The sequence below is a fragment of the Microcaecilia unicolor genome, chromosome 6, assembly GCF_901765095.1.
Source record: "Microcaecilia unicolor chromosome 6, aMicUni1.1, whole genome shotgun sequence".
Taxonomy (NCBI): Eukaryota; Metazoa; Chordata; class Amphibia; order Gymnophiona; family Siphonopidae; genus Microcaecilia; species Microcaecilia unicolor.
The window spans coordinates 154370014-154442102 of record NC_044036.1 but is presented as its reverse complement, the minus strand read 5'-3'; positions in this window follow the sequence as shown (position 1 = coordinate 154442102).

Below are 72089 nucleotides of genomic sequence, written 5' to 3'. Positions count from 1 at the left end.
TGAAAACCCCTGAAATGTCTAGGCACAATGGGATATATTAAGCCTGGCATTAAAACTCTCAATTATAAATTGATTTTCTTTGTTCATTTAAGTGCCTTACCATTACTTTAATGTATTTTTTGTGCTTAGTTTTGAATTTCATTGATTTGATAAATCAATGCTTCATCATGCATGTGGTAATCATTGTTTTCGTCGCAAGGCAAATAATCATAAACAGAATATGTGGGTGAGAAATAAAATTAGTGTATTGCAAAATAACAGAAAACAGAGCCATCCATATTAGTAAGAGCTATAAACAAGCTTGGGAGCCCTGCATGTCAATAGAGAGACTGAATGCGCATTTATACAAAGGCTTTGTCCCTTCCATTATATAGAATATGCTCATAATAGAAAGGAGTCAGTCTAAAAAGAAGACAAGATCAGGCATAATAAGGATGAAAATAGACAAAACTTACACATTGAATGGGTTCCTACTTTGACGCTCACATTTTGGCTTTATTAATAAACAAAAGGGTTGCTGTATGCAATAGGCTTGCCACGTGGCAACCTGGAACTACCGCCGGCCCAATGAGGGTGCCGGCGGTAGTTCCACCCCCAGCGCGCAGCATTTCTGGTGCTGCTGGAATTTTTCAAAAAGTATCACCACAGGGGGTTACCACTGGGATAGCGCGGGAGACCTTACCACCACCTTGAATGGGTGATGATAAGTGCCCCACCCAAAATGGCCGCTTGGCAAGTGTGAACTTGCCGCACAGCCATTTCGTTTTTAGACCTTTTTACCCACTGCAGTAAAAGGGGACTCTGTGCATGGCAAAAACTCAAGCTGCCACTAACGCAGGACCCCTTTTACCGCAGCTTACTAAAAGGGGCCCAAAATGAAAATCTTTAAGATGGTTATATTGCTACTGGAATTCCAGATCATTTGGGGGAAAGATAGCAAGGTGGGCTACCTTTAAGACAGGTTATTTTACTTCTAACCCTGGTTATTAGCAACTAGGGGCCCTGTTTACTAAGCTGTGCTGTAGGCACACTAACATTTTAGCACGTGCTAAAAATGAGTGCACGGATAGAGACACCCAAAGTGTCTCTCATGCTCAGTTTCACTAAAATGAGCACGCACAGCACGACTGAGAAGGACAGGGTAGGCAATGTGGCATGACCAGCGTGGGACAAACGCTTCAGCTGGTAGGGGTTGGGGACCCCCGCCAGCCAAACCAGGGGCCCCAGAGCCAATTTGGGGGGTCCCAGGTCCCCATGGCCCCATGGCCCCCCCATAGCTGTGCCACTCCATGTGCTAGCTTAACCTAGAGGACACAATTTTGAGTAGCCCACCAAAGTGCAAGGTGCTTGGTACACTTTTGTAGGTGCATAGCTTGCAATTGAGTTTCAAAGAAATATTGCCAGAGAGCACCTGTGAATGAATGACATTTGAATATGCCAGCACCTACTTGTTCTGTTCTTTCTTGACCTAATCACATAACCTGGAATATATCTTTTTAAGCCAGTGAAAAATGCACATGCCTTGAAAGCATTCACTTCAGTTTTTAAGTTCATTCTAAGGACTGTTCACTTTCAGCCAGGTCAACCTACCCAGGTAAATCCCTCTTCACCTAGGAAAATGCCTTTGAGATTTGTCCTCAGAATTACTGCCCCTTTCTTACACAAAATCTTTCAGCCCACAAAAAACATCATTGGCATACTACTGCTGCCAGACTTGAATTCTAAAGGATAATCTATTTTTTTCCCTAGACACACTTGTGATAAGGACAAAGCAGGAAATTGCTGCAGTCACCAGTTCCCCTGCTGTCCAATATTCATCTTCAAAGATGGGAACTGAGGACACTAGAGAATTAGGACATGGGATGCTGTGGGCTCAATTGTTGCCAACCATACAGTGGGGATTGATGACTTCCAGTGCGCCACAGTTTCTCCTCCGGCATTTAGGGGGCAATGATTTAGCCACGGTTTCTCATCCTGCATTTAGGGGGCAATGATTTAGCGGGGATGAGCAGTGTGCTATTAATGAAAACAATACAGAATTATTTATTAGAACTGGCATGACCTGTTGAAAGTTACAATACTGAGCGAAATGTTATGCCTATTTATTAAAACTGGCATGACCTGTTGAAAGTTCAATACTGACCTGTTGAAAGTTCAATACTGAGCGAAATGCTGTTGAAAGTTCAATACTGACCTGTTGAAAGTTCAATACTGAGCGAAATGTTATGCCTGCATGCGGGCAGGTTTACAGACCAAGATGGACACGGCTAGTCTCCTGGCTTGGACGGCCAGGGGGCTTTGGTTAAAGTGGTAAATGCATCCTTGTACGGGATGCATTTCATTGCATTTGATTGCTAGTCTCCTGGCTTGGACGGCCAGGGGGCTTTGGTTAAAGTGGTAAATGCATCCTTGTACGGGATGCATTTCATTGCATTTGATTGCACAGCGTGCTTAAAGTGGTAAATGCATCCTTGTACGGGATGCATTTCATTGCATTTGATTGCTAGTCTCCTGGCTTGGACGGCCAGGGGGCTTTGGTTAAAGTGGTAAATGCATCCTTGTACGGGATGCATTTCATTGCATTTGATTGCACAGCGTGCTATAGCATTTGATTTGCATTTCATTGCGTTTGATTGCACAGCGTGCTATAGCATTTGATTGCACAGCGTGCTATAGCAGACAGCACTGAGGAGGAACAGGGTGCTTGGACGGCACAGCCTGTAGTAATATTAAGCAAGAAGGGACGAGTTTGGAGGCATTTCATTGCATTTGATTGCACAGCGTGCTATAGCATTTGGTTTGCATTTCATTGCATTTGATTGCACAGCGTGCTATAACTTTGATTTACAGAATAGCATTTGATTTGCATTTCATTGCATTTGATTGCACAGCGTGCTATAACTTTGATTTACAGAATAGCATTTGATTTGCATTTCATTGCATTTGATTGCACAGCGTGCTATAACTTTGATTTACAGAATTTTATTGAAGCCATTACGCTGGTGGTAGGTCGCAGCCAGGGTTTGGGGGGAGCCCGCGGCGAACGAGGAGTCGTTGCCGTGGGCTGTGGCATAAGCTATGGAACTTAGGTAACATTAGCGACGAGTACACAGCACCTCAGCGGATAATATGGCAAACTGAGTTACTATGTATATGTTAATGACCTGTTGCAAGTTACAATACTCAGCAAAATGTTATGCCTGCATGCGGGCAGGATTACAGAACAAGATGGATACGGCTAGTCTCCTGGCTTGGACGGCCAGGGGGCCAATAGCTTTGGTTAAAGTGGTAAATGCATCCTTGTACGGGATGCATTTGATTGGACAGCGTGCTATAGCAGACAGCACTGAGGAGGAACAGGGTGCTTGGACGGCACAGCCTGTAGTAATATAAGCAAGAAGGGCTGTGTACTCAGAGGGAGATGTTTATCAAGGATGTTTACCAATGATTGTTTATGTGAAGGTTTACAATAAATACATTTTGCGGACCTGGCTGCGGCCTAAATAAATCCACATTTGTTAAAGAAATTGGCTTCTGTTGTGGTGTTTGGATAGAAGGGGGTGACTGAGTGAATGCCGAATGCCCGTGTTGATGGAAAGGCTCACCCTTAAAGGGGAGCCGATTACAACCGGGCTGAAGGCTCAGGAAGAATCTGGGGTGGGGAGGAGAGGGAGGGATGAGTGGGAGGGGATAGGGAGATTAAGAGATTGAAGGGTGATGGGAAAAGGGGCCGGTAGGGAGGAGGGGTGAAGAAGGGCTGTGAAGGGAAACACAGCGCCATTTGGATTGCAGCAAGCAGAGGGAGCAGTGTTGACCCGCCCTCCCGCCCATGAGGTACAGGGAAAGGGTCGCTGTCGCAGCAAGGCATAAGCTATGGAACTTAGGTAACATTAGCGACGAGTACACAGCACCTCAGCGGATAATATGGCAAACTGAGTTACTATGTATATGTTAATGACCTGTTGCAAGTTACAATACTCAGCAAAATGTTATGCCTGCATGCGGGCAGGATTACAGAACAAGATGGATACGGCTAGTCTCCTGGCTTGGACGGCCAGGGGGCCAATAGCTTTGGTTAAAGTGGTAAATGCATCCTTGTACGGGATGCATTTGATTGGACAGCGTGCTATAGCAGACAGCACTGAGGAGGAACAGGGTGCTTGGACGGCACAGCCTGTAGTAATATAAGCAAGAAGGGCTGTGTACTCAGAGGGAGATGTTTATCAAGGATGTTTACCAATGATTGTTTATGTGAAGGTTTACAATAAATACATTTTGCGGACCTGGCTGCGGCCTAAATAAATCCACATTTGTTAAAGAAATTGGCTTCTGTTGTGGTGTTTGGATAGAAGGGGGTGACTGAGTGAATGCCGAATGCCCGTGTTGTTGCTGCAGTCACCAGTTCCCCTGCTGTCCAATATTCATCTTCAAAGATGGGAACTGAGGACACTAGAGAATTAGGACATACAAGTTTCATGTTCTATTGCAGATTAATCCAGGGTGTTTTTTTTCCCAAAATGTACAGAGTGACAGATCCTCTATACAGTGGTATCACTAATATAAACTAATATAAAACACAACAGCCCTGATATGAAGTCAGCACCATTTCTCATTGCATAATTTTTCTTTTTAAAAATTATTTTTAACATTTCAGGATAATTGGTAAAACCTGACAATACAGCCGGTCCTTCTATAATCACAGAGAATATCAACGCAATCTTGATAGTTGTGGTGAATCCGAAAAACAACAAGAAACTTGGGATGTTTCCGACCCTTGAAGCAGGCGGAACTCATGCTGAAACACAGCTCTTGTCAGGTCATATTTTGAATAAATTCTTCTCAATTGTCCCAGTCCTGAAGACCCTTGTGTGCTTTTTTTATTCTCATTAATGGTTGTAATAAAATAAATAATGTAAATAAAACTGCATTTTTATCACCTTAATATTCGATTTTATGTATTTAAGAACAAAAAAAATATAAATGCTCTATGAAATAAAATAGTTATTTCCAATATGTTAAGTACATAAGTATTGCCGTACTGGGAAAGACCAAAGGTCCATCAAGCCCAGCATCCTGTTTCCAACAGTGGCCAGTCCAGGTCACAAATACCTGGCAAGATCCCACAATCAATCCTGACTCCACATATTCAATGCCGGGTCGTTTCCGGTGACCGTCATTGAATATCTGGGTTTTTTTTTTTAGCTGCCTCAAAGTTAATGGACTATGTCAATATTCAGCGCTGGCCAGTTAAGTTTATAGGACTGTGATTTAGGTGGTCCAATTTGGCTGCTAAACTTAACTGGTCAGCGCAGAATATTGCTAGTTATTGCACGATATAGCCAGTTATCATTTTGACGCTAACCAGCAATATTCAGCAGATATAACTGCTTATCTCATGCTAAATATTAGGAATCAGGCACCAAAACACTATTTAACCAGTCAGCGCCCATTTCTGGCTGGTTAAATAGCGCTTAATATTGGGAGGTCAATGTACATAAGTACATAAGTACATAAGTATTGCCATACTGGGAAAGACTAAAGGTCCATCGAGCCCAGCATCCTGTTTCCAACAGTGGCCAATCCAGGTCACAAATACCCAGCAAGATCCCCAAAATGTACAAAACATTTTATACTGCTTATCACAGAAATAGTGGATTTTCCCCAAGTTCATGTAATAACAGTCTATGGACTTTTCCTTTAGGAAGCCATCCAAACCTTTTTTAAACTCCACTAAGCTAACCGCCTTTACCACATTCTCTGGCAACGAATTCCAGAGTTTAATTACATATTGAGTGAAGAAAGATTTTCTCTGATTCGTTTTAAATTTACTACATTGGAGCTTCATCGCATGCCCCCTAGTCCTAGTATTTTTGGAAAGCGTAAACAGACGCTTCACATCTACCCGTTCAACTCCACTGATTAATTTATAGACCTCTATCATATCTCCCTTCAGCCGCCTTTTCCCCAAGCTGAAGAGCCCTAGCCACTTTAGCCTTTCCTCATAGGGAAGTCGTCCCATCCCCTTTATCATTTTTCGTCGCCCTTCTCTGCACCTTTTTTTTTTTTCTGTGACCTTTGTAAACTGTATTTATTGTTTCATGGAATTAGGTACAGGCATCAAAACTGACAACAGTACAGCACATCACAAAAAGGCCAGTGTTACCATTCTTGACAGCCCCCTGACCTCCATGATGTTTCCCTTATCTCCCCCGAATAGAAATCCCCCACCTATCCCTCCTCCTCCCCCTTCCCCCTCCCTCCCGTTCCCCTTATGTCCCTTGATGCTGAACTAGCACACAGTTCTTATTAAACGGAGTCATGGGTGGGCATCACAAAATTTCACTATATATTTTTTGAGATGCGGCGACCAGAATTGAACACAATATTCGAGGTGCAGCCAAATTATTAGTGGAATTCTTTCCCAAACTTTCCAAATGCAACTAAAATGTTCAAAATACATGTTTTGATTTGGGTCTTTGCCAAAACACGACATGGGGGTTTCCTCTGATGCACTACAGTTGGATGTAAACTTTCCATTGTGTTTCAGTCCTAATAGAGGGTACTCCAAAAATTGGGACAGAGCATTTTCTCCAACCAAAGCCAATTGCAATGGTAGAATGCGAGATGAAACTAGATGATCCTTTTAATTTCTCCCCTGTTGGAATATAATTATTGGAAGCTGCTGAAAATCTTCACATTGATATAGCATCTGCCAATGCTATAAAATAACATTTTGTATCTGATGAGATTGCCTCGAACAGAGTAACAGGCAGACCGACCGGGATGAAGATGTTTTACATTGCAGCATGAGTAAATGACCACAAAGATCATATAAAGCTCTTTTGAAAGCTATTTTTACCATTATAATCAGGAAACCTTCTTCTAAAAAATGATCAGCCATTGCATGCTCTTATTAACTTAGGCACCCTAATGCTTCACAAGTATGCATGCTAGAAGGAATGAGCAATATGAACTTTTTTCTTGTATATATTTCAGATACTGACTTTTGTACTCAAGTAAATCATTTTTATACATTGGCATTCCAACTGATGTCTTAAATATCACAGTATAAAGAAATGAATTATCTTGAGATTTGAAAACTGCCTGGGGAAAATGTACCTACAGAGATTTGCACTTGCATTTTCTGAGAATTTCTTTTTGTATTCAAAAGATCATTCATAGGGGCTCTTATGCTAGACTGCTGGAAGGTTTTGCACTTACCATAAGGGGGGTAATGGGTAATTTATTTGATACATTTGTTATCAGCAGCATGGCCAAAGCAGTTTACATATGTAATGCAGGTACTTTCTCTTCCCTAGCAGGCTCACAATCTAAGTTATTTTACCTGGGTTAAGTGACTTGTCCAGGATCACAAGGAGTCGCAGTGGGAGTCCAACCCAATTTCTCTTGTTCTTAGCCCACTGCACTAACCATTAGGCTACTCCTCCACAGTGCAAACCCTCTATGGTAAATGCAAGAGGGGTGCCCTGCATTACTGCATAAATGTCATGCCTAAGCAGATAGAAAGGACTCTGCGTTTTTGACCTGCGCATAGTGGCCTAGTCACTGTCAGCTTGACAGGTGCTCTCAGCGGCACTACCCATTTCCCGCCCCCAATCTGACCCCCTCTTTCCCCAGATCTGCTGTCTCCCATAACAGCTCCTGTGAAGCCTGTTCCCTTGGACCTCCCACCCAGGGATGATTGTGGTGGTCCAGTGACAAAGGGCAGTAGAAGTCCTCCTTCCCTCTGCACCATGTTAGGAATTATTTGGAAAGGGAAGGTGAATAAGACCGAAAATATTATAATGCCTCTGTATCACTTCATGATGTGACCACACCTTGAATACTGAATGCAATTCTGGTTGCTGTATTATAAAAAAGATGTAGCAGAATTAGAAAAGGTTCAAAGAAGAGCAATCAAAATGATAAAGAGGATAGAACTCCTTTCATAAGAGGAAAGGCTAAAGAGGTAACGGGCTCTTCAGCCTGGAAAAGAGACGGAAGAGGGGAGATATGATTGAGGTCTACAGAGTCCTGAGTGGTGTAGAATGAGTAGAATTTACTCATTCCAAAAGTATAAAGACTAGGGGACACTCAAGAAAGTTACATGGAAATACTTTTAAAACAAATAGGAGAAAATATTTTTTCACTCAACAAATAGTTAAGCTCTGGAACTCTTGCCAGAGGATGTAGTAACAGCAGTTAGCATATCTGGGTTTAAAAAAGGTTTGGATATCTCAGGTCAAACGTGGTACTCATCATCTTTTTCACATGATATTCCTAGATGGGTAATTTTTGAAAAAGAAAAAATATTTCCTCTACCTCTGAGCTTACTTCCAACTATGAACGGGTTTCGTTATACTGCAGACCACTTGATATTAAATAATTCCACACGTTCAATAAATCTTGTTTGTTCTCTTTTAAATTTTAAATGGTCAAACTTCATGGATATTTCCATTTGGCATAATTGTATGTTTACAGTTAAAACATCTCCTAAACTTCGTAAAATATGGTTTTCTGCCAATATTTGGTCACCAGTTCAGTTGTTGTCAGGCGTTAACATTATTCCTTTTCAGGATTTCTGCACCTGCTATAATATCCCTCATTCACACAGAGCCTTTTGGGATCATCTGACTCAGCTTATTAACCACCTATATCCTACGTCACTGGCTCGTCAATCTTCGACTTCAAGTTTCAATAGCTTATGTCAATCCCTCATGGCGCCCAAATTTGCATCAGCATTGTATAAACTCCTACAAATGTCTAAACCAAATATGTGTTCCACCCTAACTTCTGCCTGGGAAAAGGAACTAAATGTTTCACTTTCCAGTAAGGAATGGGAACTCTTTTGGACAAAAACCATGCATTCTTCTCTATCAGCTGCTCTTTTACAATCCACTTATTATATTTTTCATAAATCCTATTGGACGCCTGCAAAGCTTGCAAAAGTAAATCGTAATATATCAAATTTGTGCTGGTCATGTCAATCTGCTGTGGGATCCCTTGATCATATGCTTTTTCACTGTCATAATTGTAACCGTATTGGAAACTGATTTGGGACATTATTCAGAAGGTATTTGGCATTCCAGATGCTTTGTCTTTTAAAGTGCTAATCCTTAAAGCATCCACCCCTGGTTTGTCAGTTCCATTAAAGAATGTAAAATTGTTTAATTTGATGATTTCGCTTGCTCTTCACTTGATTGTTTTACATTGGAAAAATAATCTGCATGTCTCATTTCATGAATGGTGGAATTTGCTCTGTTCATATAGGCGTTATGAGAAAATAGCTGCCATAAAATTTGGTCATATTTTGTCCTTCCATAAAACATGGTCATTTCTAGACAACTATGTGAAGTGATATTTGCATATAACTTTATTAGGTAAAATCAACTCCTTTTAATCATATGCACATACTGTTCTGCTTTTTTCTCTGTTAACCTACTGCTACTTTTTTTTTTTGCTTTTTGTTTTTGGTTTGTTGCTTTTATTTTAGTATTTGAAAATGTTTGATGATTAATTGGATACACCATATAGAGCTTGTTCATTTCTTACACATATGTGTATTATTATTGTATTATTCTAAAAACTTATAAATAAAGATTTAAAAAAAAGGTTTGGATAAGTTCCTGGAAGAAAAGTCCATAGTCTGTTATTGAGAAAGACATGGGGAATCAACTCTCGCCCCAGAATTGGTAACATAGAATGTTGCTACAAATTGGGTTTCTGAAAGGTACTTGTGACCTGGAATGGCCACTGTTGGAAGCAGGATACTGGGCTAGATGGACCATTGGTCTGACCCAGTATGACTATTCTTATGTTCCAGATACAAAAATAGTGTAGCTGACCACTAGTGGTATTCTAACAGGAATACCACTAGAGAGTCAACTTTTCATATACGGGCATTTAAATAACTCTGGGGTCTTTTACTAAAGTTTAGATCGAGTTATCTGCAGCAAGGCCCATAGGAATAGAATGGGCTCTGCTGCAGCTAACTTGAGTTAAGCTTTAGTAAAAGATCCCCTCTATGCTATAAATACACAGAAGGTGGGCCTCTTTCATCTGACAGGAAGCTCTGAAACAAGGGGGCATCGAATGAATGTGAAAAGGGATATACTAAGGAGTAATCTAAGAAATACTTCTTTACAGAAAGGGTGGTGGATGTGTGGAATATCCTCCTAGTGGAGGTGGTGGAGACAAGAACTATATTTGAATTCATGGGAGAAGCACAGAGGATTTCTGAGAGAGGAAGGGATAGTAGAGATTTATAATTGACATGGATGGGCAGACTGAATAGTCCATATCTGCCATCATTTTCTCTTTTTCTATGTCCAATAAAAAAGGTACCCTCTTATTTTTTTCTTTGTTTTGGAGGAGTGGCCTAGTGGTTAGAGCACCACCCTTTACATCTAGGTGTGCCCTGTTCATATCCCACCGCTACTCCTTGAGATCTTGGGCAATTCACTTATTGCCTCAGGTGCAAAATTAGATTCTGAGCCCTCTACAGACATGGAAATACCCAGTGTACCTGAATGTAACTCACCTTGAGCTACTACTGAAAAAGGTGTGAGCAAAATCTACATAAATAAAAAAATATATATTATCTTTCTATGAAAAAGGTTTTTAAGAAAATAGTGTGGCCACATACATAAATGTGGTTGAACCCTACATACACAGTCTTTTTACCTGGTAAACAGCTTTCAGGGTAGAGAAGTAGCCTAATGGTTAAGTTAGCAGACTAGGACCCACAAAGCCCAGGTTAAAATCCTACAGCAGCTCCTTGCAGTTTTAGGCAAGTTACTTAACCTTTAGTTGCCTTGGGTGGCTGGGGACAGCACTGAAAACGCACTCCACTCCTGGCCTTCCATGTAAGCCATCATACTGGTAGGAACCCCCATAAGCCATTCACATTCTGGTGTTTGTGTGCAGAGGGAACTACCATGACAAACTGCTTTTGAAACTTGCTTTCAAAATAAATAAGTACTGATATAAGATAAAATGAATGACAATGTTTGCATTATGAATACTTTGCTAGTACAACAATAGACTTTATATAAATTACCTTTATTTGAATGCCTTTTGTCATTTGAAGTTTGTTAATCATGCCATGTGTAAAATTAATCTGAAATGCTATAGAATTTCTACAATGGATTTTTTGGTATCATCACTTATATGATAAGATTGTGCTTCAAAGATCTAACAAAACTTGATAATAACCCTGACATTAGAAGTTGTAACTACCTTTCATGACAATATATTTTTCCATACTCTATTGTACCACAATATGATTCAGGGATTTGAAACTGCAAAAGGAATAAAGAAGTTACAATACTATTACACAATGAAATGGTTTGCATTATGACATTGAGACCAGGAAACGAATGCGAGACAGTACAGATACAATGCCCTGTTTTTTTCTGAATACCCATTCCTGAAGGCCAGGCACATTCACTGAAACAAAAAACTAATTGACATGTTGACATACTGAAAATGGTATGTTTTTTTCTCTGTAACTGAGGAAATTGTGATCTGTTCTGGGCCCTCCAACAGAACTTAGAGATAACTCATTACACAATAAATACACAGAAGCTGCCAAATCACATATAGATAGATAGATAGATAGATAGATAGATAGATAGATAGATAGATAGATAGATAGATAGATAGATAGATAGTTGTGGAGGCTCATTTTCAAAGCACATAGACTTACATTATATATACTTTGTAAGTCTGTATGTTTTGAAAGTGAGCTCCATAATTTTGTAAAGCCAGGGAACTTGCTCAACTGGGACAAACTATGGAAGCCTTTTCCACTCTCAATAAAGTCCTCTTACATGGATGTTTATTTCTCTTTCTCTTTTATTCTACCTCAGAACACATAATCCATAATAAGGCAGAAAAACAAAACAGCAATTTAAGTTCACAGTCCTATCTTCTCAAATACCAATACCAGATTCCCTTTGATAAATATAATGCTTTTCGTCCTTCAGTGGAAACTCAGAAGCACTGTATGTGCCCTCCTGTAGTTTCATTCACTTAATTACTCAAACTCTTTAGGAGTCTAATTTCCCAATGTTCCAGCAAAGCCTCAGTTCACATACAGTCTAAACTCTTCCAAGGAACGTTCTTCATCCTGTCCTCCCAAGTCAGAGACAGTGTTCTGTTCTTTTGCTTGGGAAGGACCATTAGTGGCACTAAAATCTCAAAAAAAGAAAAATTCACAATTTCATAGCCCAGCCCAACCTGGGCTGTCTTTTCTCTCAACTAATTCACCAGAGAAAGGGACATGAGTCCATGTTTAAGCAGCTCCGCCCATACCACCAGCTTTGTATTAGCCACTGTCCACCCCATGCTGCTTAGGCCATTGAATTCACAATTGACAGTTCTTAGAAACTTTTAGGGTGTAATGTCCATCTCTCCTTCGTGTATCAACAACTCCTTGTTCATTATCATTTATTTCTATTTGCTATACTGTCACATCTGAGAATAGGTCGCAGTAGTTTACATAAAAAAATAAAGATCAGAAAAAGAAGTCCAATATTGCGATGGAAAGCAGATAGTCCATTCTGACAATTAGAGACTTCAGTACATAAAAGATTGTACATTCACAAAGTCAAAACAGACCTAAAAGAGATGTATTATTCAATTTAATATCATAGACATAAAGAACTAGATTCTATTTTATTTTTATTTTATTTTATTGCATTTGTATCCCACATTATCCCACCTATTTGCAGGCTCAATGTGGCTTACAGAGTTTTGTTATATAGTCATTACAGGAAATCAGATACAATTGGTAGTGTACAAAGATAAGTAAGAGAGAAGGAGGTGTTAGGGAGGATAGTATCGGAGGTGGACTATCATAGCTGGGTGGATTCGTGGGGTATATATGGCGCTGTAAAAATTGGAGCCGAAAAAATATGCCCAGACGTATTTTATGAACTAAGACCACAGAGGATCTCTTGATGAGCACAGAGGATCTCTAATTAGAAAATGAATGGTATAAAAAACAAAACTTCAAGGTTTGCATATTTGTTTGCACGTCAAGTGGTGCTTAGATGGCAACTCTGGCTGCACCAACTAAGGCCGGTGTTGGGCTGGCTTTTAGGGTTGAGTTCTGCATATAGGTTTAGGATGGGCTGTAGAGAGCTTCAGTGGAAACTCGAATAATTTGCCCTAAATAGCTGAGAGATACAGTGGACTATTTTCACAAAGAGCTCTATAGGCAAGTACCAAAACCTTACATTTTTTCGTAAAACAAACTGGAAGCTATTGATACCACAGTAACAGTGGAGTAGGTGATCAAATCTATCAGCTTTACTAAGGAAACAAATTGCAGCATTTTGAAGCATTTTTAAACACTTTAGTTTAGATTTAGTAATTCCTGCATAAGTGATGTTGCAGTAATCGATTCTTGAGATCAATAATGCATGAAAAAGGGAATGAAAGGCAGACTTATCAAAGAAGCGTTAGAGAGAACTTAGCTGCTGAAGAGTCAAAACCCTTTTCACCACTTTAGAAAGCTAGTGATAGCTGCATCTTTTTTGTCCACAGTCTCCTTATGTATCACCTTCAATTCCTGATGAATTTAAGCTGAAAACCTTTTTGAGTTCCTGAGAGAGCCCACAGGATCTACCCAGCTCACCTGGCTCTACTGTTGACACTGTGGTGTCTGAATCCAATGCTGACTTATGTGCAGGGGAAGGATAATGGAATACCACTCTACTAACATAGCATGTGGCAGGCATTTCTAGTTCTTTCAAAGTTATTATTTTATGCTTTTCCCCATGGGAATCATCAAGTCAGGCACTGCAGAGAATGTGCAGAGGTGCCGATGAACAAGGATTGAGCCTTTATCTATCTGGATAAGTCGAGAGCTCAAGGATTGTCTCCATTGGGGCAATGACATCATCTTCTCCCATGGCCATTCATTTTGTAGCATTAAATCTGACTCATTCTAGACTATTCTAAAATCCCTCCTCATGTTATCCACCTTGTTGGAGGTGTGTACCCTATTGTAGATTTTGGTATCATTTTCAAAGAAGCTAACCTTACCAGACAGTCAAGGCTGGTCTTAGCAATTGTGGGGCCCTGTGCAGACCAGTTCAGTGGGCCCCCCCACCCCCCTCTCCCATACCTGCCACCATAAGCCATAATTTATCAGGTTTTAAAAGGAGGTTTAGCGTTCTGGGAACCCCACCTCACCCCATACCTTGATGTGCATCCACCACGTTTCAGTAGAGAATGGTAGACAGCGGCAGCAATTTTCATATCCTGTCAGCTGCTGAGCCCAGAGCCTCCTCACTGCTGCATCCTACCCTTGCGGAAGCAGGAAGTGACATCAAAAGGGGGCGAGAAGTAGCAGCAAGGAGGCTCTGGGCTCAGCAGCTGGCGGAATATGAAAATCGCTGCCGCTGCCTGATGCTCTGTACTGAAATGTGGATGCACATTAAGGTATGGAGCAAGGAGGTGTTCTGAGACAGGAGGACAGATGTGCCAGAGATACAGGGCACTCAGTTTATTTATGTCACCTATGGTAAAGGGTTTGCTAAAATTAAGTATAACACATCTACCACTCTTCCTTGATCAAACACTCTGGTCACTTAGAGAAAATAATCAGATTTGTTTGACAATCCTACTTCTGTGTGTCTTTATAAAATAGGCAAAAAATAGATGTAACACTTTCCTGACCTATTAGTCTGGGTGCCACGTTGCAAAATTACTTCCATAAAGTCTAACCTTCATTAATGGAGCCTTAATCAGAAATATAAACCAGGAAAGGAAACACAGAGAAAACATTTATAGGTATCTGTATTTTCCATACACTGCAATATACTATTTAATAGATGCTTAAACAGTGCAACATGTTTCATGCTAATGAAATGACTACTTTCTCATGCTAACCAGATCAGCTTTACAACCTGCTCAAATATAGAAAAACAAATTGGGTACTTCTAAAAGGTTCAAGCAAGTGAATGCAAAAAGTGTATAACTTATCCAATTGCAGTAGACTTCTGCTGAATGAGCAAAATTTTGCTTTCAGAAAATAGGATCCTTAATTATGTAAGTCATACTTTGCTGAGTTCAGAAGTAAACTCCTAAAGAATTGTCAGATCATGCAAAAAAGAAGTTACATAGAAAAATATGTTTAAAAGAAAACTACCAATGTTGCTTTGGGTTTTAGGCTCCCTTTTTCAGACAACATACCACAAATGAGGTCAACGTTCCTTATACACTGTGGGTTGTAGATCCACTGCATTTAATTCACATAGAAGTACAGGCATTAAAAAAATAATTGTGAAGCAGACAAAAGTAACATAATACATGAAAAAAAGCTCTTGTATGTAATTCAAGAGAAAAAAAACCAGCAATTGGAACTCAGTCTGTTTTGTACTTTTGGAAAGAGAAAGATTAAATATCCAAGCACGCCAACTTCTTTCTTGAAAAGACAACGGTATGAAGAAAAACTTCAGAACTTCTCAGTTTGTGATCTAAATGATATGTTTTAGAGGCAAAGGGATAAAAGTCAAGACACAACGGCAGAGACATCAAAAAGTATCAGACTAAAGGTGAAAAGGCTAAGAGGTATTACTGATATGGGACTTCTTTGTAGGGGTGCTGAGAGAACTGAAATAACTTTCAGTGAAAAGCATGAGAGACTCGTGTATGTTGGCAAGTAATTCTTTTGTGATATGCTTCTCATTTCTATTTCTAACTTTACCACCAAGACAGGATAACTTTTACAGTCTGAGAATTTCAAAGTTGTCAAACACCAAATCTACAGATATGTCTATAAAAACAGAAAGGGTTTTCACCCCTCACTTCTAAAAGAATGAAGAACATGGCATGCATCTTTCTTCAAAAATGTGCTTGAAGGAAAAGTAGGTTTCTAAGTCTTTAGTTAATCTAAAAGAGAAGGTTCAAAAGCTCCAGAGTTTGACTAAAACACCAAAGAAAACCTTACTGTGATCAAAAAGCAATGCTTAGTTCAAACTTTTTATTGCATTTTTATCAATAATACAAAATAATAACAAACGCCAGCTCTATACCTAAGGATATACAACCTGAACACCTGGGGCACAACATTCTTATCGCACTATTGAGGGCTGAAATAATATTTCTAATTTAAGTCCCTTGATGCCTTTAGGTTAGTTGATCTGCCAAATAGGTTGAGACAGGATTCCGAAAACTAGCTCTCTTTTTGACCACTTTAAGCTCATATTTCTAGATTATACATACAATATGTGAAATTTAGAAGGTTAGCCATTTCCAGTAAGCTAGCACCATTTCTACTGTTAATATTAAAATATTTATTAGCTTTCCACTCTATCCAAGCCAACTAAAACACAGAACAATCTAAATAATATAGTTGCTGGGGTTAACTCTTAATTGACATGCAGAATGTCTTTGATACAGTGTCACATGACCTGACATGTTCCCATAGTACTAGACCAATGCCAACAGGCATTATGTTCTAACAAACTTGATCTCCAAAATCTCAGGTCAATGGGTAAGAGCAGTAGACATTGTGGTTCTATTAGTAACCATCCTAAAAATGCCCCAGTTCACAGGGTCCTCATTTTTGCCTAATTTTTTTCTAAACTGCATTGGACTGGCTAAAATTATTCTGTGAAAAGTGGAAACAGGGTTTCCATTTGTTAAAATAACACCACATAAATGTTCTAAATCAACAGTAGGGTGTATCTCCTTAGCTGGAATTTGACACATGCTCTACAGGGCTTTAACTGTAACCATGTATAAAATTTTGATGAGGTGCAACTATATTTGGGTTGTAACTCCAAGAAGTATATACATTTATTCATTTTGGATTTGATAAAATTCTAAATTGGTTTTGCTCAATCAACTGACAATAGTCCAGTATTCCTTGTCTGCCATTATAGAATGCAAAGGACTTGCATTTCACATTGTGCTATACTGGGAAAGCAACTGTTTTCCATCATGGGATCTCATCATATTGTCCGATGTTACAAGAGCTTGGTTTGTGTCTTGAACTGTCTTCCATTCTTTACAACTTTTTAGTAAGACCACATCCAGGAGACAATAGAGGGGGATTGTTTTTTTTTCAACATTTTATCATTCAATCTGACCTCCTCAATGCACAAGCAAAACAATTTTGGCTCATTTTCAGAAAAAATTGACTTTTCCCTGTTTTTATTGACCTTTCTTTCTAGTTTGATTTTAATTTAAAAGTAAATCATGTGCATTAAAACGTTTTGACACACATAAATTGATTCTTGCACATGTTAATTTGTAGATTAATGCACATTGAATCAATTTTGTGCACACTAAGGGGCCTTTTCCTGGTTTAAATTTGTGAGAGTAAAGCAAAACCATGCTACTGTCTCCTGTGTAAAGGCAGGAGCTGCAGTAAAATTGCAGCATTAAGGACTAGATTCTAGATATGGTGCTGAAAAATTTGGCATGGACAAAAAAACGCGCTTGGCGCTATTCTATAAACTTCACCTAACATTAGGTACGGTTTATAGAATAGGCATAGTACCTGGATCCACAACTGAATTTAGGCCTAACTATTTACACCAACTAAAACCTGGTGTAAATGCCCGCATCTAACTTAAGGCCTTAAGGTATGCTAAAACATTAGCACACCTACAGCACGGCTTAGTAAACAGGGCCTTAGGCACAGATCAGGTGTATTCTATAACAGTGCGTGTAAGTTGTAGGAATGCCCATGACCTGGCTGTGCTCCTCCCATGGCCACGCCCCCATTTGGTTCAGCATTTGACCTTCAGGAGGAGCTGCTCTGATTGTGAACACTGAGAGCCCTTTTGACACTTCTCTCCCTGTCTGTCACCCTTCCCCCGCCCCCCCCATTTCTACAATCTCCCTTTCCAAAGGCTTGCCTCATAGTGTTGGTACCACAGCACCTGTCAGCCTGGCATGTCAGGAAATCAATACATTTTTTACAGCGTGGAGACACAGATCTTTGTATGCAAAAAAAAAACAGTAAACACTGTATTTGTAACAAATAAAACATAAAACTATACACACAATGGTTATTGTCCATTGCGCATAGGGTGGCCTTTCTGTGGAGCACATGCACGGTTGCTGGGAGGTGGGGATAGGCAGTGGGGTACTACTACTATAAATCATTTCTATCAGATGTGTCTTTGGGCTGCTCAGTGTACTTTAGCAAGTTGCTGCCAATGTTCTCATCAGCATGTAGGTATGGGCCAGGATGCAGGGGAGGGGAATTTTGAGGGTCCAGTTATGTGCAGGCCTTTATTTTAGCATTGCATGGTTAGTGGAGGGGGGGCAGCATTACTTGGAATTGGATATTCTGTACATTCTGATTTCAGCAATGTTTTTTTTCTTACACATGAAAAAGCAATAACATGTATTACAACAACAAAGGGACCTCAGTGCATGTGACCCTTCCTGTCCTCCCTGGAGGAATTCAAAAGGCAAGCGCAAAATATGACAGATAGATTTGTCCAGCGAGGATATCCTTTATCGGTGTTAAGACGCGCGTATAAACGGGCCCGGTATGCCCAGAAGGATTGGTTGCTAGTCCCGAAACAGAAGTCAATGGTCAGACCACTTGCCTGTGTTCTCCCTTTTTCCCATCGGGCCCCTGTGATAGGCCATGTGATCCATAAATTCTGGCATATCCCGAGTGTTCACCCAGTGTTTAAAGAGCATCCTAAAATGGCTTACAGCCATAAATCTAATTTAGGGGAGCTTCTGAAAAGACCCAGTGCAGCGAGATATGGGGGGGCATCACTCCTCATGTAATAATTGTGTATATTGCAAGCATGCTATTCATACTGATGCCATAAGAGTTCCTGGGTCCAATAGATTTTTTTATCTACGTTCATGAACTAATTGTAATAGTGAGTGTATTGTCTATTGTATTGTGTGTCCGTGTAATAAATATTATATCGGACACACCAAGAGGAAATTAAAGAACAGGTTGGCTGAACATGCAAGCAACGTGAGAACCTCGAGGATGGATGCCCCCCTGGTAGCTCACTGGTTGGAACACAAGCACACAGTGGAGAGATTAAATGTCTGGTTCTGATGCAGGTTCCTTTGTCTGATCGTGGAGGTAATGTAAGTGATCAGCTGTTCAGGGTTGAACAGCGCTTCATCTTGCAGTGGAACACTGTGGCGCCATTAGGTTTAAATCTTGAGGTTGAATGGATATAAAATTCTGATGTATATTAGGGGCATGGCCTGCTTGGATACTTTAGGTACGACAGAATGGGTCGGGAAGTGAGCGTCGTCACTTCCTGACTGCGTAGATTTGGTAAACAGCCCGTTGGGTAAGCTGCCTAAAGAAATATTATTAGTATATGATATAAAATTTGATTAAGAGTGTTTATATGAAGTTGTAGTAAAGTTTGTTGTGGATATTGTTACATAGGAATGTGATGTGTGTCCTTTTAGGTTGTTGAATGTGGTTCTCCTGAGGAAGCCAAGATTGAAATGCAGTCTCGCATAGAGAACCGAGAATGGGAGTAATTATATGATTGAGGACACGCTGAAGGTGGCCTCAGCAGGCGGACCCGCAACCCACTGACGCTCACGCCATATGGTGGTTTACATTTTTGAAACTCTTATTATGAAGGTCTCCAATGGTTTGGAGTGATTCCTGTATCAGGCTTTGATTGAACATGTCCCTAATCGATACAGCACCATATTGGATATAAGGTTATCGACAACATGTTGAACATTTAAAAGGACAGTCAATAAGTAACTAGCTCCTCATTCTGGAATATGAAATAGAGGAGGAATGGGATTAAGGTCTCTTTAAGAAATGTATAAATCTATGGTAATTTAACAACAGCTGGTACAAGGAGTATGCATTTGTGTGAGTGATTGGAATCGGGTTGTAGGGCTCTTTTGGAATACTGGGGGCACTTTGGGGTTGTATGAATTGTATTGTTTATATTCATATATTAAAGAAATTGAAGATTTATATAATGCAGCATTGATTGAACAACAGTGAGTACGATAGGGATTAGTTAAGTGATTGTACTTTGTTTTACGGTTTCCCTTTATTGATTAATACCTTCCTATGTATGGTAATTGCACATGAGTGGTGCTGTGATCCTGGGGGTCCTGGGGGACAATGTGTCACACTCACCTTTCTAGGCGGCTTCCTGTAGATCTCCATGTCATCATATCATGGAGACTTTGGGGGAGGGGGGGCAGGTGGTGGTGGTAATGTTTCAGACCAGTAGCTCTGTCTCCTCCACAATTTGTTTCCCTTCTCAGAGACATAGCTCGGCACTCTGATGAATGTTCCTCCACGTGCAGAGGTACATATGCATATTTTGGACATAAAGGGAATGTCTTACCATTGCCAGGGACATTTTTTCGATGTGGAGACCTGTACCGCCATTGCACATTTTGCGTAGTGTATTTTTGATTGGTAGAAATGTTTATCCCCGAATGTCTAGGAATCTTCGGTATGTCCTCTTTCAAAATGATTTGTTTGTGTATTTTTGAATATCCAGAAAATGTTTAGTTTATCTATTTTGCTATTTGGACGTCATATCAAAAATGCCCTCCATGTGAGCAAATAGAATAGAAAGGAGAATGTCCATCTACCCTTCTCCATTGAGAATACTGACCATTTAACCCTACTCTCTGCTTTCTATCTTTTAAGCAGTTTTTAATCCACAACAAAACACTACCTCCTATCCCATGACTCTCCAATTTCCTCTGGAGTCTTTCATGAGGTACTTTGTCAAACGCCTTTTGAAAATCCAGATACACAATATCGACCGGCTCATCTGTATCCACATGTTTGTTCCTGCTAAAACCTGTGCTAGTTGCTTAACACGGCTTAGTAAAAAGGACCCTAAGACATGAAAAGAACTAGCCCTTGCACCAGGCCACAAGGTCCCCATGCTTTCACTACAACGGGCTCCCTTTCCAACAAATCTGTTTAACCAGTTCCCCATGCAACAAAGAACTTTCTGTCCTATCCTGATTCTGTTCAGTGGGGCAATGCGAAAAGATCTGTCAAAGTTGTCTGTATTATGGATAGAAGCAATCTTTGCGAATTCACTGCAGACCAAACGTTAAAGGTCTTTTCCACAGTAGTGTAAGGGAGGAAAGAATAATTCCCATTAGAAAGGTCAATACACTATAGAAACGCCCCATGCAGTTTCATCCACACTTAATCCTGCTTAATTTCCGAGATAAGAGCAGCCTATGGCAGGTGTAAGTTTGAGCACCTGAATGATAGGCACATCGACTCCAGGGTTACATTAGTGTATTATAACTTTACTTAGGTGGCTAAGTTCTGTTACAGGAAAGGATCCTGCTGCCTGCCCTCGGGGGCAGCTAATTGGTAGCATCCAGTTATAGAACTGCCCCCATAATGCCACTGAAAATTACCATAGAGGGAACTTATCAATATAGTGGCTGTTTCTTCTGAATATTAGGCCCAATGTATATAACATAGAGGAAAGACTTTAAAGTAGAAATGTTTTAACTTAAACAAATTAATGCATATCTATCTTTGTAAGCCTCAAAAATTTTGATGAACAAGACAAGTCAGACAACTTCATCTTAGTGATTATATGCAAATATGCCTGAATTATGAATGCAATTATAGAACGGAAGAGAATTATGAACATATCCCAACAAGGAATCTCTCTCAGATGGAATATGAATTTGATGTCTATATTACATGAAAGGCAGATAGATAGATATACATATTCCACTGAATTGCATCTAGTATAAAGATGTTCAGTCGTTTGGCAAAACTGGCTAAAAATTCATATCCGTGGAGCAAAATGCTAAGTAGTTATGCGGCCACCAGCAGTCGGCATCCAATTTCTTAGAGGCACAAATGACATTTTGCCACACAAGAGCGAGGAATAACAGGTTTGTGATGTCCTCAGATGTCCAGGGCTGCACACATGCTACATTGAATGGATCAGCGTTTATCTACCCTTTGCCAACACACAATTGTTTGATAATAAGACACCTTCACATTCAGAGGCCAATATTCAGCCAATAACAGGCAGCCCGTCTAAGTGCCACAATCAATGCTGACCCCACATATTCAATGCTGGGTCATTTCCGGTGACCGTCATTGAATATCTGGGTTTTTTCTTAGCTGCCTCAAACTTAATGGACTATGTCAATATTCAGTGCTGGCCAGTTAAGTTTATAGGACTGTGATTAAGGTGGTCCAATTTGGCTGCTAAATTTAGCTGATCAGCGTAGAATATTGCTAGTTATCACACAATATAACCAGTTATCATTTTGGCACTAACCAGCAATATTCAGCAGATATAACTACTTATCTCATGCTAAATATTAGGAATCAGGCACCAAAACACTATTTAACCAGTCAGCGCCCATTTCTAGCTGGTAAAATAGCACTTAATATTGGGAGGTCAATGTACATAAGTACATAAGTATTGCCATACTGAGAAAGACCAAAGGTCCATCGAGCCCAGCATCCTGTTTCCAACAGTGGCCAATCCAGGTCACAAATACCCGGCAAGATCCCCAAAATGTACAAAACATTTTATACTGCTTATCCCAGAAATAGTGGATTTTCCCCAAGTTCATTTAATAACGGTCTATGGACTTTTCCTTTAGGAAGCTGTCCAAACCTTTTTTTAACTCCGCTAAGCTAACCACCTTTACCACATTCTCTGACAACGAATTCCAGAGTTTAATTGCATGTTGAGTGAAGAAACATTTTCTCCGATTCGTTTTAAATTTACTACATTGTAGCTTCATCAAATGCCCCCTAGTTCTAGTATTTTTGGAAAGCGTGAACAGATGCTTCACATCTACCGTTTCAACTCCACTCATTATTTTATAGACCTCTATCATATCTCCCCTCAGCTGCCTTTTCTCCAAGCTGAAGAGCCCTAGCCGCTTTAGCCTTTCCTCATAGGGAAGTCGTCCCATCCCCTTTATCATTTTCGTTGCCCTTCTCTGCACCTTTTCTAATTCCACTATATCTTTTTTGAGATGCGGCGACCAGAATTGAACACAATATTCGAGGTGCAGTCGCACCATGGAGCGATACAAAGGCATTATAACATCCTCATTTTTGTTTTCCATTCCTTTCCTAATAATACCTAACATTCTATTTGCTTTCTTAGCCGCAGCAGCACACTGAGCAGAAGGTTTGAACGTATCATCAGCAATGACATCTAGATCCCTTTCTTGGTCCGTGACTCCTAACATGGAACCTTGCATTACGTAGCTATAATTCGGGTTTCTCTTTCCCACATGCATCACTTTGCACTTGCTCACATTAAACATCAACTGCCATTTAGACGCCCAGTCTCCCAGTCTCGTAAGGTCCTCTTGTAATTTTTCACAATCCTCCCACGATTTAACGACTTTGAATAACTTTGTGTCATCAGCAAATTTAATTACCTTACTAGTTACTCCCATCTCTAGGTCATTTATAAATATGTTAAAAAGCAGCGGTCCCAGCACAGAGCCCTGGGGAACCCCACTAACTACCCTTCTCCATTGAGAATACTGACCATTTAACCCTACTCTCTGTTTTCTATCTTTTAACCAGTTTTTAATCCACAATAGAACACTACCTCCTATTCCATGACTCTCCAATTTCCTCTGGAGTCTTTCATGAGGTACTTTGTCAAACACCTTCTGAAAATCCAGATACACAATATCAACCGGCTCCCCTTTACCCACATGTTTGTTCACATGTAGTGTGCTCATTTTTGCATTGCTTGTTGAGGGCAAAATAAAACTAATCTCCAGCATTAGAAAACCCTGCATTTCATTAAAAGTACAGCAATCAAGGCGATTGCGCCATTAATAAGTCAACATTGTTAGAAAACCGGGGCATTCTAAGTGATTTGTGCAGTGCAAAGACGGAGCATTGTATGTTCCAGGTGGATATGAGGTTAGAAGGAAGTACTTTGCTGTTTCCCCAGAAGTTGAGAGTCAAAAAGGTCACTGACGTTAAAAGGATCTTTTGGATTAGTCTTTTAAATTAATGCATGAATTAAAGGCAATTTACATATAAATGGGCTAATACTCCAGCTCTGAGATGAAATGAATTTTTAAAAGATTTAAGTAACAGCAAAAAGGTCAGCTAAGCTTTAAGAGCACTTAATGCAATTTAAGAATTTGCCTGTCTTCTACAAGGCTATATCAGTATTGTTGGTTTATGAATATTTATATTCATAATCAGCCTACCTCCAGCATAGCTTTAATGTAAATATATAGCTACAAATATACATATGCTTAAAAGCAAAATTAAGATTTGCTTCATCTTTTGATATGAGCATGACAAAATATAGCCTCTGATCATGAATTAATAAATATGCATAGTATCACACGGCTGAAATCAACCTTACCAGATAGAAAATAAAATGACTTCAGATTCAATCATGAACATGATTACAAGTAGAATGTAGGATTCCAGCAATAAGTATTTCTCTTACCAGATACCAAGGGGCAATTTCGATATGACATCCAAATCTGATTTTGGATGTTTTGCAAAAAAACGTCCAAATCTCCAGTGCTAAACATGCTCATTTTCGAAACAGAAAAAATCTCTACCTTTTTTATTTGAAGATTGCCTAGTTTTAGATGTTTTTAGGCTAGTCCATCTTTCTTTAGGGCCATTTTCAAACAAAAAATGGCCAAGGCAAAAAGTAGGACATTTTTAGCTAGACCTGTTTCAATAATGACTGTAAGTGCCAAAAAGGTGCCCAAACTGAGCAGATGACCACTAGAGGGATAAAAGCATGTTTCCCCTTAATTTCACAGTGATCACTGTCCCCTTCTCACCCCCCACCAGGTAAAGGTGACAGTACATACTAGGCTCTATTACAGCTTCAGACATTATGGCCATTCCTTTTAGAACAGCAAGCAGAAACCTAGAGTAGCCTAGCGGTCGATGCAGTGGACTATAGAAAAGGGGACCCAGACCCATATCCCACTCTAACTAGTACACTTGTGGTGGAAAGTGTGAGCACCCCAAAAAAATACAAAAATCAGAGTCAGATATTCATATCAAAAACGCCCCTCCTTGTCTCCACATAGGCACAAATTTACACACTATTCACCTAATTCTATATATGGTGCCTTGAGTTGCGCAAGCAAAATGTGGGTGTATTTCTTATTTGCATGCATAAATTAATTTGACAGATTTAGGTGTGGTTTACAGTGTGTTTTCCTTCAGTTCCGATTTTTTTAGGCGAGTCTGGCCTTATAGCTTTCAGACCCCTCACCTATATCACAGGTTACTTCACATACCCAATACAGCCTTTTCAACTCTCTTTGGCATGATACAAATATTACACTGAGAAATTGAAAGATTGGCATCATACTTCACATACCCTAACATAGGAGTCCTTTTACAAAGGCACTCTAGCATTTTTAGGGCATACGTTCAACATGTATGCACTAAATGTTAGAGATGCCCATATATATCTATGATCTCATTATACTCAGCTTCAGTATCACCTTAATAATGTCATAGTAATGTTGTAAGCCACAATGGGCTTACCCATGGCTGGGAAATTGTGGGCTATAAATGCTTAAATAAATAAATAAAATATTCAGAATAGCATGGTCTAGTTCAATTTTTTAATAGGATCATCAGACCCGCGTAACTACCTCGGTAATAGCTTAAGTGAGCCAAGCACAATTCAGAGGTGTTATCGTAATCCTCATCGATTCTTATTATTTGCTTATATTTTTCAAGATTTATTTTTCTCTTTTTGATCTTTGAAAAACCGTTTGAAGAAAACAGGAGACTACCTTGACACAGCTTATTGCGAAACATGGATCTATGTCGGTGAATCCGGGCCTCCATTATGCAAGCTGAACCTTAAAAGCTTAAAGCTAAGTACTAAAATTAAGTAGATACTAAGCTTAATGAATAGCTATGAAAGAAAAGAGAAAAATAAATCTTGAAAAATATAAGCAAATAATAAGGATTGATGAGGATTACGATAACACCTCTGAATCGTGCTTGGCTCACTTAAGCCATTACTGAGGTAGTTACGCGGGTCTGATGATCCTATTAAAAAATTGAACTAGACCATGCTATTCTGAATATGACATTATTAAGGTGATACTGAAGCTGAGTATAATGAGATCATTGACGGAACTACTCCCTTCACTGTTTAAAATGTTGTATGTGCCTAGTGAATTTGTTGACATATATATCTATGGGCATCTCTTTTATTTAGCACGCACTAATCATTAACGTGTGCCAAAAATGCTAGCACAACTTTGTAAAAAGAACCCATAGTGAGATCCATTACTGTCATGGCAGGCGTGAAATCAACACATTTGAAGACATTATCCCCCTCCTCTTACCCTCCCACTCACCTTCCCCTTACCAGCCTACCAGTGAGTTGGGGAATAGAAGAAGGGAAATGCACCACTGTGTTATTCTGTGAGTATTGCACTTTTCAACTTATTTACAACCAGCTAAGTTGAATTAGGCAAAATGAAATGCTATGGACTTTTAACAGCTGTTACACTGTCAAAATATCAGATAAGAGACAAGATTACTAATGACTTATAAAAAGTGCTTGCAATCATCTTACAGTTTTGCTGACTATTGTACAGTGCACAAGCTTTATCCTTCATACTGAGTTGCTGTTTAGCATAAAAAAACTTAGAGCCTCTTTTACAAAGCCGCACTGCAGAATTGGAAAAGGTGCAGCGAAGGGCGACTAAAATGATAGCGGGGATGGGACCACTTCCCTATGAAGAAAGACTAAGGAGGCTAGGGCTTTTCAGCTTGGAGAAGAGACGGCTGAGGGGAGACACGATAGAGGTATATAAAATAATGAGTGCAGTGGAACAGCTGGATGTGAAGCGTCTGTTCATGCTTTCCAAAAATACTAGGACTAGGGGGCATGCGATGAAACTACAGTGTAGTAAATTTAAAACAAATCGGAGAAATTTTTTCTTTATGCAACGCATAATTAAACTCTGGAATTCGTTGCCGGAGAACGTGGTGAAGGCAGTTAGCTTGACAGAGTTTAAAAAGGGGTTAGATGGTTTCCTAAAGGACAAGTCCATAAACCACTACTAAATGGACTCGGGAAAAATTCACAATTCCAGGAATAACATGTATAGAATGTTTGTACGTTTGGGAAGCTTGCCAGGTGCCCTTGGCCTGGATTGGCCGCTGTCGTGGACAGGATGCTGGGCTCGATGGACCCTTGGTCTTTTCCCAGTGTGGCGTTACTTATGTACTTATGCCGATTCTCGGTGTGGCAAATGAGAGGAAGCCCATTCAATTCCTATGGGCTTCCGCTCATTTGTCATGTGGGAATCGCTAGCGCAGCTTTGTAAGAGAAAGAGTTGTAATGACAAAGTGAACACAACTGCATGCTTCCTGTATTTCTTAAGAGTCAAAATGCTTCCATTTTAAATTTGTATTTGTTTTACCTAGGTTTACATTGAGGGGCATTTTCGAAAGGGACGTCCAAGTTTCGATTTGGACATCTTTGCAAAACGTCCCAATCCAGGGGCTGGGAAACCCGCATTTTTGAAACAAGATGGACGTCCATCTTTCATTTCGAAAATACCGTCAGGGACATCCAAATCCTTAAGACAGACAAACAGTGGGCTATTGTTAAGATGGGCTATTTGAGAACCTGTGCTAAAATAGCAAAACTTGTGGTAGCACACATTGATAACTTTCCCCTGTAAATGACAAGTTATAGAAAAATAGAAATGTAACAATTAGTGTTGGCTAGCAGTGTGCTGTGTTATAAACTCCTAACAGCAGTTAGTGTTTAGGCAAAGGAAGCAGTGGTACCAAATTTGTGCCTTGTCCATTGTCTCCCCTTCCTATTATTATTTATTATTTTGCTGCATTTGTATCCCACATTTTCCCACCTATTTGCAGGTCCTATTTCTATGCTCCTACAAGTGCATCTATCCCCCTTCCAAAAGCCTCCCCCTGGAAGATTCCCCCCCCCCCACCGAAGATCATTCTTCCCCCTCCCGAAGACTCCCCACCTCCTCCGCCAAAATTGTGACCTGTCCGTTGCCTCCTATGCCTGGTCAGTATCTCCTCTTCCTCTCCCTATGCTCCCCCAATTGCATCCTTCCCCTCCTGAAAGCACCCACCTCAGAGAGCATCCACTCCCACACAAAGACCCCACCACCACCCCATAGGCCTCCTGGGCTTACCTAAAGATGCCCTGGTGGTCTAGGGTAGCTGAACAGCAGCAAACCCTAGTTGATCAAAATGATGGCTATGACTTACAGCGGTAATCTTGCAAGACTATGGCTAGCGGTCATAGTTACCATTTTGATCACAGAGCTGGCACTGACAGCACTGATTGAGAATTGCTGCTGCCCACCCTACCCATGTCCAGGTAGGCCCAGGGGAATCTATGGGGAGGTAGGGGGGTCTTTGGGAGGATAGTGGATGCTCTTCATGGAGGAGAAGTCTCTGGAAGGTGGGGTTGTTATGGAGAGCTTTTAGGAGGGTGATGGATGCACTTGGGGAGCTTTTGGGAATGTAGATGGATGTGCTTCGATTGTACCGTGAGGCTACCACAAGATGTGGCAACCAGTTTCTAGATGCAGCCACTAGGGATGGCAGCAAGTGAGATTCTCTCCTGCCTCCAGTGAACCATGAAAGACTTTAGGTAGGTTCAAGGGAGCCTATCATGAATGTGTTGGGGGGGGGGGGGGGTATGAATCTAGGGTGAGCTAGAAAGAAGGAACTTGTCTCATAAAAGAGATGGGAGGGAGGGGGATTGGAAGGGGGCTACATGCTTCCAAGGGGTGGGAAGTAGAGGGGAATCGTAGGAACTTGATCCTCCTCCAAGGGGTGGAAGAGAGGACTGGAGGGGGGATTCGTGATGTTCTGGAGAGATGGGAGAGAGGGAGTTAGAGCTGGTTGACAATACTTCAGGCCAGGACCCAGAAGTTAACTGGGCATCAGTCGATATTCATACTGGTGCTCTGTATAAAGTTAAGAGAGCCTTTCTTCTGTCCTAGGTTGCTCAGCTGGTTAGTGGACTGAAAATTCCCACTAACTGGCTAACCTATTGCTCTGCCCTAACTTCACTCCCAGACCAGCCACAAATTAGCCAGTTTTAGCCTAGGTGGTTAGAGGGGCTATTCAGTGGCACTATTTGATTAAGTGCCACTAAATATCCCCAGAAAGCCCCGCCCAGTTGATTTAAACTGCCAGGAGACTCCCCTTTACTTTGCTTTGAATATCTACCTCTAAGTGGTAAAATATATATAATGTCCTGCATTATTCAGGAATAGCTTTATTCAAGAAATAGTTTTATCCCCTTAGCCAATGAAAGGGAAAAAAAAATCAGTTTTTGAAAAAGGCCCTACAGATTTGCTTGCATTTGGCTTTCTTCCTGTTGTCAAAGCATCCAGATAGGGAACATTGTCAAGAAATACATGCAGTGAAGGTTAATACATGGGTTAAGGTTACTGTACAGCAATCACATGACATGTCTTTATGAGTTTAATTCAGAACTTCACCTTAGAACCTTCACCGTTCAATGTCTCCGTCTGTTCCTCATTCACTTCCAATCCTCACAGATTATAATGGACAAACCAATAGGAAATATATTTTCACAGTGATCATTTTCTTACAGATAAAGCAAACCTAAATTTATTCTGTGACTGTGGATGCAACAGGTCCTGCAAAAGTGTATGTGCAATTGCTTTTCTTCCATAACACATCAGGAGGACATTTATTAAATTATATACTAAAATCAGACAAAGAAACATTGTATCATGCTGTTAGTTGTCAACAAAATACCTCATACTGTGGTCATTTAGAACTGGATCATTCTCTTTAAACTGAATTATCTTTTTCTTTAAAGTCTGTCAATATAATTCAACTGAAGATGGAACCAGAGCTTAGCCAACTATTAGGCAAGACAAGGTGGCCGCCTAGGGCAGCAGCTTCTGGAGGGCAGCTCGGAGCAGATGCAGTCAAATCAAAACAATAGATCGTGTTAGCTGTACAAACTTGGGGCGTCTTTTACTAAGGCGCGCTCACGTTTTTAGCGCACACTAAAATTGTGGGCGTGCTAAACGTTAGAGACACCCATAGGAATGCATTGGCGTCTCTAACGTTTAGTGCGCCTACAATTTTAGCGCACGTCAAAATGTGAGTGCGCCTTAGTGAAAGACCCCCTTGATCAATTAATGCTTTTAGCTGCAAGAGGGGTTTTCAGATAACCCATTTACCTGGATAAATGACTTAGAAATTGTCCTTACTGCGGGCCGGATTCAGTTAATGGAACCCAAAGTTAGGGATCGTTATGATCTGAACCAAAATAGAATTCTGTAAACAGTACTCTGTGCCAGGGGCGTAGCCAGACCTCGAGGAGGGAGGAGACCAGAGCCCAAGGTGGGGGGGCACATTTTGCTCGCCGCCTCCCCTCCGCCGCCCACTGTAGCCCCATAAACATCTTAGCTGGCAGGAGTCCCCAACCCGACACCAGCTGAAGCACCGCTGCCACAAATACCTTGGCTAGCAGGGGTCCTCAACCCCTACCAGCCAACCAGGGGCCCAGAGCAAATTTGGGGGGCTCCAGGCCCCCGTGGACCCCTCTAGCTACGACACTGCTCTGTGCACAACACCTTTTGCAGAATATTAGTTTAGCGTGCTACCTGGTATAAGTCCTTGCGCCCAACTGCTCCTCCGTATGCTTTCCTACAATGGCTAGCAAGACAATAAGATTTCAGTTTTTAAAAATATGGATCATAGCATCACTCTACCTCATATTCAGCCCACAATGGTAAGTGACGTCCGAGCCACTCACAGCCACGGGTTGAACTGACCCTGGAATATTTAATAAATCCAATAAATAGGACAAAAATATTAAGTTTGCAGGGACATATAAACTACAGCGATGACTTCCCAGCAACTTCTACTTAAACATAACTGAAATAACAGTGTCAACATCACTTCAAGATACTAAAGTACATTCATTAATTTTCATAATAATGGTATTAGGACCATCAGAGTTCACAGCAACAGCATTGCTCTCCAAGCATTTTAGGCAATGTTGTGCAAATCTTCATCGATCCAATATTTTAAGGTTTTTTTCACTATATTTTTTGAAATGGTATAAACATATAAAACAATTTTATGACTAGCACCACTTAACATGTAGCACTTTCCAACACAGTGAGAACCTCCACTGACATGGCCAAGTTTTGTTACTTCCTCAGGAAAGAGGTCCGCTGAAATCAAACAAAATAAGCTAAAAAATATTCAGGTAATCTGTGAACTCTTAAATACAATACAAAAATATATATTGATCTGCTCTAAATTATGACAACTTACATTCAATAAAACTTGCATGCTTTCTCACATAGAGAGAAAATGGCCGCGGCTTTTTTTTTATAGCTGACGTTTAAATGCTATTCACATGACTAGACTAATGTAGCCCCCTGATTGGTTGTACAGCCACTAACAACATCCAATCAGATCAGAGACCACCATAGTCATATTGTTTCAAAATAAATGGTCCCAATACCATTATTATGAAAATTAATGAATGTACTTTGCATAGGTATTTATTTGTAGCATTTATACCCTGCTTTTTCCTGCTCGATAGCAGGTTCAGTGCGGCTTACAAAGTATGGTACAATATATCACAAAGATAATACAAAGTAAGGTACATGTATCACAGAGATAGCACAGTTATATAGAGTAGGACAATAGCAAAAGATTTCAGGAAAGGATTGGAGTATGAGTAGTACTTGTGGTGTGGATTAGGTTCGAGATTTAAGTTGGGTCATTTGGGTAGGCTTATATGAAGAGGTAAGTCTTCAGCAGCTTTCGGAAGGGTAGGTGTTCATTAGTTTTTCGGATATGTCTAGGTAAAGTGTTCCAGAGTTAACTGCCTATAACAAAGAAGTTGGATGCGTAGTAGGTTTTGTATTTGAGGCCTTTGCAGTTAGGAAGATGAAGGTTGAGATATGTTCGAGAAGATTTGGACCAGTTCCTGGCATAAGTAATGCCATACTGGGAAAAGACCAAAGGTCCATCGAGCCCAGCATCCTGTCCGCGACAGCGGCCAATCCAGGCCAAGGGCACCTGGCAAGCTTCCCAAACGTACAAACATTCTATACATGTTATTCCTGGAATTGTGGATTTTTCCCACGTCCATTTAGTAGCAGTTTATGGACTTGTCCTTTAGGAAACTGTCTAACCCCTTTTTAAACTCTGTCAAGCTAACTGCCTTCACCACGTTCTCCGGCAACGAATTCCAGAGTTTAATTACGCGTTGGGTGAAGAAAGATTTTCTCCTATTTGTTTTAAATTTACTACACTGTAGTTTCATCACATGTCCCCTAGTCTTTTAGTATCTTGAAGTGATGTTGACACCTGCTATTTGAGTTATGTTTAAGTAGAAGTTCCCAGATATTTAATGCCAGGATACGCGCGGAACCCAGTATTAAATATCTGGGTCTGAACGATCACCCAGAAGTTAACTGGTGCCAGCCGGTATTCAGACCAGTGCCCGGATAACTTCACCACCTAAAGGGGCCCTTTTTCCAAATGGCGTTAAGCCCAATATGGAGCTACTGCCTGCCCAATGTGGGCGCCAGCGGTAGTTCCAGCCCTATTAATTACGCACCAATTTCCCTTGCTGGGGAAAATAGGGCACTATTTTCTAGTGCAGCAATTAGCCAGCGGTAATCGGGCAGTGCCACATGCTACCTGGTTACTGCCAGGTTAGTGCGGGAGCCCTTACTGCCACCTCGATGGGTGGCGGTAAGTGCTCCCCCTGGCATGGCCGCATGATAAGAGCAATCTTACCGCATGGCCATGGCTATTTTCAGCTTTTTTTTAACCCGCTGTGGTAAAAAGGGCCACAATGAGTGGCCTAAACAGCCCCCGCCGCTAGGGCAGGGCCCTTTTTACCACAGCATAGTAAAAGGACCCCGGCGTTAGGACAGCCTTTTTGCTGTCCTAAATTTATGCAGTTACTTAGCTGGCTGGCAGGCTGAAAATTGCCACTATCCAGCTAAGTCCGCACTCTGCCCATGCCCCGTCCCCAGTCAGCGGTACTAACCAGCTAAGTGGCACTGAATATTTCCGGATAGCTCCGGGAAAGCTATCTAACCAGCTCATTTTCGAAAGAGAAGGGCGGCCATCTTTCGACACAAATCGGGAGATGGGCGCCCTTCTCGCAAGGCCGCCCAAATCGGCAAAATCGAAAGCCGATTTTTTTGACACCCTCAACAGCTTTCCGTCATGGGGATGACCAAAGGTCATGGGGGTGTGTCGGCAGGGTAGCGAAGGCAGGACTGGGGCGTGATTAGGAGATGGGCGTCCTCGGACGATAATGGAAAAAAGAAGGGCGGCCCTGACGAGCACTTGGCCGACTTTACTTGGTCCATTTTTTTTCGTGACCAAGCCATGAAAAGATGCCCAAACTGAGCAGATGACCACCGGAGGGAATCAGGGATGACCTCCCCTTACTCTCCCAGTGGTCACTAACCCCCTTCCACCATAAAAAACAGGTTAAAAATACTTTTTTGCCAGCCTCTATGCCAGCCTCAAATGCCATACTCAGGTCCATCGCAGCACTATACAGGTCCCTGGAGCAGTTGTAGTGGGTGCAGTGTACTTCAGGCAGGCGAACCTGGGGGGGGGGGCATGTGGGGGGCTCAGCACCCAAGGTAAGGGAGGTATGCACCTGGGAGCAATTTCTGAAGTCCACTGCAGTGCCTCCTAGGGTGCCCGGTTGGTGTCCTGGCATGTGAGGGGGACCAGTGCACTACAAATGCTGGCTCCTCCCACGACCAAATGGCTTGGATTTGGCCATTTTTGAGATGGGTATTCCATTATTGGCGAAAACCAAGGCCGGCCATCTCTAAGGCCGGCCATCTCTAAGGCCGGCCATCTCTAAGATCAACCCAAATGTTGAGATTTGGGCGTCCCCGACCGTATTATCGAAATGAAAGATGGATGTTCATCTTGTTTCGATAATATGGTTGGGGACGCCTCTTTACAGGGCCGTCCTTAGAGATGGGCGCCCCCATTCGATTATGCCCCTCCAAGTGACCAAAGCATCTCCTGGCCATTTAAATGGCTTTGAATATCAAGCCCAAAGTTCCCTCTAATTTTTGACAAGAGGTGTGTATACAAATTTTCTTTTGTGCATCTTTTTATAAGCTGAGTTCACATTTGCACACACCTTAGAAGGCACACTCCAAAGCATAGAAGTCTTTGTCAGTGGCGTACCAAGGGGGGGGGCGGTGGGGGCGGTCCGCCCCGGGTGCCAGTGGGTGGGGGGTGCTCCGCTCCCGCCGCCTCCCGTGGCCGTTCCCGCGGCGCCGCACATTTAAAAACCCAGCGAAGCAGCGTCGCAGGCAGCGCCTCGTGCCCTGCTTGTAAAAAAAAAATCAAATCTCCTTCCCCTCCTTCTCCTCCTCGTCTTGACGTCTTGACGTCGACTCGGGCCTTTGATTGGAAGGTCCGAGTCGACGACAAGACGAGGAGAAGGAAGGAGGGGAAGGAGATTTGATTTTTTTTTTTTACAAGCAGGGCACGAGGCGCTGCCTGCGACGCTGCTTCGCTGGTTTTAACGGGACTGAGGTGGGGAAGGAGAGGGGCGAAAGGGACTCGGGTGGGGGTGTTCAGAGGGGAGAAGGGGACTGGGGTGGGGATCTCAGAGGGGAGAAGGGGAGGGGAGAAGGGGACTGGGGTGGGGGTGTTCAGAGGGGAGAAGGGGACTGGGGTGGGGGTCTCAGAGGGGAAAAGGGGAGGGGAGAAGGGGACTGGGGTGGGGTGTTCAGAGGGGAGAAGGGGAGGGGAGAAGGGGACTGGGGTGGGGGTCTCACAGGGGAAAAGGGGAGGGGAGAAGGGGACTGGGGTGGGGATCTCAGACAGGGGAGGGGAGAAGGGGACTGGGGTGGGGGTCTCAGAGGGGAAAAGGGGAGGGGAGAAGGGGACTGGGGTGGGGATCTCAGAGGGGAGAAGGGGAGGGGAGAAGGGGACTGGGGTGGGGGTGTTCAGAGGGGAGAAGGGGACTGGGGTGGGGGTCTCAGAGGGGAAAAGGGGAGGGGAGAAGGGGACTGGGGTGGGGATCTCAGACAGGGGAGGGGAGAAGGGGACTGGGGTGGAGGTCTCAGAGGGGAAAAGGGGAGGGGAGAAGGGGACTGGGGTGGGGATCTCAGAGGGGAGAAGGGGAGGGGAGAAGGGGACTGGGGTGGGGGTGTTCAGAGGGGAGAAGGGGACTGGGGTGGGGGTCACAGAGGGGAAAAGGGGAGGGGAGAAGGGGACTGGGGTGGGGATCTCAGAGGGGAGAAGGGAAGGGGAGGGGAGAAGGGGACTGGGGTGGGGGTTTCAGAGGGGAAAAGGGGAGGGGAGAAGGGGACTGGGGTGGGGATCTCAGACAGGGGAGGGGAGAAGGGGACTGGGGTGGGGATCTCAGAGGGGAGAAGGGGAGGGGAGAAGGGGACTGGGGTGGGGGTCTCAGGGGGGAAAAGGGGAGGGAGAAGGGGACTGGGGTGGGGGTGTTCAGAGGGGAGAAGGGGACTGGGGTGGGGCTCAGACAGGGGAGGGGAGAAGGGCACTGGGGTGGGGGCCTCAGACAGGAGACAGGGAGGGGAGAAGGGGACTGGGATGGGGGTGTTCAGAGGGGAGAAGGGGGCTGGAACTGGGGGCTGAAAAAAGGGGCAGAGAGAGAGAGAGGGGACAGATCCTAGATGGAAGGGAGTGCAAGAGGGAGGGCAGACCCTGGATGGATGGGAGAGGGAGGGCAAATGGTGGATTGAAGGGGCAGAGAGAAAGGGCAGGCAGTGGATGGAAGGGACGGCAGAGAGGGCAGACACTGGATGGCAGAGAGAGAGAGAGAGAGAGTGAAGACAGATGCTGGATGGAAGGAAGACGGTGAAAAGAAGATGAGGAAAGCAGAAACCAGAGACAACAAACTGTAAATAAAATATATTTTTTATTTTTTTTGCTTTAGGATAAAGTATTGTAGATGTGTTAAATGTTTATAATAGAACATGTAAATAAGGTAATCTTTTTATTGGACTAATTTTAGTACATTTTGACTAACTTTCGGAGAACAAAACCCCCTTCCTCAGGTCAGGATAGGATACTGTAACAGCACTATACTGTACTGACCCGAGGACGGAGGTTTTGGCCTCTGAAAGCTAAATGTATTAGTCCAATAAAATGGTATTATTTTACTTTCTATATTTGTTTTATTTCTATTTGTTAATTTGTAAAGTGGTGATTGGTACTTGTTAGTTTTTATTTTTCAAATTTACATCTGCTGTCTTTATATTTTGCACAGTACTAGGGGACAGTTTCTGTTTCTGTGGTGTTGCATTGTATGCAGAGTCTGGCATTGGGGGTTCAGTTTAATTTTTGTCTAAATAGAAAGTTTATGATTACTTATTCTATAGTGGATTAGGGTGTATCTGTGTTTGTGAAAAAGACATGGCTTTCAGTTGGCATTGACTGTGCAGGATCTACGATCTGTACTATTCTGTCTGGTTTCGTTTTACAATAGGTGAATTGATGTTCTAGTGCTCACTGTAGTGTTTAAGATACTTTCCTTTTCCTTGTGTGACTCGTAGAAATGACTGCTTATGGTATGGTAGAATTGCTCTATAGGTCCTGAGTGTTTTGTATTCTCGGCATGCCTAGTACTGGATTTGGGGGGGGGGGGGGGGGTTAAAAAATGACCAGCCCCGGGTGTCAACTACCCTAGGTACGCCACTGGTCTTTGTTCCAATAATTTGATTCTCCAATTGACAAGGTTTATAAAAATGTAATAGCTACCACTAAGTAAATTCACCTATATTTATATTGTTAGCCCTCTTTCTCATGGAAATTACTTGCTGTTCCTGTATATAAATGACCTTCAATTTAGAACTTTAAACATCAAGTAATCACATGTTTAAAAAAAAGAGAAAACAATTTTAAAAATACAAACAACTTGGTAACCCCCTACTTAGCATTCTTTTCAGCATTCTAATCAGGATGGATGAGTGATCAGACCCTCTTGAAATATCCATCAGATATCTGTGTCAACGTACTTCAGTCGTTCAAGGAGAGAAAAAAAAATTAGCCAATATTTTCTCTTTCACAGCAACATTAGCATAACAATTGTCAGCATTTTGCAGTGATATTAAAAGTGCTGATATGAAGAAAGTCCCAAACAGATCTAATACAAATTGCTCTTTACTGCAAAAGTGACAGAATACTTTTCTACTATTGTACATTAATTAACATTGCGACCACTTTTTAGGCATAATTGACTTACTTAAAATTTCTTTCATAGAAACACAGAGCATAATATTCAAAGCGATTTAAGTCGCTTAAATAGCTTCCCAGAGCCTAACTGTGGATATTCTGCGGACAGTGCCACTAAATATCTCTTGAGACCATCCAAACAAAAAGTGGGTAGGTCAGGGCGGCACTGGGGAGGAGGTGCCGGCAATATTTAGCTCTTGAGCTGTTCTAAATGAAGCCTCTTAGCTATGAGGGTGCCGGCTCTGAATATCAAGCCAGCACCCGCCTAACTTTTTTTTTTGTTGTTTAAAAAAAAAGCCCCCGAGCCCCCACCCACCAATGTCCTTTCTTTCCCTCCTTCCCTTCCCCCAGCAGGCATTAAAACCCCTGCAAGACTCCCCGCCCCCATCTCCCCCCCAACCATGAAGGTAAGCTCCCCAAGCTTACCTACATCCCTGGTGGTCAAGCAGGGTCATTGGGGACCTCGGTTACTCCACAGCTACGCCACTCTTTTCAGTGGTGGACAGTTTCCCAGAATCTCACCCAGGGACTTCTTTTCAGCCCCTTCCACATCACAAAGTCCTCACCACAGATGCCTCTATGGTAGGTTGGGATGCTCATCTCGATGGGCTCCATACACAGGGTTCTTTGTCCACACAGGAAAAATGACAACATATCAATCTTCTAGAATTGCAAGAGGCTTGGTATGCCCTCAAAACACAGATATCTGATGGATATTTCAAGACTCCTCCGTTCTGATTAGAATGCTGGAAAGAATGCTAAGGTCCTCTAACCAGCTAGATTAGAGTCAAACTAGGGTAGGACATGGGCAGAGTGTGGACTTAGCTGGATAGTGGCAATTTTCAGCCTGCCAGTCAGCTAAGTAACTGCATAAATTGGACCGTATAAATAGCAGTCCTACCTTTTAAACAGTTTGGCTTATGCAGTCCAAGGGCTGAATATTGACTTAAAGGGGTCTTTTACAAAAGTGTGGTAGCATTTTTAGTGCGCGTTAATGATTAGCGTGCTCTAAACACTAGAGATGTCCGTAGATATATGGGTGTCTCTAACATTTAACGTGTGCTTATTTTTGGCATACGCTAAAAATATTAGGGCGCCTTTGTAAAAGGACCCCTTAGCCAGCTCTGTGTTAGCCAGCTCAGAAAAACCTGGATATTTAAAACAGGGCCCAGCACTGAATATAAGAACATAAGCACCGTCATACTGGGAAAAGACCAAGGGTCCATCAAGCCCAGCATCCTGTCCCCGACAGCGGCCAATCCAGGCCCCAAGAACCCGGCAAAACCCTTTAAAACATTTTTTATTTTTAATAATGTTCAATGGACTTTTCCCTCAGGAATCTATCCAAACCCCCTTTAAACTCCGTAAGGCCAGCGGCTGTCACTACATTTTTATTTATTTATGGCATTTATACCCCGCTCTTTCCCGCTCGGTAGCAGGCTCAGTGCGGCTTACAGGATATGGTACAGAGTATCATAGAGATAACACAAAGTAAGGTACAAGGTACACAGAGTATGGTACGAAGTATAACAGAGATGATCCAGTTGTAAGGAGTAGGACAATTGGGAGAGATGTGGGGGAGAGGATTGGAGTATGGGTAGTGTGGTTAAGTTCGAGAATTAAGTTGGGTTATTTGGGTAAGCTTGTATGAAGAGGTAAGTTTTCAGCAGCTTTCGGAAGGGTAGGTGTTCATTGGTTGTTCGGATGTGTCGAGGTATTGCGTTCCAGAGTTGGCTGCCTATAAGGGAGAAGTTGGATACATAGTAGGTTTTGTATTTGAAGTTTTTGCAATTGGGAAGATGGAGATTAAGGTAAGTACGAGAAGATTTGGACCCGTTCCTGGCTGGAAGATCGATCAAGTTGTTCATGTAGATTGGAGATTCGCCATGGAGGATCTTGTGGATCATTGTGTGGGCTTTGAAGTTTATGCGTTCCTTGATAGGGTGCCAGTAAAGTTTTGCACGAAGTGGTGTTGCACTTTCCAATCGTGGTTTGCCAAAGATGAGTCTGGCTGCTGTGTTTTGGGTGGTTTGGAGTTTTTTCATGATTTGGGCTTTGCAGCCGATGAAGATACTGTTGCAGTAGTCGGCATGGGTGAGTACTGTGGATTGTACTAGATTGTGGAAAGTTTTCTGTGGGAGGAATGGTTTTACTCTTTTCAATACCCACATCATGTTGAACATCTTCTTCGTCATGGCTTTTGCATGAGTTTCTAAGGTTAGGTTTTCCGGCAACGAGTTCCAGAGTCCAACTACAGGGTGAGTAAAGAAAAACGTTCTCCTGTTTGTTTTAAATCTGCCATATTCTAGCTTCACTTATGTCCCCAGGTTCTATTGTTGTTTGAAAGTGTGAACAAATGCTTCACATCTGTCCGCTCTATTCCGCTCATTATCTTGTAGACTTCTATCATATCACCCCTCAGCCGCCTTTTCTCCAAGCTGCCCTAATCTTCTCAGTCTATCCTCAGGGGTCTGTGCTGGGACCGCTGCTTTTTAACATATTTATAAATGATTTAGAGATGAGAGTAACTAGTGAGGTAATTACATTTGCTGATGACACAAAGTTATTCAAAGTTGTTAAATCACAAGAGGATTGAGAAAAATTATAAGAGGACCTTACGAGATTGGGAGACTGGGCGTCTAAATGGCAGATGACGTTTAATGTGAGCAAGTGCAAAATGATGCATGTGGGAAAGAGGAACCCAAATTATAGCTACGTAATGCAAGGTTCCACTATAGGAGTCATCGACCGAGAAAGGGATCTCGGCGTTGTTGATGATAACGTTGAAATGCTCTGCTCAGTGTGCTGCGGCGGCTAAGAAAGCAAATAGAATGTTAGGTATTATTAGGAAAGGAATGGAAAGCAAAAGTGAGGATGTTATTATGCCTTTGTATCGGTCCATGGTGCGACCGCACCTCGAATATTGTGTTTAATTCTGGCTGCCGCATCTCAAAAAAGATATAGTGGAATTAGAAAAGGTGCAGAGAAGGGCAACGAAAATGATAAAGGGAATGGTAGGACTTCCCTATGAGAAAAGGCTGAAGCATCTATGGCTCTTCAGCTTGGAGAAGAGACGACTGATGGGAGATATGATAGAGGTCTATAAAATAATGAATGGAGTACAATGTGTAAACGTGAATCATTTGTTTACTCTTTCCAAAAATACTAGGACTAAGGGGCATGCGATGAAGCTACAAAGTAGTAAATGTATTACGAATCGGAGAAAAAGTTTCTTCACTCAACGTGTAATTAAACTCTGGAATTCGTTGCCAGAGAATATGGTAAAGGCAGTTAGCTTAGCAGGGTTTTAAAAGGGCCTGGACAGCTTCCTAAAGGAAAAGTCCATAGACCATTATTACATTGACTTGGGGAAAATCCACTGCTTATTCCTGGGATATTCAACATACAATGTATTGAACTTTTTTGGGATCTTGCCAGGTATTTGTGACCTGGATTGGCCACTGTTGGAAACAGGATGCTGGGCTTGATGGACCTTTGGTCTATCCCAGTGTGGCAATACTTATGTACTTATGTACTAACACCGGCAGCAGACAGCAAAACGCTCACCATCACTGGCTGAATATAGGGGGGGGGGGGGAATTGCTTTAACAGGCTCTACTTTGCTCTAAATCTGCATTTCAACACATTAGAAGATCACTGATAGGAAGGGAGGAGGCAGATCTTAAAGTAAAACCCGAAGAGAAGACAGTGAAAAGAAGAGACACCAAACTGGCAGTAGCTCCTGCCAGTCAGAACATAAAAGAGCTACATTATTTTTTGTGACAGAAGGGACGAAAAAGTTACATTGGCAATGAGAATGAGGAGGGTGATGAATAAAGAAGGTTATGAAGATAAAATAAAGTAAATCCATCTAGTAGTTTGAAAGCAAAGCTATTAATTTTGAACTGAACCAAAAAAAGAGAGAGATTGAATGGATTTCCCAAAGAACTGGATTAATTTTGTCCTGCATCTTGGAAAGAGTGGGGGCGGGGGGGGGGGGAAGGAGGGAAGCACATTAAAAAACAGAAATAGGTGGTAAATAGGAGCAATAGTTTATGTTAGAAGGATGATTCACAGATCAAGAGGAAATGGAGATCAAAATAATTGTGGGCCAAGTGTCATAACTATTTTCTCATAAACTAGAGGCAGAATGTGTAGGATCAGATTCCAGAAAAAAGGCAGAGAATATGGAATTTAGGGGCCTTTTTTGCAAAGGCACACTAAATAGCGGCCTGCCCTTCTTCTAGTGGATGATTTTCCTGCGTGCTCAAGCCACTTCTTAGCGCATCTGCCAAAAAACTGAATTTCTATTAATGGCAATAATGGCCAGGCGCTAAGTCTAAAATTAGCGCCTGGCCATTTAGAACATAAGTATATCATTCCAATATCTCCTAAGCTATATTTATGTGTTTATTATGAAGGAGGAAAAAGCCTCAACAGACTCCTGAAACTTAGCTCAAGGCTTAACAGTTTTCACCGGAGTACTATCTGTCATCACCGGCTTAAAAAACCTCCTCTCCCTGTACTTTATTCTTTATTGAAAGTCAAAACTAGTACTTAGCTTAGCTTTGACTAGACGTTGCTCTTGTAACGTTCGGTCTTTTCTTGCCACGGCCGACTCTGGTCCAGGTTTCGGTAACTTTCCAACTTCCTGATTCAGGGTCCGTGGTACCGGCGTACTCTACCACAACTGTAATACATACATACAAACAATCAATCCTCTGTTTAACAGGTTTCTCACACATCCTCTGTATTTGCCAGAATACAGAGGAAGTAGGAAGTGGTAAGATCCTTCCGGTAGAATGGATGAGAGTAAAAACGCGGTATGTTAAATAAAGAGGATGTGTGAGAAACCTGTTAAACAGAGGATTGATTGTTTGTATTACAGTTGTGGTAGAGTACGCCGGTACCACGGACCCTGAATCAGGAAGTTGGAAAGTTACCGAAACCTGGACCAGAGTCGGCCGTGGCAAGAAAAGACCGAACGTTACAAGAGCAACGTCTAGTCAAAGCTAAGCTAAGTACTAGTTTTTACTTTCAATAAAGAATAAAGTACAGGGAGAGGAGGTTTTTTAAGTCGGTGATGACAGATAGTACTCCGGTGAAAACTGTTAAGCCTTGAGCTAAGTTTCAGGAGTCTGTTGAGGCTTTTTCCTCCTTCATAATAAACACATAAATATAGCTTAGGAGATATTGTAGTGATATACTAAGTAACTGATCCTGGGCAACACTACTATTGTGAATAGATAGGTGTTCCTAACATTTAGAACATAAGCACCGCCATACTGGGAAAAGACCAATGGTCCATCAAGCCCAGCATCCTGTCTCCGACAGCGGCCAATCCAGGCTTCAAGAACCCGGCAAAACCCCCTCCAAAAAAATAATAATTTTGAATAATGTTCAATGGACTTTTCCCTCAGGAATCTGTCCAAACCCCCTTTAAACTCTGTAAGGCCAGCCGCTGCCACCACATTCTCCGGCAACGAGTTCCAGAGTCCAACTACACGCTGAGTAAAGAAAAACTTTCTCCTGTTTGTTTTAAATCTTCCACATTCTAGCTTCATCTTGTGTCCCCAGGTTCTATTGTTGTTTGAAAGTGTAAACAAACGCTTCACATCTGTCCGCTCTACTCCGCTCATTATCTTGTAGACTTCTATCATATCACCCCTCAGCCGCCTTTTCTCCAAGCTGAAGAGCCCTTATGAGCTCTTACCGCCTCCTATTTACTTGGTGGTAAGGGCTCATGCACTAACCTCAAGGTAATTGAGCAGCACATGGCTGCTGCTGATTACCGCCGGGAATATTCCCCGCAATAGAGAATAGAAAATTATTTTCTACCTTGAGAAACCGCTGGGTTCCTGCCCTACCCCGATTTGGCACATGCTACCCGCACAGTTACCCTACTGCGCCTTTGTGAAAGGGCCCCTTAAATCAGTGACTGACATTTTAATGGAAAGGATTTTAGATATAGGATGATGAAATGAACCCAAGCTAGCTTTCTTAATGCAAGACGATGAGTTAAGTTTTGACCTAAAGTTTTTGAATTTTGGAGAGAAGGGCTATTATGAAAACAAGCATGGCTTGCTCTTGGAAGCCTTGCATCTGAGCTATATTTTTAAAACCAAAACTGAGAATTTTCTCAGATTCCATGCACATATTCTAATGAGTCAAGGAAAGAAGATTAGTTCAGCTCAAAAGACTCAAGCCAATTGTTTTTGTTCTAAACAACGATTTGAATAATCTTCCTCTTTTCTACTTTATGACAAACTTCTAAAAAGAAACATCAATTAGAATACATTCAATAAAATTATGGGGACAATACTTAGCCCATGGCAGTCAGCTGTTTTAAGCCCTTTACAACTATTGACAGCCATTTTTTTTTGGTCAGCTGCCAACTCAGAAGTTATGCAGGAGCTGGATGATATTCAGTGAATATGACTGGTGCCTGCCATTTTTTGAAGAGGAACCACACATCAACACTTCTCCAAAACCACAGAACCTCTCCCATCTCCAAGGAATTATTAAACAAATCACTAAAAGAACCCACTGGAACCTCTCTGAGTTCCTTCAATATCCTAGGATGGATCTCATCTGGTGCCAATGAACCACACTTTCTTTGTTTCCCTAAATATTAATATTGTAAAAACAAAGTAACTATAAAAGAATTTCAGCCTGGTTGAAGTTTGATAAAACCGTTTATTTTCTTTTTCCTAGATTTGCTGGAGAAATTCATCAATCATCTGTATGTAGTTTGATCTGAGGTGTGCCCTTTTATTTGAACCAACAGTTTCTTACATTTTCTTTATGGTGTAGAGTCTGTTTATTTCATGAAAAGTGTGTCAAATCTTTTTCAACATATCTCCTTTTAGTAGTTCCCAAGGTCACAGGTAAGAGTCCGTTTTCCTGATGATTTAGGAACTGCCGAACTTCCGTATTTGCTTTACGTTCTCAGCACAGCCCATGGTCATCACACTCTGTTGCACACCTGAGTATAGGGAAGTTCCTGCCTTCAGAGAATAACTCTCCAGGTAATACATATGTACGAATAATGTTAGAAGGTGTCCACAATGCCAACAAGGCCAGGTTCACAGTTACCGTGTGGCCCTTGCGGTAGTTTTAATCTTGGAACACAGCAGCTATGCGTGTCGAGTGGCATTTGATGCGTGCAGACAATTACCGCCTGGTTACCTTGTGAGACCTTACCACTAGGTCAATGGCTTGCGGTAAAGTCTCAGACCCCAAATAGACGTGCGGCAATTTTCATTTTGCCGCACAGCCATTATCGACCAAAAAAATACATTTTTTTAGGTGCACTAAAAAATAATTCTGCGCACACCCAAAACTCGCGTCTACACCACCACAGGTCATTTTTCAGCGTACCTTAGTAAAAGGACCCCTTAAAGTGCAAAACTCTTTTTTTTATAGTTTTTTTTTTATAGAATGGTTTCTCTTGTGTGGATGCCTTCAGCAAGCCTTCTTTAAATAGTGGGGTCATTTTATTAAAGTGCATAGTTGCAAAAATTAATACACGATAGCTACAAAACCGCTGCAAGGAGACAAATCTTTTACCATGCTTTTAGTGCGTTAACCAGCAATATTCAGCAGGAGATAACTGGTGATTTCCCACTGAATACCTCCGGATAGCCAGTTAGGTGCCATTTAACTGGCCAGAAGTTGTTCTTGTCTGATTAATTAACCTGTTATATTATGTAAGCCGCTTTGAACCTTCTAATAAGTGGGAAAGTGCGGGGTATAAGTGTTACAAATAAATAAATAAATGGTTTTAAATATCGAGTGGACAGTGTCTAGATTCCATTATAAAATATTAGTATAACCCGGTATTGACATGCCTAAGATTTAGGCACATGCAGATACCTCAGTGTAGAGCTTATACCATTTATGTGCAGTTTCATATATTTTAATTTAAATTTTTATTCTCATTCCGTTGCATTTTACAGTATTAGAGTAGATGAGAAGTGCTCTATATTATCAGTTCTATTTTTTTTTAAGGGTTAAATATTTCTGAAGAGAAAAAAGAAGTAAAAGGCAGAGCTCTGATTTTAAGTCTGGCCTGGGATTAAATTGTCATGCTGCACTTTTCCCTGTCTTTTGATGCCTGCCCTTGAAGGTTAAGAGACTGAAAGTGCTCAACCTGGCATGTGGTATTAAGCCTTTAAGTCCGTAGAAGGTTCTAGCACTGACCTCTCTCTCTTTGTGACTGGCGGCACCGGCTTTTCTAGCTATGAGCTTTGTTTTCTTGCTCATACCCTTTGATAATCACAGGCTGGTAGTATTCCAAATTATACATGGCATTTGTAATATGGATTTTTGTGGTGTTTACCACAACATACCCACTGTACCTGATTGTAACTCACCTTGAGCTACTACTGACAAAGGTATGAACAAAATCCAAATAAATAAATAAATACATTCATTTCTTTTATGACTTAAGGGAAGAATGAAGCACAGAGTTGCATTGAGGGTCAGGAGTTTATCTGTTAAACAAATCGCTGGTAGATTTTGTAGATGTTTTTTTTTTGTTGCTGTTGTTTTTAATTCCAGGCACTGGTTTTGTCAGACTGCAGTGGCTATGTAGAGAGGGTGTAAGAGGTCATTGCTCAGCATGCTATTTTAAACAACCTGCACTGATTTTTCACAGTAAAAAAGAATCCCTCTTGTTCCCTGCTGTCTGCAGTATTTTAAAAATAGACCTGACCTTTGCCCCATGCAAGAAGTTAAGACATTTTGCTTCCTGATACAAATGTTCGGGAAAAAAAAAAGAAATAGGCCACTGCAAACTTGACAAACATATTTTAACCTTTAACTTGCTAACAAAATTCTGCATTTACAATATGCTGCTTTCTTGCTCTAAACAGTGAAGCAACCAGATATAGCAGCGTTGGAAAAAAAAATTTAAAAAGACATTTTAAAGCAAAAACTTGGATTCTTGAAAATTATTTTAATATGTTCATTCTATTGATGCTAAGTATCTTATGCTAGATAATTATCTATAGTTATTTTACACAACTTTCTAGTGGTATTCCTATTTTAGGGGTCCTTTTACAAAGCCGCGGTAAAAAGTGGCCTGCGGTAATGTAGGCGCGGGTTTTGGGCGTGCACAGAATTATTTTTCAGTGCACCTGTAAAAAAGGCCTCTCTTTTTTTCCCCTGAAAATGGATGTGCGGCGAAATCAAAATTATCGCCCGTCCATTTTGAGCCTCAGACCTTACCGCCAGCCATAGGCCTAGCGGTAAAGAATTTGGGCGGTAATGACTTATGCGTGTCACATGCCATTTGGCACACGTCCGCTAGACGCACCAGAAAATAAAAAATATTTTTCAGACGCACGTAGCAAACGCGCACCAAAAATGAAATTACCACAAGAGCCACGTGCTAGTCGGGCGGTAAGTCCATTTTGGCACTCGTTGGGCGTTTGTAGATGCTTACGCAGCATAGTAAAAGGGGCCCTTAGTTTTTGAGCACTCCCATGTAAAAATCCCTTTCCTCTTTTCTTTCAGCCTGCTATTCCCAGAGCAGGATTCTTTATACAGATGTGTGCATACTCAGTTTGTGTGCTGTGAGTTATCAGGGCTCATCCTTCTAGAATAATCTTTCATAGGCCCTGCAGGAAGCGAGTAACTATAGCCCAGCTCCATGAAAACCTCATGCAGGTATTTAAGGAGAGGGGGGTTGACATTTTACATATGTTTCTATATTTGGCTATAGATTTTGGTGTGTTGTTTTCAGGCATTGTTGTATTTATTGTATTTGGTCTGCAATCTTATTGTTACTTATTTATTTGTTACATTTGTACCCCACATTTTCCCACCTATTTGTAGGCTCAATGTGGCTTACACAGTACCATACAGGCGTTCGCCAGCCGGATGTTAACAAATACAGGTTATATTGTGGTCGAATTGAGGTAGGTGTGTATTAGGCACCATGAGGATGGGAGGGATGAAGATTGTATATTGTCGAGTACGATCATGGTTGTGTTGTGTTTCTAGGTGTGGGGATTTACGTTGGATCGGTGGGGGCAGGCCTTTTTGAAGAGGGTGGTTATCATACTGGAGTATTGTTTTGTAAACTCCTTAATATTTGATGATGCATAGCAGTATATAAAGTCAAGAAATCAAATCAAACATACATGTAACCTCCCTGTGGCATTCCTCACAGTGAGGAGGAATTCTAGAGACAGATTCTGTAATAGAATATTACTGTAAACTGGTATTGGTGTGCCTATATCTACATGATTTGAAAAAAGAGGGCGCAAAAATAGGTCTATAAAATAATGAGTGGAGTTGAACGGGTAGCTGTGAAGCGTCTGTTTACGCTTTCCAAAAATACTAGGACTAGGGGGCATGCGATGAAGCTACATTGTAGTAAATTTAAAATGAATCGGATAAAATATTTCTTCACTCAACGTGTAATTAAACTCTGGAATTCATTGCCAGAGAATGTGGTAAAGGCGGTTAGCTTAGCGGAGTTTAAAAAAGGTTTGGATGGCTTCCTAAAGGAAAAGTCCATATACCATTATTAAATGGACTTGGGGAAAATCCACTATTTCTGAGGTAAGCAGTATAAAATGTTTTGTACTTTTTTGGGATCTTGCCAGGTATTTGTGACCTGGAATGGCCACTGTTTGAAACAGGATGCTGGGCTTGATGGACCTTTGGTCTTTCCCAGTATGGCAATACTTATGTACTTATGTAAAAATGGGTGGGTCATAGGCAGAATGTGGATGTTCCTAAAATTAATGTGCGTTGATATAGAATAGCGGAGATATGCATCTATGGCTAGATTCTATATATGGCACTTGAAATATCCACGCAGAAAAAAATTACGCCTAAGTGTATTCTCTAAAGTAGGCCTAAATTTTATAGAATAGACTTAAATTTCTGGACAGTATATAGAATTCGCTGAGCGGCTCACCACATGACTAACTTTGGTCACCTCCATTTAGGCCATGTTTTTCTTGGGGTAAATCCCGATGCCTAAATTTGGCGCACTTCAGGTGCATTCAATAATACTGCGCCAACTGCACTTTGTTCATCTACGCATTTTCCTCTGGTTTTATACTACAGTGACCATTATAAAAAGACTCCTGAGGCAGGCATTTTTGCCGAAACACGGGTGCCGTGCCGTGTCCTTTTCATTTATACCTTTTTAAAATTTTTGTCGAAAATGGACATGCAGCAAAATGAAAATTGCCACATGTCCATTTTGGGTCTGAGACCTGACCACCAGCTGTTGACCTAGCGGTAAAGTCTCACGCGATAACCAGGCGATAATGACCTTCGGGGCATCAAATGCCACTTGGCACACGTCCATTACGGATGCACGCCAAAAATGAAATTACCACAAGAGTCACACGGTAGCCGGGGGCGGTAACTCCATTTTGGTGCGCATTGGGCGTGAGTAGACGCTTAGGCGGCTTAGTAAAAGGGCCCCATAACTTACAGTATTCTCTAAGTTGTACTTACTTTTGGAAGACATGTCCACGTCCAGGCCTTATGTTCTGCCCCCTTTCAAAACACTCTCGTAGAGCATAACACTTGGAGCTCTTGCGATAATCTTATGCTATGTGTGTAAATGCAGACACACTGTTACAGAACTGCCCTTTAAGAGCCACAAATTTTTAAAAGGCTAGGGGGCCCTTTTACTAAAGGGTTGGCATGTGGCAGCAGGCTTGCCAGGTGCCAATCTTGAACTACTTCGGAGTCCAGAAGAAGTTCCCACCCCGAGCGAGTGCCATTGCCAGCACTATGTTCATTTTTGAAATTTTAGTAGCATCAGAACTTAACTGGCGGTAATTGGGCAGTGCCGCATGCTGCCCAGTTACTGCTGGTTTAGTACATGAGCCCTCACCGCCATCTCAATGGGTGGCGGTAAGGACTCTCCACAGAAATGGCCGTGCAGTGCAGCCCCCCCCCCTTTACCACAGCTTAGTAAAAGGACTTCTAGTTGCCTAAAGCTTTTGAAAATTGGCCTGACATTTAGAAAACCAGGAAAGATTTAATAGCTTCTGCCATATTCTAATGAGTGTATAGTAAGGAATAATATGTAATGTCATGGCAAGTCTACAATTTTTTCAGCATTTTATAGCCCTTTTATAGGGAGCACTTGAAAATAGAACTTGGAAAAGTTGAATCTTGGGTTTGCCAGAAATTTGTAATTTACTGTAATAAATAAGTGTTCCGTAGCTGCATGCTGTAGGGTGTTAAATCTAGCTTGGTGTTTCTGGCATGAGCTATTCCCTCATGATTTGTGATCTTGTGAGTATCTTCCTGATAAGCTACAAGCTTATAATGCATACTTAATTTTATGATATTCCTCCTCTACCCCCTGGTTATATAAAGCCTCTATTATAGTTTAGGACTTCAGCAGTTCAGGCCTCAAGTGCCACAAACAGGTCAGGCTTTCAGACACCTTGTGCTTCAATCCAGAATTTATCTGGCCTTGCTCTGAATCAAGAGGGATGAGTTCAGAGCAAGAGGGCTGAGAGGATCCCCTGTATTAGGGTAAAAATTAGTCATCATAGAGCAGGTGAACCACCATCTCGTCTCCTAGCTGTCATGAAGTTTCTTCTGTACAGGCTCATGCAGGACAACCATGAAGAATTTCTGCTGTGTTCATGTCTCCAAATGGTTCAGTTTGGCGTATTACTTGTATTTACTTTCAGAACTATGCGGGATGCAAGGAACAACTCACAAAGAAACTCCAGACCGCTCAAAACACAGCAGCCAGGCTGATTTTTGGTAAATCGTGATTTAAAAGTGCCAAACCCCTCCGAGAAAAACTTCACTGGCTCCCAATCAAAGAACGCATCACCTTCAAAATCTGCACACTGGTCCACAAAATTATCTACGGCCAAGCCCCAGGATACATGACAGACCTCATAGACCTACCAATCAGAAACATTACCAAAACATCCCGAACATACCTAAACCTCCATTACCCAAACTGCAAAGGACTGAAATACAAAGCAACCTATGCATCCAGCTTCTCCTACATAAGCACACAACTATGGAATGTACTGCCAAAAGCTGTGAAAACAACCTACGACCATCTAAACTTCAGGAAATTACTAAAAACCAACCTGTTCAAAAAGGCATATCTCACTGACCCAACATAAACACCTACACCCCGCAACACAGCAAATCCAAGCTCGAAATTGACACTTCATAACCTTCCTCTCCTTGACCCCCACTGTAACTACAACACAGCAAAGCCAAAGCTCGAAATGGACACTTTACAACCTTTCTTCTCTTCAACCCCATTGTATCTGAAACATGTGTACCTTATCTGACCACAATATCACATTGAGGGGCATAATTGAACGTCGCCGGCCAAATAGATCGCCGGCGATCTATGTTGGCGGCGGCGCTACAACTGGCCGGAACTGTATTATCGAAAAAAATGGCTGGCCATCTTTTTGTTCGATAATACGGTTTAGCCCGGCTAAATGCCTTGGATGTCGCCGGGTTTGAGATGGCCGGTTTTGTTTTTCAGCGATAATGGAAAAAAATGCTGGCCATGTCCAACCCAGCGATATCCAAGGCATTTGGTCGTGGGAGGAGCCAGCATTTGTAATGCACTGGTCCCCCTCACATGCCAGGACACCAACTGGGCACCCTAGGGGTCAGTGCGGTGGACTTCAGAAAAACCTCCCACATTCATAGCTCCCTTACTTTGGGTGCTGAGCCCCCCCAACCCCCCCCCCAAAACCTACTACCCACAAATGTGCAATACTACCGTAGCTCTTAGGAGTGAAGGGGGCAACTACATGTGGGTACAGTGGGTTTTGGAGGGCTCCCATTACCAGCACAAGTGTTACAGGTAGGGGGGAATGGGCCTGGGTCTGCCTGCCTTAAGTGCACTGCGGTACCCACTAAAAGTGCTCCAGGGACCTGCATACATGCAGGCCTCTAGGACTTGTTGCTGCTGTATAACCTTGGCACAGCAGTTCACACCTGAAGACTAATCTCTTTGAAAAAGTCCTTTATTTGAATAAGCATGTTTACTCACAGTTAACTGCAGATCAGAGGTTGTGCCCCACTGGCAAAGAGTCTCCCTGGTACTGAGATTAGCAGTAGGTCAGAGCTGGTAGAATGGTGTACAATGCCCTCTTTCAGCCACATTCAAGGTAAGAACTAAGTTCTCTAACGTGGGTAACACATGAAAGGGATCTAAAACTGCCTTACAAAAATGGCCACTACCTCATGGACTACCAGAAACACAACAGGGCACACTCTGACCTAGTTAGCAGGGGGAAAAGCACCATGGGAGTACAGCCCACTACCCTACACCCACCACAATGCATTGCTGATGTGACTCTGCAGTGCACCTAACAGAAAAGGTGTCACAGTCACCCGAGAGCCAAATCACAACCAGGGAAAGGCTGTCAGAGGATAGAACACATTCTGCTGTCATGGAGGTGGGTACGGCATTTGAGGCTGGCATACAGGCTGGCAAAAAAGGTTTTTGTTTTTATTTTTTTAGTATGGGAGGGGGTTGGTGACCACTGGGGGAGTATGGAGAGGTCATCCCCCATTCCCTCCAGTGGTCATCTGGTGAGTTGGGGCACCTTTTTGAGACTTGGTCATGAAAATAAAAGGACCAAGTAAGCCCAGCGAAATACTGCTTAACACCGTTTTTTTTTTCCATTATCAGCGAAAGCCGGCTATCTGGTAGCCACACCCATACCCGCCCATGTCCCACCTTCGCTTTGCCACCGACACGCCCCTTTGAACTTTTGCTGGCGAGGCGACGGGAAAGCGGCGATGCTGTCAAAAAAAGCAGCTTTCAATTATACCGATTTCGCCGCTTTTCCGAGATCGCCAGCCATCTCCCGATTTGTGCCGGGAAATGGCCGGCGATCACTTTCGATTATGATCTGGATTGTAACTGTTTCGACCGGATTGGCGAATGCCTTTACGGTACTATGTAAGCCATATTGAGCCTGCAAATAGGTGGAAAAATGTGGGATACAAATGCAACAAATAAATAAATAAAATATTGTGAGATTGATATGATTCCAGAGAATAAACTTGGCAATGTTCTCTCTAAGCTATGCAGGAGTCCTCCAACCATACTCCCATCAGTAGGGGATGCTGTTTCACTATCACATTTTCAATAGTGAGGGACAGGCAAACTCTGCCTGCCCCTAGCAATTGGAAACATGATATTGAAACACCACACTCTATTGGCACAAATGTTGTTGAAGGACTCCTGCACTGCTTAGAGGGAGCATTGAAACTGGGCAGGATTAGAGGGAAAATGTTATTACAAAATAAACAGTACTGGATATTCCGCTTATATTCTTTAGAACTTCTCAGTTTAAACATGCAAGTGGATTGGAAGACCTTGTTTTAAGTTCAGTCTTTGTTCATTTGTAAAAAAAAAAAAAAAAAACTGATTGGTTGGAACTGAAGCATCTGTTTGACTGCTTGGATTGAAATTTGAATAAGACCAGCAGCAACATCTTAGTTGCTTTTGCTTTCAGTGACGGAGCAGAGAATGCCATGGAAACAGTGGCGTAGCTACGTGGGGCCATGGGGGCCTGGGACCCCATAGATTTGGCCCTGGACCCCCTTGCCGACAACCCTCTCGACCCCCCTCCCCCGCCATTGTCTACCTTTGTTGGCGGGGGAAGAAGAGGGCCTCGGCTGGCGGGGGCTGGGGTCCCCCGCCAGCAAAGGATGGCGATGGCGAGTTGGCGGTGGGAGGGGGGGGTCGAGAGGGTCATTGGCAGGGGGGTCAAAGTTGTTGCTGTTGGTGGTGGTGGTGGCTGCGGTGGCGGGGGGGATCGGCAATGGCGGGGGAAGGGTCAGCGGTGCTGGGGGGGCTAAAATGTGCCTCCTCACCTCGGGCTCTGGACCCCCCTCCCGCCAAAGTCTGGCTATGCCCCTGCATGGAAGTAATGTATAAAGCAAACAGCAAATGTTATTAGCCTGATACAGCTTTGCTAGAGATTTAAATGCTTCTGTAAGGTGGAAATCTAAGTATAAGTTTGGTGTGGCAGCTTGTGAATAATATACACATTTTTTTAACAATTTGAATAAATAATAATAATAGATAAAACAGAGTATTTTCTCCTCATTAGAAATTTGATTTAAAAATAATGACCAGGTTGTTATTACTTATTATAAAGCATTTTTGTAGTATCTTGATTAGTGCAAATTTTTATTGTGATAGACTAGTATTTTGAATACTGTGAGGGAGATGCATCAATCAAACGTTAAAAAATAAAAAACGTAAAAGTGCTTAACGATTTTTTAAAAACGAGGAATGCAGTATAAAAATGCTCCAGAAATGTTCGGATCGGTATTGCAAAGTAGAATTTATCACAGAATCGTTAAACCCATCGTAAATCAGCGCCAAAAGCATGCACAGAGCAGCCGAGCGTTATGCTGGCTGCTCTGCGCATGCCACAAAGATGTCACAGATGTCAAAACAAAAAAAAACCCCCACGAGCACGTGTGTTTCGGGAGGGGGCAAGGGCGCTCGTCATGAGCATCCTGTATGGACGCCTTGCCCCCCCCCCCCCCGCTGCTCTCCGCTTCCCCTCCACCCCCCCACCCCCGCATGAAAAAACTCCAATTTTAGCAGGCCCGGGCCGGCCCTCCTCCCTGCCTGTGTATTCTCCCACACTTGCTCCACCTCCCGCCATGCTCTGGTCCCGTGCCCCACCCCCGCCGCCCCCCCTTAGGTCATCGTCGCCACTCCCCCCCCTCCGACGACCCCCCCTTTGCCTTACCGGCCCGTGCAGCGCCTCTCACCTCTGCTGCATGGGCAATAACAGCTGATCGGCAATTCAGCAGGCCTCCTCAGACGTCCCTTCTTTCTTCCTGGGCCCGCCCTCCTCTGATGTAGGTAAACTACGTAGTTTACCTACGTCAGAGGAGGGCGAGCCCAGGAAGAAAGAAGGGACGTCTGAGGAGGCCTGCTGAATTGCCGATCAGCTGTTATTGCCCGTGCAGCAGAGGTGAGCGGCGCTGCACGGGCCGGTAAGGCAAAGGGGGGGGGTCGTTGGAGGGGGCGGAGCGGCGGCGACGACCTAAGGAGGGCGGCGGGGGCGGGGCACGGGACCGAAGCATGGCGGGAGGCGGAGTTAGTGTGGGAGAATACACAGTAAGGGAGGAGGGCCGGCCCAGGGCTGCTAAAATTGGAGATTTTTCGTGCGGGGGGGGGGAGCAGCGGGGGGGGGGCAAGGCGTCCATACAGGATGCTCATGACGAGCGCCCTTGCCCCCTCCCGATTTTTTTTTTTCTTTTTTGGTGCTGAGGGAGAGGGGAGCAGCGGCGACCTGGAGCGTCAATAAAGGACGCCCCTGACGCGCGTTTTCGCCCCCCTAGTTATTTTTTTTAATAGATTTCACTTGTAAACTTGTAGCAGACAGCCCTAACAAGAGGTACAGACCTCTCGTTAGATTTCCTGCCTTTTTCCTGCGTAATGGCAATCGGAAAAGGTTAGTGCATCTCGTTTCAATGGGGTTTGTACACCAATTGCTCATTTGCATTCCGTTTTCGTTAGCTGCTAGCTTCCTCGGTAAAAGCACTTTGATGCATGCAACGGATCAAAATTTCCTCACTGGAGGGTCATTAAAGGCTCATTAAGCTTTAGTGCATCTGCCTCTGTGTCAGGAATGAACCTCACCCATAAGCCTAGCTATGTTGGATATGATCTAAATGTAACCCTGGTTTACCCCTCAGTCAGGGCTGCCAGGTAAGGTCCCTGGGTTGAGTACCTGGTCCACAAAACAGGTTGTACTTCAGTCGAGCTGGGCATAGGCCGGGGTCAGGCTCCTTCCCCCTGGAATACTCAAGAATTCACTTGCAGAAAAAATGGCAAGCATTCTCAGGGGGTCTTTTATTAAAGCTTAACTCGAGTTATTTGCAGCAGGGCCCATTTTATTCCTATGGGCCCTGCTGCAGATAACTCGTGCTAAGCTTTAGTAAAAGTCGCCTTCAGTAAATAACTTCAACCTTCCTTTTACAAGAACAAATTTAAACCGCCAACAGATCATAAACAATCCTCATTTCTATTGGTTTATGTGGACAACACAGAATCACATTGTTATTGTTCATTACTGATTTTTTGGGCTTGTTATGCAATTAATTTGCATGCGCATCTTGAGTGCAAGCTCAAATTTGGGCATGCAAATCTGAGTGCCATATATAGAATTCAAGGGTATGTGTATAACTGGGAGACACACCCACATCCTATGCAGTTAGGCGCTATAGTAATTAGGCACTACCTTGTAGAAGGAAGGGAAATGGGACTTGATATACTGCCTTTCTGAGGTTTTTGCAACTACATTCAAAGCGGTTTACATCTATTCAGGTACTTATTTTGTAGCAGGGGCAATGGAGGGTTAAGTGACTTGCCCAGAGTCACAAGGAGCTGCAGTGGGAATCGAACTCAGTTCCCCAGGATCAAAGTCCACTGCACTAACCACTAGGCTACTCCTCCAAGAGGGGGTCTTTTACAAGGGCACATTAGCGTTTTTAGAGTGTGCTAATGATTAGAACGTGCTAAATGCTAGAGATGCCCATAGGAATACGTGGGCATCTCTAGCATTTAGCGTGTGCTAAAAATTCTGGAGTGCATTTGTAAAAGGGCCCCAGAATAAAGTCTAGTGCACATAGGTGCTTGTCAATTTAATGATGCCTTTGATGTAAGTAGGTGGCACTTCAAGGCACCATTTTGCAGCAATGCCTCAAAGTGTTTACTATGCAGACTTGACTGTGAATATAAGATCTATCTGTTTTGGAGAGTTAAAGCACCATGCATGGATTATTAATCTTTACTTAATACAGTCACATGAAAACATTAAATGTGTAAAGAAGAAAGCTTATACTGTTTGTGCATTTTAGCATTCCTCTGGGTATTCAATTTATATTAATTCATAGCTGTGAAAAGGTAAAAATGGCAAGTAAGATTAATTAAGTTCAAGACACACAGGACAATATTAATTTCAAAGAATGTATGAAAGTTATGCAAATGAGAAAAACTTGAGGGCAAACACAGCAACCTAATACTTTAGGCTTTGAAATTATACACATCAGTAAATATTAGTTATGAAACATCGTAAGATTTTATGCTGCTTTATTAAGAATTCTCCAATTTATTATTGAGATTTATTTTTTTGCTACTTTTCATGGGTCCATTTTTCAAATGCCATCAGCAAAATCTTGTAAAAGTTAGCTTGTTCAGTTTAATGGTAAACAAACTGGGGCAACACTTTTTTTTTTTTGCCGCTGACCAAAGCAAGTATCTTGAACACGGTACTAATATTTCCACCTCAAACTTATTATTTCATTTGTATTTTATTGTTTTTTGGAGCTGCAGACATCATAAACTCCTTACTGAATATGATTGGAAATGTGCAAACTTTACAAAAGAAAAAGATCAAACTAATTCAATAAACCTGTAAAAAAAAAATGTTTCCTGATTTATTTACCTGTCTCAAAAAAAAAAAGATGCAGTTTCTAAGTAAATTCAAATTTGAGGAAAATCACATTAGTCAGATCCATTGTAGCCTTTTCTGAATCAATTTCTAATGCATATCTTCAGAATTCCCAGCATTCACCAGGAACATTTTTGGCAAAACATTCTCTGTTAACCTGGGCAAAGTCCAAACATTTCAGCATTCTCAAAACCAGGCTTGAATCTGCTCGTTTCAACCCTAAACCAGAATTATATGCCCACTTCTGATATATGGTGTTTTTCCAGACATGACATTGAAATGTAACACCAATTTTTAAAAAGGATTCTAGGGGTGATCCAAGAAATTACAGACTGGTAAGCCTGACTTCAGTGCCGGGCAAAACAGTGGAAACTATTATAAAGAATAAAATTACTGAACACACACAGTCAAATATGTTTTAATGGGACAGAGAGTCAGCATGGATTCAGCCAAGGGAAGTCTTGCCTCACCAATTTGCTTCATTTCTTTGAAGGTGTGAATAAACATGTGATATAGGTGAGCAGGTTGCTTCAGTATATCTAGATTTTCAGAAAGCTTTTGGCAAAGTTCCTCTTGAGAGACTCCTAAGAAAATTAAAAAGCCATGAGATAGGAGGTAGTGTTCTGTTGTGGATTATGATGTGGGTAATGGATAGAAAACAGAGGGTAGAGTTAAACTGCCATTTTCCTCAGTGGAGGAGGGTGAATGGTGGAGTGCCACCGGGATCTGAACTGGGACTGGTGCTCTTTAACATGTTTATAAATGATCGGGAAATCATAACAAGTGAGGTGATTAAATTTGCAGATGGCAGAAAACTATTCAAAGCTGTTGAAACACATGCAGACTGTGAAAGATTGCGGGAAGACTTTAGGAAATTGGAAGACTGGGCATCCAAAGGGCAGTTGAAATTTAATGTGGACAAATGCAAAGTAATGCACATTGAGAAGATAATCCACATCATAGTTATTTGATGCTAGGGTCTACCTTAGGATCACACCTTGCTGTGATCAATTAATCTTGAATTGCACAGATTTGAACTCCTTGGCTGTTTCATCTCTTCTTTTCGTCCTCACTGCTGTCTCTTCACTCGATTCATTACTGCGAAGACTTACCTCCTGTTATGCATCAGGATAAAACTTTAAAACGGGTGGCCTCAGACTGCTTTAGTCTACAAGGTGCCACCTGCCTCTGTCAATTTTCTAAACATGAGGCTATAGGAACTCCAGCTTCTAAAACGTTTGGTTTAAGAACCTCGGAACTTTTCCAGTCTATATTCTGTCCTTTTGCCTACATGTAAAAAAAGGTGTCAGAGCTAGTTTTGGACTGACGATAGGGCTTTTTTGGTTGCATAGCAAGAGTGGATTACATGCTGCACTGTGAGGCTTTATAACACTAAGGATTTGTATCTTGAGAGAGATTAAAAAAAAAAAAGCAAGCTGTGCAGGAGCCACTTGGCTGAATGTAAGGCTGTTATTACTTCATGAACTGTAAAGACCTTCTAGCTTTCATTTGTCTTTTTCCCATCCATGATTTAGCAACTTCTCTCCCCCAACTGCCGTGCCAATCTCTGCTTCTGGAATAGTCAGCAGGACCTTCCTCTGATACTGCATAACTGCTGCATAGGAAAGAGCATTGGGTTGCCAACTCCAAGAGGAAGTTGCACTTCAATGATATCACCAGACCCACAACTTGAGACGTGGAAGTGCGGCTGGTGTTCCTGAACCCTGTGTCTCACTTTATCCTGAACCATCAGGTCAGTCATCTCTCATTTAATTCTTCAGGCTTCATTAATCAGATCCCCTGAAAACTAAATCTGTACTAGAAATCAATGTAAAAGGTAGATACCGCTGAGCTGCAAGTTGTTGCCGACTGCAGATTAAATCATTTTGACCTTGCCAATGCACCCCTCGCTCACAATAATCAAGCAATTAATTGGGCATAAAATTCACTTAGATGTCATACCCTACCTGGCCAAATGTCCAGGTGGCAGTGCAAATCATTCCCTAGTCTCTGGACCAAATCAAAAGTACAAATGTTATATCAGAGCTACTCAACCCTAATTAGCCAGTGCAGCAAACAGATTTGGTTTTCTAGGTAGATTAGCTATGCAAATTAACCAAATTATAAGTCAAAATTCATGCAAATATTCTTGATAAAACAGTGCGACTAGGTGGAAAATCAGATCAGCATGAAGTCCTCAAGGATGAGGTGTACACCTCCGTTCTACATTATAATATCCAGAGACCCCACCTTCCTAAGATTCAATGTATATCAATCGGCCAAGCTTGATATAGTAGTCGCCATGGTAGCAGGAGAGGGAATGTATCTAAAGAAGAAAAGCAGAGGCTGTTTAGTAAGCTTGACACCATTCAAGAGAAGCTTTACTACCTTGTATATTTGCCCAAATCATAATGTTTAAAGCATTTTGTGGAATGCAAAGAACTAAGCTATTAGCAATACAAAAAGCATGCTATATTGCATAAATCTTTTTTTTTTTAATGTATGTACTGTTCTTTAAGTATCACTTAAGGCATCAGTATTCATAAGATTTGCCCGGCTTCCAGACGTATCCATGCAAAACTTTGTTTTTCTAATTTGTGATCCACAGATTGGTTAAATATGAGCTGGTATATCAGGGGGCATTTATACTTGTGGAGAGTAATTTTGTAACAGGGCACATGATTTAAGAAAGTAAGGAGTTACCTACATGTCTTTATAAAATACTAACATACATGGTTTATGGTTTATTAGAACTTACTGTAACACATGGACAAACTCGCAGATCTAAGCAGTTTACAGACTAAAAACAAATTTCAAACTAGGAAAGGAACTACAAAATTGGACAGGAAAGAGAATCACTGACATCCAAGAGGCAATCAAATATTTTAGCCTTCAGCAACAAAAATAGTAAGGGACAAGTAGGAATGAGAGGGGTGGGGGGGAAGGGGATGGGAAACTAGGTAATTGGAAAAGCGATGGGAAACACTAGTCACAGCACTTGTCAATGGAAGGTTAGTCCAGTCTTAAAGCCTATCTGAAAAGCTAGGTCTTGAAATTCTTGAATGATAGTTTGGCACAGATAGCTAATGGCATGGAATTCCAAAAGATTGTGGACATGAAGTAAAAGGCACAGTGTCTAGTGGATTCTAACTGGGCAGATCTGAGACCAGGGAGAACTAAATGATGATCATTTATAGAATGGAGAAGACAAGTGAGGGAATATGGAATAGTAAAAGAAGCTAGATGGGTGGGGTGGGGAGGGGGTGGAACCAGTCCTATGGGCTTTAAAGGTAAGTGTCAGAAGTTTGAAACCTATACGCTGCTCTACATGGAAGAAACTGAACTTACCTTGCTGGTGTAGATATTTATACCTGCCCTGTATGCATGCAGATTAGCCTATTTTTTTCATATCTGTGCTCATATTGGCAATCTCCATCCACACCACCAAAACTCCACCATGTACATTGAGATGAACAGGTCAGGATGTGTCTACTTCTGTTAGCATTTTAGAAAAGAATCTGTTGATGTTGAGCCTTTGTAAAATACATGCAAGAATGGATGAGTATGCTCTGGCTACGTACAGTGGGAGCATCCACTTTACAAGTGTTAATGGCTAAAATATCAATTAAGCCCAAACGCTACATAAAGATGTGTACGCCAGTGTATACATTTGTATTTTAGTATTTCAGGGGATGGGGGGGGGGGGGAGACATGAACAGGGGAGATTGCATTGGGGGATTGCATTGGGTGGGGATTTGAGCTGGAGATGGGATCAGAACATGGGATTGCGTTTTAAGGGGATTGGAACTGAAGGTGGGATCAGAAAGGGGGAGTCAACCTGAACTGGGGACAATTGAACAGGGGGATTGCATCAGGTGGGGTTTGAAACTGGGGGAGAAGATGAGGGATAGGAGCAGGGGTGGTGTTGATAGCAGTGGCAATCCAGAAGTTATGTGGGTGTTTGCAGGTAGTCAATGCCTAGTAGTCAACCCACATAGCTCAGCACCCAGTCTTTTGTGCAGACCTATCCAGGTGCTTAGCTATGCATACACCGACGCAGAATATTGCCAGTATCCACATAACTCCCAGATACTTCCAACTCCACCCCTGCATCACCCTTCCACTGCCACGTTTTGGATAGTGTGATCAGTGGCACTGCCTGGTTAATCTGGGTGTGTTTCCTATTCGAGAATAGCTACGAGATGGACTTCTTTTTTTTTAACGTTATCGGCAGGACAGTTTTTTTTAAAGTGCCCCTCCACTTGTGGGTGTGTTTCCTGTGGAAAATCAATTTTCCAACTGCAACTTCTTGTACATATAGACTTAACAAAAATGAAGACATTAATCATTTACAAAGTTTTGTCCTGTCTTTTCAGGTATGCATATCTGCATCACTTTTTCCTATCAGTTACTTTAACTAAGCAAGATTCCTGTTGGAGACTGGAAAGCCAGTTACAGAGAAAAATCACTGGGCAGCCTAAGTTCACTTAAAAGACTGCAAAGTATTTTAGTCTATCTCAATTTAAGCAAATGAAAAACATCATAAATCACAATTACATCCTACAGTGAGATAGAAGCAGAAGCAATATAAATACTTGTTGCATTTAATTTGTAGGAGCTATGTCTGTTTCAAATTTCTTGCACTGCTTTGTGAAAAAATTAGTTTTTCCTGAATTTCTATAATGAAATTCCTGTATACCAATGAATTTGCTTCATGAAGAAAGTTCTGATTTAGCTTTCTTTGGGACATGTTTTTGCAGATAGCCTGCTTTTTAATTGTGTGCAAGGGATGGAGCATTCTGAGACGTGTCTCCTGAGAGAGTATGTCCTACACAGAAATAAAGGCAAAAACTAGAGAACAAAGGGTCCTTTTACTAAGCTGCGTTAGGCGCTAACATACAGTATGCCTAACATAACAAAAATGGCCTAACAGGACGTGCTAAAGTGTTATGCACTATTCTATAACATGGTACATAAAATCAATAGCGCATACTTTAAATGTTGGCAAACACACAGACAGGCTGTGGGTGGGGCACACAGTTACACTTGCCAGTATGCTGATAAGAACAGCCATAATGCATCAGACTAATGGTTCATCTATCCCAGTATCCTGCTGCCAGCAGTGGCCAGTTCAGGTCAGAAGTACATATTACTATAATTTTATGTCTGCTTTTGGGAGCATGGGGAAAGCCACTACTTGTCCCTGGGATCAGTAGCATGAATCTTGCTATTCTTTGGGATTCCGACAGGTACTTCTGACCTGAACTGGCCACTGCTGGCAGCAGGGTACTGGGATAGATGAACCATTAGTCTGATCCATTATGGCTGTTCTTATCAGCATTTAGAACTGCTCTATGGCTGGTGTACGCGGCCGCACCCAAAATATTTGCTCTGCTACACAAGTATTCTGTATTGTAGAAAAGCATTAGCATCATATCTATTCCATTTGAATGTTCTATTGCATTGCTTATTAGGTATTTCATTGGTATTATGCTGACATCGTATTATATCTATGGGGTTCTTTTACAAAGGCGCGCTGAAAAATTGCCAGCGGTAGTGTAGGCGCGGGTTTTGGGCACGCACAGAACCATTTTTCAGCGCACCTGTAAAAAAGGCCCTTTTTGGGGGGCCGAAAATGGACGTGCGGCAAAATCAAAATTGCAGCGCATCCATTTTGGGTCTGAGACCTTACCGCCAGCCATAGACATAGCAGTAATTGGGCGGTAATGAACTATGCGTGTCAGATGCCACTTGGTGTGCGTCCGCTACAGGCACCAGAAAATAAAAAATATATTTCAGACGCGTGTTCCGGACACACGACAAATAATGAAATTATCGCAAGAGCCACACGGTAGTCGGGCGGTAACTCCATTTTGGCACGTGTTGGGCGCGCATAGACGCTTACACGACTTATTAAAAGGACCCCTATATTATTTAAATGTTCTTCCATACTGCCTATTATGGTATTGTTTTGTGTTGTACTGACATTTTTCATATTTCTGTTACATTGTTGTTCTACTGTGCTGTTAAATGTGTATATTTTTGATCCTGTTTCATGGTTGTCCTATTATTAGGTTTTAATTTGCTGTTTCCAAATTTACCTCATTTATTATATTTATGTTTATATTTGCTCATTTTACTATTGTTATGCTGTTAACAAATAGTAAGTTTTATGTTAAACTGTACCTGCTGTACAACAACTTGGGTGAATCACTTCATAAAGGCGGTTAATAGGCACCTTTTATAGAATTGCCCTCTATGCACACAGGTATTAAGAAAGCATTCCTGGGGAGGGGGCAGAGATGGGCAAACTTTTGCATTTACAATATTCACTTGTTTTCATGGAAAAGTACCTACACAAACAGCCGGTGCAAATCCATGTGCATGCATATCACAAGTCAATTTTCAAAGGTGAGTGCAGAAAAACATCCATGCTGAAACTTGAATTACTGTCTATATTGGATAACCATCAGCAATAATTCTATAAATGGGCACCTGTATTTAGGGGAGCATATATTAAGAACAAAAGAATAGACATACTAAGTCAGACCAATGGTCCATCTAGCCCAGTATCCTGCTTCCAACAGAGGCCAATCCTGGTCATAAGTACCTGGCAGAAACCCAAAGAGTAGCAACATTCCATGTTACCAATCCTCAAGGATGCAGTGGCGTTCCCCTATGTCTATCTCAATAGCAGACTATGGACTTTTCCTCCAGGAACATGTCCAAACCTTTTTAAACCCAGATATGCTAACTGCTGTTACTTCATCCTCTGGTAACAAGTTCCAGAGCTGAACTATTCTTTCCATGAAACGTCATCGAGTGTCCCCTAGTCTTTGTATTTTTGAAAGAGTGAAAAATCGATCCACTTCTACTCGTTCTACATCACTCAGGATTTTGTAGACCTCAATCATATCCCCCCTCAGCTGTCTCTCTTTCACACAGAAGGGCCCTAACCTCTTTGGCCTTTCCTAATATGGGAGGAGTTCCATCCCCTTTATCATTTTGGTTGCTCTTCTTTGAACCTTTTCTAATTCCGCTATATCTTTTTTGAGATACATGACCAGAATTGAATGCAATACTCAAGGTGAGATCACACCATGGAGTGATACAGAGGTCTATCAGGGCATTTGTGCACAAGATTCCTTTATAGAATACTATTGCAAGTTGGCAGAAACATGCATACATTTAGACATGCCCACTTACATATGTGACTTACAATATTCTATAAGTTATGCACTTAAGGAGGAGGTATGCCTATGTCTTGCCCATGCTTGCCCACATATACACCCGCTTTGCATTTAAGCATTAAGGTAGTTGTGTGCATATATTATGGAGTACCACTCTCATACTTGTACACATGCACAAAGGCATCTTATTATACAAAGGAATAAGCTATGCCAGCCCTGGATTTAATGCATGGAAATGAATCAGAGGAAATCCATGACTGACTCAGTTTATCCCTATGGATAGGTAAGTGTGTGGGCATCCTGAGAAGTACCTTGCAAGTACTGCTTCTGCCCCAGAGCCACATTTACCTGTAGTAATCTCTTGGAAAATGACTCCTTTAAAGCTCAAAACTATTAAAAAATAAAAACCTGTGAAGCACAATTACATTATGAAATGTCAAAGTCTTCCTTTGTTGCATAAGTTTGAATTATTACACCAAGCTACACTAAGCAGACATCTGCCATTTTTTAAAAAATGTTTAACTTGAACTATTCTGTGACATTAAGCTTTATGACATATGCATTCAGTTAAAAAAGAAAGTGCATTATGAAGAAAATTGCCTTAGTGACAAAAACATCATGAGCAACGCATGTCAATTAATGAGCTGCGTTGCATGCAAATACATGCACTGCAACTCATTCTTAAAACGGAGTAGCATGGCTCACAATTAGCTTTGTTACCTCATTATGAGATGTGGTTAATAGTTCTCTTGAGAGCATCAATACGCTAATGCTCTGTTCTCCTCCACCTAGAACTATGCCTTAAAAGGGGGCAATTATCCTTGAGAAAGAAACACCCTACACCCACCACTACTACCACCACTCAGAAACACATTCCCTTGTTTACAAGGCCCCCCCCCCCCTCCTACAGGAAATGCTCTTTCTAGACCTACACCCCCTGTATAAGAACACTGTTCAACTCTATCATCTTATTGTAGAAGATCTCTACTAGAGAACATGACATCAGGTACAAAACATAGATTGTGAGCCCACCAGGGACAGAGTAATTATTTGTAGAAAATATGTAAACTGGTGCACCACAGAAAGGCAGTATAGCCAATGCATGATCTTACTACAGTTCTACTCAGTGTTGTGGACAATCCACCTAGACCTAGCGGCACTGAATATACATGTTTTTTGAAATGCCACAACTAACCACTGGCTGTAAAACTTGACTAGATGCCTATGTGGTCTCAACAGCTCATGCAGAGTACACTCATTCATTCAATGTGATCACAGCCTGCAGAGAATCCATTTTAATCCAGGACCCCTAAATCATCTAGGAAGCAATCACTCTTTCAATATTATGATCCTCTCTCTTCCTCTAACTCAGGGGCTCTCAACCCAGTCCTTGGCATACACCTAGCCAGTAAAGTCTGCATGCACTACCTTTATTGTATGCAGATTTCTCTCATGCATATTCATTGTGAATAGCCTGAAACCCTGACTGGCTAGGTGTGCCCGAGGACTGGGTTGAGAACCCCTGCTCTAACTCCTTTACCTTTTTTTTAAATTATATTTTTCCATTTTACATATATAATATTCAAGTAGCACCAAAATATTGGGGTACAAAGGAAATCAGAAAATGAACAAAAGAAAAATTAATATGACAATAGAAATAAATACAACATTTTCCATCCACTAACTAGGAAATATGATCCAAGATTTAGGAAACATTTTTTTAAAAGAAATTAAGAAAAACCCCTCGAAAAGGACAGCTAACCAATATTGCTTCTCAGCCCACCCTCAGCAATGAACATATGGGTTACATGGTTATATTTACCTCCTCTTTAGATCACCTAGTTGCTTGGGATTGAAAAATTGAACTTGATTACCTTGAAATACAATTAATCATACACAAGGAAAACATAATATAAAATTAGCGCTCAAGGTTTGAACCCTAGGCCTATATGCCAAGAAAGCCTTAGGCTTCATCTGTGTAACCCTAGCTAAGTCAGGAAATACTCATAGTTTAGATCCCATAAACAACATATCAAAGTACCTAAAAAAATGTTTCAATACGGTATTAACGATCTGGTTCAAGAGCAAAGGTAACCACCAAAGTGGTCCTCTGTGTTACCACCTCCAGTGAAGACTCCAACTCAAATTAAGTTCACCTTTACCACAAGCCTGAGTCTATGAACTACCAGAAACTCTGGTGGCTGGTATATTGAGCCTTGGTGATCAGAGGCAAATAATCTGGAGGAAATCTAACACCTTTTCCAAGTTCTCCTTTTTTGGAGATGTTCTTCAAAAGAAAAGTAATACTCTATCACGCTTGCCATTTCTGTGACTTGTCATCCGCGTGTAAAAACAGCAAGATGTCATCTTCCTTCACCTGTACATCTTTATTTTTGGATTACTTCACTGCAGCATGAAACCTAGTTAGATTTTATACATTTAAATGTATTCAGTTGCTTGCAGTATGGCATTTGAAAGCTTTAACTGTGTATTTGTATGATTCGTATATTCATTCCACATAAGCAGCTCAGCATAAAAAACTCATGATGTAGACAGCTGCCTGTATTTTTAACACTTCCATTGCATTCTTATTTGTCTGCTCTATTTGTTTTTCTCTAAATTATATACCACGAGCATCCTATATTATAAAGATTATCCAACTGGATGTTTATGATAATTTAACTTCCTACTCAACACAACTCAGGCTTTTCTGTGACTTTAAATATCCTTTGTACAGTGCAAACTCTGAGATGTGATTTCCTCACTTCCAAGCTGATGAGCCAGCTGGTAGGAGACTACTGTTTCTGGTAACCTTTGGACATATGGATTAGACTGTATGGATTTACTTTGAGTACTGGAGGTGAGGAAATAGGAACTAATTTAACTCGGCTGTTCTCACCTAGTGACCATAAGCACATAAGCACTGCCATACTGGGAAAAGACCAAGGGTCCATCAAGCCCAGCATCCTGTCTCTGACAGCTGCCAATCCAGGCTTCAAGAACCCGGCAACCCCTCCCCCCCCCCCCCACCAAAAATATTAATAATGTTCAATGGACTTTTCCTTCAGGAATCTGTCCAAACCCCCCTTAAACTCCATAAGGCCAGCTGCTGCCACCACATTCTCCGGCAATGAGTTCCAGAGTCCAACTACATGCTCAGTAAAGACAAACTTTCTCCTATTTGTTTTAAATCTACCATATTCTAGCTTCATCTTGTGTCCCCTGGTTCTATTATTGTTTGAAAGTGTAAACAAATGCTTCATATCTGTCCACTCTACTCCGCTCATTATTTTGTACACTTCTATCATATCACCCCTCAGCCGCCTTTTCTCCAAGCTGAAGAGCCCTAACCTTCTCAGCCTTTCCTCATAGGGAAATCGTTCCATCCCTTTTATCATTTTCGTCGACAATATCATTCACTTCATGAAATACAGAAACAAAATTATAAGTGTTGATGATGACCAGGAAGCTCATGCAATCTGCTCATTTTCCTTCCTGCTGTGTCTACCTGACCTTTATCTTTATCTTTATTTGACTCCGGTGCCAATAAATTCCCTCGCCACCAGAGGTGTTTGTTATGTTGTGCTGGCAATTCAGGGGTAGACCTGCCTTGGTAGCAACATAGTGGTATATGCCACTTTAAATTTCTAGCTAGGTTCCCTGTAAGGTAGTGGCACAGCCATGGGTGGACCCACCTACTTAGGACTCAAGTCCACTCACAAGTGCAACAACCTTGCTACGGCTAGCAGGGATCCCCAAGACCTGCCAGCTGAAGAAGTCCCCCTCCAGTGGCCAGAACACTCTCCTACACATTGGCAGTTGGCAGCAATGTGCATGTTTCTGACTGCCAAGCATACAAAAGTATTCTGGCCACTGGAGGAGGGCTTCTTCAGCTGATGGGTCTTGAGGATCCCCTCCAACTCAGGTATTTGTAATTTGACTTGGGAGCTGGGTGTCAGCCCTCGCTACTTGATTAGCACAGGCATGCCTACTTTCTGCCCATGGGAACCCGTCCCATGGTAGAAAATGAAAAGAATATTTTCCAGTGCAGGATTAGTGCACACTGAGCAGGAGACTACTGCAGGACACCTCAGCACATCCTGCGGTAGTGCCTTTTAACGTGCAGTAGGCCTACATTAGGCCTACCGCGCCTTAGTAGAAGGACCTCTTAATTTGATGTTAGGGGCAGTGGGGAGAGGTGTCCAGGGTCAGGGGTGGTGCTGTTTTTTAGTTCAGATTGGGGTCACCGGGGGGAATCTGGGAATAGAGAATTCTTGATTTGATGTTGGGGCCTGTCCGAGTTAGGGCGATCTATGGGATATTGCTCTTAGTAAGGGGTCCTTTTACTAAGGTGCGCTGAAAAATAGCCTGCGGTAGTGTAGACACGTGTTTTGGGAGCGCACAGAATCATTTTTTAGCGCACCTGTAAAAAATGCCCTTTTTTATTTTTACTGAAAATGGATGTGTGGCAAAATGAAAATTGCCATGTGTCCATTTTGGTCTGAGACCTTAGATCCAGCCATTAACCTAGCGGTAAAGTCTCACACGGTAACCGGGCAGTAATAACCTATGCGCATCAAATGCCACTTGATGTGTGCCAGTAAATAAAAAATATTTTTCGGACGCACGTAGTGGACATGTGCCAAAAATTAAATTACCACAAGGGCCACATGGTAGCCAGGTGATAACTCGGAATTGGCACACATTGGGCACACATAGGTGCTTATGTGGCTTAGTAAAAGGGTCCCTAACAGGCTTGTTTTCGAAAGAGAAGGGTGCCCATCTTTCGACACAAATCAGGAGATGTGCGTCCTTCTCTCAGGGTCGCCCAAATTGGCATAATCGAATGCTGATTTTGGGCGTCTCCAACTGCTTCCCGTCGCAGGGATGAGCAAAGTTCATGGGGGCGTGTCGGAGGTGTAGCGAAGGTGGGACTTGGGCGTGCCTAACAGCTGGGCATCTTTGAGCGATAATGGAAAAAAGAAGGACGTCCCTGACCAGCACTTGGGTGACTTTACTTGGTCTATTTTTTGTTACGACCAAGCCTCAAAAAGGTGCCCGAACTGACCAGGTGACCACCGGAGGGAATTGGGGATGACCTCCCCTGACTTCCCCAGTGGTGACTAACCCCCTCCCACCCTGAAAAAAACAACTTTAAAAACTTTTTTGCCAGCCTCAAATATCATACTCAGGTCCGTCGCAGCACTATGCAGGTCCCTGGGGGGAGAGGTTTGTGTGTGTCAGCGGAGGCATAGCGAAGGCGTGCAGGTTCTTCTTTCAAACATTTTGGACGTCCTGACCTGCCCCCCCCCCCCACACACACACACACAAGGACAGCCAAATTTCAAGGGAGTGGAGTGGAGGAGTGGCCTAGTGGTTAGAACACTGGTCTTGCAATCCAGAGGTGGCCAATTCAAACCCCACTGCTGCTACTTGTGATCCAAAATCAAAGCAAAGGCATAGATGTCCTTCTCACAGAAACATCACATTTTGGACATCCTCAACTGCCCGTCACAGGGACGGAGGCATAGCGAAGGCCCCTGACGAGCACTTGGACGTTTTCACATGGACTTGTGTTTTGTTAAGGTTGTAGACAGCAATTTATTAAAGGTTGTAGATGGCTATTATACACACAGCTTGTCTGCTTCTATGAAGCCATCTTTGGCATGCGTAGAGCAGTCACACATAACGCTTGGCTGCTCTGCACTGGCTTCCCCTCCTTAGGAAGGAAATCATGTGCAAATGAGCTAACAGCGAGCAGCTCTTTTGCATGCGATTTCCTTCATGCATGCCTGTTCCTTTCCGAATCACTAAGGGATCGGTAAGGGAAGGGCTTTTTCCGTTCAGTTAGTGCATCAGTTAGTCCACTGCAGTGCCCCCTAGGGTGCCCGGTTGGTGTCCTGGCATATGAGGGGGACCAGTGCACTATGAATGCTGGCTCCTCCCATGACCAAATGAGTTGGATTTGGTCGTTTTTGAGATGGGCGTCCTCGGTTTCCATTATCGCCAAAAACCGGGGACGACTATCTCTAAGGTCGACCTAAATGTTGAGATTTGGGCGTCCACGACTGTATTATCGAAACAAAAGATGGACGCCCATCTTGTTTCGATAATATGGATTTCCCCGCCCCTTCACAGGACGTCCTGCGAGGACGCCCTCAGGAAAACTTGGGTGCCCCATTCGATTATGCCCCTCCACGTGTATTGCAGACAGTACCTCCTCCTCTTGAGGAGGTAGTAAAAGCATCCGTGTTATCTGTAGCATTACAGAACCCAGTAACTCATTGTCTACTAACTGCAAACACTGTCCATGCCCATAACTCATCCATTCTTCATCCCCTTCCAGCTCCTGCTGCAGCAACTTACCACACAAATTAACATGCAGTCAATCCTGCAGCCATGTAGTAACAATTACTGCAAACTAATTTACACGAGAACTGCTTTTCATGCTTTAGTAACCCCCCACCCCCACCCCCAGCAATCAATTTTCAACTTTATAAACTTAAAACTTCATATGTTTCTATTTTCCCTTTGAACCCCATAACCTTTTCATCAAAGTGTCTTGACTTTCATCTCGCTCTTTGGATTAATTCAGCGGTGTAAATCAGCAAACATTTAAGCTGACAAATATCATTCCTTCAGTAAGTAAAACACAGGCTTTTCCTGGATTGTGTCCCAGCTTTTATAGCCTACGTTATGTGAATGCGGAATGAAATATTAGAACAATTTGCCCACTCATTTCTATAAACATTTCATAATTTTAATACATTGACACTCACTTTAATGGTGTGAATCTATTATCGTAGCACTACCACTTGCTACTCAATCTTTTTTCTTCTGAATGACGGACTCCATCAGCATAACTTAACAGGAGAAATCAGAAAAAGAAAGTTAGTTCCTTTAATCCATTTTCAGAAAGAATTAAATCTGTTTAGCTGAAAACAGTACAAACTATAGAACAGGTCAGTATATTGATGAATTGGAACAACATCCGGTAATATGGTGTTACGTTAACTAGCACAAATAAGGAATATATTTGTTGCAGTCAGTGCAAAAATATCTTTATTTTATACTTTTTACATGTTCTCTTATAAGGGAGCACTCCCTTATTTGACAGTTTGTCCTCCGACTCCTAAAAGTGGGTCAGACCCAGTGGCATTCCTAGGGTGGCTGACACCCGGGGCGGATCGCCGATGCGTTCCTAGGGTGGCTGACACCCAGGGCGGATCGCCAATGCGCCCCCCCCAGGTGCAGCACGACCCCCCCACCCCCAGCGAAAGGACACCTCCCCCCGGCGAAAGGACACCCCCCTGGTGCATTTTTACCTGCTGGGGGGGGGGGTGCCGTGCGTCTGTCGGCTTCGCTCATTCCCTGTTCCCTCTGCCCCGGAACAGGAAGTAACCCCCAGCGGCGTGGACCCGGGGCAGACCGCCCCCACCGCCACCCCCCCCCTTGGTACGCCACTGGTCAGACCAATGGTCTATCTAGTCCAGTATCCTGCTTCCAACAGTGGCCAAACCTGGTCACAAGTACCTGGCAGAAACCCAAAGAATAGCAACATTCCGTGCTACCAATCCTTGAGGATGCAGTGGCTTTCCCCTATGTCCATCTCAATAACAGACTATGGACTTTCCCTCCAGGAACTTGCCCAAACCTTTTTTAAATCCAGATAGGCTAACCGCTGTTACCACATTCTCTGGCAACGAGTTCCAGAGCTTAACTATTCTTTGAGTGCAAAAAATATTTCCTCCTATTTGTTTTAAATGTATTTCCATGTAATTTTATTGAGTGTCCCCTGGTCTTTCTACTTTTTGAAAGAGTGAAAAATAGATTCATTTCTACTCATTCTACACCACTCAGGATTTTATAGACCTCAGTCATATCTCCCCTCAGCCATCTCTTTTTCAAGCTGAAGAGCCCTAACCTCTTTAACCTTTCCTCGTATGGGAGGAGTTTCATACCTTTGTCATTTTGGTCACTTTTTTTTAACCTTTTCTAATTCTGCTATATCTTTTTTTTAGATATGGTAACAATAATTGAACACAATACTTCTGTCTCACTGCACCCTATGCCTGGAATAAACTTCCTGAGCCCCTACATCTTGCCCCCATCCTTGGCCACCTTTAAATCTAGACTGAAAGCCCACCTCTTTAACATTGCTTTAGATTCGTAACC